General features: G+C 33.0%; 3 protein-coding genes across 6 annotated transcripts; 1 reads left to right on the forward strand and 2 right to left on the reverse strand.

The window, feature by feature from the left end:
- Positions 1-4,490: 4,490 nt before the first annotated feature.
- Positions 4,491-11,323, reverse strand: LOC110610856 (cyclin-A2-2). Of its 3 annotated transcripts, none has more exons than XM_021750930.2 (12): positions 11,172-11,323; positions 9,198-9,564; positions 8,730-9,012; positions 8,348-8,481; positions 7,814-7,906; positions 7,074-7,207; positions 6,507-6,582; positions 5,907-5,983; positions 5,787-5,820; positions 5,544-5,693; positions 5,307-5,441; positions 4,491-4,930 (listed from the first exon to the last, which is right to left on the reverse strand). In XM_021750930.2, the coding sequence occupies exons 2-12, from the start codon at positions 9,495-9,497 to the stop codon at positions 4,877-4,879; spliced, it is 1,470 nt and encodes a 489-aa protein (XP_021606622.1). In that variant the 5' UTR covers positions 9,498-9,564; positions 11,172-11,323; the 3' UTR covers positions 4,491-4,876. The 3 variants fall into 3 exon arrangements, with proteins under 3 accessions (XP_021606622.1, XP_021606623.1, XP_021606624.1); XM_021750931.2 differs by having other exon boundaries at positions 11,082-11,265; XM_021750932.2 differs by lacking the exon at positions 11,172-11,323 and adding an exon at positions 10,932-11,075.
- Positions 11,324-17,733: 6,410 nt separating this feature from the next.
- Positions 17,734-32,064, reverse strand: LOC110612079 (photosynthetic NDH subunit of subcomplex B 3, chloroplastic). 2 transcript variants are annotated; one of them, XM_043954898.1, is made up of 6 exons: positions 31,876-32,064; positions 31,666-31,779; positions 20,540-20,593; positions 19,914-19,976; positions 18,370-18,432; positions 17,734-17,982 (listed from the first exon to the last, which is right to left on the reverse strand). In XM_043954898.1, exons 1-6 carry the CDS (start codon positions 32,062-32,064, stop codon positions 17,947-17,949), a joined length of 519 nt encoding a protein of 172 aa, XP_043810833.1. In that variant the 3' UTR covers positions 17,734-17,946. The 2 variants fall into 2 exon arrangements, with proteins under 2 accessions (XP_043810833.1, XP_043810832.1); XM_043954897.1 differs by having other exon boundaries at positions 18,352-18,432.
- A 183-nt stretch (positions 32,065-32,247) lies between these two features.
- LOC110612078 (pentatricopeptide repeat-containing protein At5g11310, mitochondrial) lies at positions 32,248-34,791 on the forward strand. The gene is made up of 2 exons (XM_021752737.2): positions 32,248-32,788; positions 33,098-34,791. Exons 1-2 carry the CDS (start codon positions 32,251-32,253, stop codon positions 34,327-34,329), a joined length of 1,770 nt encoding a protein of 589 aa, XP_021608429.2. The 5' UTR covers positions 32,248-32,250; the 3' UTR covers positions 34,330-34,791.
- Positions 34,792-72,089: the final 37,298 nt, after the last annotated feature.

Genomic DNA, 72,089 nt, shown 5'->3' on the forward strand with positions numbered 1-72,089 from the left:
TAAATTATTAACAATTAAACTTAAATCTTAAACTAAATATTCAATAATTTGGAAAAATATTACAAATAATAGTATTTAAATTTTAAAGTAATGGAAAATATTATCATTTTAATTTTAATTTTTAAAATATATAATAATTTTATCATTCAAATTATTTTTAGAATTTAAATATATAAAAAATATAATGAGTGACGTAGATCAATATTAAAATTATCATAGGATTTCTTATCTATCTTATATAGGATTTCTTATCCTACACTAAATATAACTCTATCATTTCATACACTCTTAACAATATTCAAACTCTATCAAATGCGTTATATAAGAGCTCATGATCTCTATAATCAAGTGCATTATTCTCTCAATAGTATCCATATCGGAGAGTTTGCCAAACTAACCCATTTGGTATTCGCTCTTATTTTGTAGGTTCATACCTGAAGAAATATGATGCGAACAACATCATTGTTGCCATACGTGGGAATCAACACAAAAATTATGTATCTCTCACACTTTTTTTCTATTATTTAGAGGAGAATGTGAATAAATAAGTAGAAATATGGAGTTTTTGCTACAAAAAATTTCAATCGCTAAAGGGTTTATTCCATCACAAAAGCTTCCGCAACAAATTTATATCTCTCACTTTTTTATAAATTTGGTTTTCTACGACAAAAAATTACGGTTTCTAAACAGTTTTGTTCCGTTGCAAAAAGTTTTTAAAACAAATTTATATCTCTCTCACATTTTTTAGAAATGAAGGCTTCTGTGTTTAAATTTTTTGTCGCTAAAGAATTTTATTTCGTCGCAAAAAGTTTTCAAATTTGTACCTACCTCTGGCCTAACGCCACTCATGTCATTTAATTGCATGCATATAATATGTTGGAACTTATTCAACTTATTTAGTTGCAAGAAACACTTTTGGTTTCAAATTTTTAATTTGTGCCTGTGTTTGCATTGAATGTGTTCACTTGGGTTGGTCATGTTGATGTGGATATGAAGTTAAGTCAACAACAAGGTGAGCCCATCATTATCAGAGTTAGGAAAGTCAATAATGTTAGATGTGAACCGAATTGGTGGCATTGTTGGTACAATGGGACATAACTCATCATGAAATTTTATAGAAGTTTCACATAGCAATATGTTGTCATGTGATTGCATAATGTCATATCCATTTAGCATGGGTAAGTGGGTTACTGGAGATGGTAAAGTCGATATGGTAAAGTTTAAGTAGTGGTCTAAGGATAGACTCTTATACAAATATGTGTTGAACAGTAGAATCCATAACTTATTCTTTCTCCTCAACAAATGGAAATACCTATTCATAACAAAACATGACGTAAAATAAGATTTTATAAGTAGAGAAATTTATGCAAAAATAATCATTGTGTATTTTGTTGTAACCTAAGAAGACATATTTTACATACTTTATATCGAATTTATTTTATGAATAAGGTTGAAACCAAGGGTAACACAAACACTCAAAAATATTTAATTCTTGATAATCAAGAGCAAATTAAATAATAACATTTTTTTTTTGAAATTGAGAATTAAATAATAACTTATAAGGTGTTTTAGGGGAAGTATGAATAGAAGGTAGCCGATTAATAGAATAGACAATTGCATTAAAGGCATAAGTCCAATATTGATATGGCAAGTTTGCATAATGGATTAAAGCCCTTATCGTTTCAACAATATGGCAATGTTTACGTTATGCACATCCATTCTGTTTAAGAGTGGGCAAACTCGAAACACATTGGGTAATTCTATATTATTGAAGATGTTTAGTTAGAGTATGAAATTCTCCACCCTAGTCTACTTAAAAAATTTAATGGGAAATGAAAAATATTTCTTTACAATGTGGCAAAATTTAATAAACACATTAAGTAAATCAAACATTCACTTAAGAAAATAAATCCATGATTGTTTCAAAAAATAATAAAGAAGACAACATAATAAGAATAATTGTCTACTGAAGGAACTAGATATGGCCTCCAAACATCAAAACAAATTAACTCTAAGGTTGAGACACATGAGCGTAAGAAGGCAAAAAATGTAACCTATGACTCTTACTGACACTATAAGCATGACACAGATGAGGATCTGCTTTATAAGAAAATTGTACATTTATTGCGAGATAAAACAACACGAACTGCACGATCATTAGCATGACCCAACCTTGCATGCTAAGTGGAATAATCAACCAAGAAAGCTTAAGAAAGACATAGCAACGGTAGAGGAAGCAAGTATAGTCCATTGTTACTCTAGTCGCGGTAAAGAATCTGTTTCGTGCAAATATCTTTAATAATAAAATAATCTATAAAAAATTAAAGAGAGACATTATTTTTTATTTATTAGAGTATGAACACATAACAAGTTTTGGCTAATATGAGAAGAATGAAAAATATGATCAAAGACAAAAGAAGTGATAGGAGTGCAGAGTATCCACTTACCAGATTGAGTGACTAGAATCTTAGAACCATTAAAAATTATAACATGATCAAAACTAGTTTTCAAGGAAGTAGAGGGCATAAAGATGTTATCATTATCGAGAGTGAGGTGGAAATTAGTTATGGTGTCTACTGAACACATTTGTGGTTGAGACGAAGTACAAATATAGGACTGAGGTTGATAAGTTGTGGAGAAAGGCAGAGAGTGATGGTGTGCATCGAGCAATATGGTCGTGCTCCTTACAATTGTGGCAAATAATGTAAGTGGGCAATTGGCTGGGTTGAGAAGAGTTACTACTAAGAGTGTGTAGTATTTGGTTCAAACTGAAAAAATCTAGGAATGAGTAGTATTCCGTTCAAATAAAAAAAATACACCGAACTGAATTAATTTTTAAAATTCGGAGTTGATTTTTTATCTTTTTCAGTTTGATTTTTATTTTCAAAAATTTATGTTATTTTGATTGAATTTTAATAAAAAAATTAGTAAAACTAAATTGAATTGATTAGTGATTAATAGTATATTATTTTTTATAATATAGAGATATTAGATCATAGTAAAGGCTAAAATAATTCAATTAAATTCTAGAAATGAAAAATAAAAAGTTTATTATAAAATCCAACCGATTAAATCAAACTGAATTAAATCAAATTAAATTAATCCGATTCAAATTGATTTCTGTCAAAATTGATTCGATTTAATTTTAAAAGTATTAAAATTTTAATTTTAATTCATTCCATTTAATTTTAAATCAAAACTGACCTGACCCTACTTACCACGACCACAGCGAGCAGATTGATTGGAGTGGGACACAGGATTTGTCACCATATGAGCATAAGGTGGACCTGATGCAAGGGCATATTGTTTCTCGGACTGGAGTTTCATTCAACAGGATAGCTCATAAATCATCAAATGAAATCCGCTCATTTCGTGCTTCAATGGCATGCACAAAGGACCTATAATTAGCCCCTAATCCTTCCAAGGTCTTACTTACAAGAGATTCTTCACCAAACATCATGACCAACTACCGCCGGTTGATCTGAGTGCTTTAAATGCAGGTATTCAATTAAAATTAAAAATCAAATCAAACAAAAAATTAATTTAGATATATTTATTAAAAAAATTTATAGCGTAACTATGATTTTTGTCCTTCAAATCCCATATGTAGTTTGGACTTGATAGAATGGTCCAAGAGCTGTAAAATAGTCCAGCCTTTATCAAGTGGTTTTATACATGTGATTTCTCAAGAGGATGCTAATAAATTGAATCTTTGTTTCATTTCTAGGCTCTAGCTTATTTGTTGTATGATAAGGTCTGAAATTCAGGCCAATGCTACTAAGAAATGCAAGCATATCATCTTCTCTCTACTTAAGCTCTTCCCTGAATGATATACTATTCATCTCAAGACATCCTTGCTAGATGTGTTTTATAGATAGCAAGAATTTGTTCAGCATTACCAAGAAAAACACTTCTTTAGAGTGTATAGAAAAATTATTAGTTGTAATATAAGACTACCAAAATAACATAAGAGATTTTTTCAAACTACTCTTTTCAACAAATAAAAAATGAATATTTTTTTTTCTCCTGAAGATCAGTTTTGGCTCTCTAACTGCAATGTCAAAAAATGCAAGAGAGAAAAACCAATATTACCTAAAGACAGTGGAGAGGCAAAAATGAGAAAAAAAAGAAAGACAGAAAAAATTGTATAGTATTAAAATTGCTGTTGTACCCTTTGTAGGATTTGACATACTTGTTGTAACTTGTTTTATAAGGTTATGGATGTATATATATAATTTAGTATTAGAAACTTACTAGTTCGATTAATTTAGATGTGAAAAGAGTAAAATGCTCTCTCAAATTATAAAAGTATATCATATTCAATATTCAAATTCCAATAATTATAATTAAGAGAGAGAAAATCTGTCATTCGTACATATATGAAATTATAAAATAAAATAAAATCTCATCTCATATATATACATGTATATACATAAGATTATAAAATAAAATAGAATAGAATAAAATGCACAAGGAAAACAAGTAACGAATAAGCAAGAAATGAAAGTATTTCTTTTTGTTTCATTATAAAATTCACAAGGTTTACATACAAAAAGTGATCTCCGAATAGGTACATATTCCCGGTGCCAAAGTTTTCAACCTAGTGAATAATCAAAGCTACTGTTGTTAAAACTTCCCTTGGACTAAGGAAGTTGTCAACATTATTATTCAGCTTAAGACATTAAATTAAGTGTGTTACACTTGCTACTAGTGGTTACGGTGATCTGGGTCTGGAACCACCATAGTAATAACATTAGATGTTACAACAATATGATAAACTCATATTACATTACCTTTTAGAGGTAAAAAGGAAATGTTTTGTGATTAATGTAAGGTGCTGCACATGTTAAAAGCAAGGCCCAGCTATTCTTCTTCTTTAGAAGAGTGAAGAAACTCGTTGTGGAGACCTCAAACTTGCCACACACTTGAACTGTGTCATGATAAATTCTAAATTAATAATTAATGAAATTTTGTGGAAATTTAAAAGTCAACCATAATTTTTAAGTTAAATCTTTTTAGTAAAGTTACATGCATGTTCGTTTGAAATAAATTATATGTAAAAAAATTAATTAAATTGAATTTTCACATGATTATGTGCAACTTATTTAGAATATGTAATTTTTTAAAAACTCAATTTAATTAATTTTTTAATGAAAAATTCTAATTTATTTTTAACTTAAAAAATTCATTTCAAAAGAAATATAAAAATACATGAATGTGTAACAATTCAATTGAATATTCTTCTTACTAATGATTTTTTTTTTTCGAACAAAGTCATGCTATGCCTGAGTGTATCGATTAATTACCTTCTGTTGTCTATACTTTTCACGAATAGCATTTAGGGAGCAGCCATTAGTGTTCTGCTGCAAGTCTTCAAGAGCAAGTACTGTGGATTTCAGTTCTGGTGCGCTGTAACTTGTATAGTGCTCTAGGGTTGGGTTCTGCAAGATATATGTTTGCAATATTTTCTTCAGAGATTCCTAAGATAAAAGAAACAGTGAAAAAATAAAATAAAAATTGAAATGGAACTGAAGAAGGCGGACCCATGGGTGGTTCGACTGATCAAGAGTCCATTGAGCAAGAAAAACTGAAGATGCTGCTATAAGAGAAGGTAGGAACTTTAGGAAGTCATATTCAACAAGAGTCAGCTCTGCTAAATAATTTGCCAGGAACTCCAGTTCAATACAAGGAACCTTTATCAGATAAGAATTAAGAATCAGTTTTAATTTCACGTTGGATAATTTCCAAGTAGTTGTGGTACAATCAATGGTTTCCATTTAAAATACCTTGTAAGAAGATTGTGCTGCTTGAATGAATCTCCTGAAAAACCAGTCGTTAGTTTCAGAAAGCTAAGAAACTCGAGATCAGATGAGACTTTGCCAACAACAGGACAGAAATTATTATACCTCAGAAATGTTTTTGTGGTGGGAACAGAGATTTGAAAGTGCAAGAAATTCAGAACTTGACTCTCCAATATCAATACCTGCCATAATACGGCATTAGGAACCTAATATATCAGCATGCAACTAATTTACAATTTAAAAATATATCTAGCATAAATTATAAGCATGCCACATGATCTAAAAAGTGTTTTTAAATTCTTCTATACACTAAAGATTAGGATTAGCAGAACTTGGACTTGGTAAATTTGTCAAGACTTTGGACTCCAAAAGTAGAGCAGGAACTTCACAAGTTGTATTTTGCTTTATGGAAAGTGAATCTAGAGGCAATTTATCAACAAATTTCATCTTAAGATGGATAGCTTGAATACTTTAACCCCAATTATCTAAGTTCAGCTGCTCAAATGATACAACGGGCTTCATCTCACAAATAATTTCTCACAGCCATTGCAAGACTTGAATAATTCACATGATTTAGGAAAACACAGGAAAGCTGAAGGCCCAAAAGTCTGTGGCTTAGAGGAAAAAAATTAACAAAATGTCAATGATGCAGCGGAGGATATTTTGGCTTATATATAAAAGTTGTCATGCAGACTTTAACTATACCTCTTTTCTTCTGTAAGTATTGTCAGTGATGAAGCAAAATTCTTCAACCCGTGGTGCACAAATTTCTTCATACTTTCTGCAACCGTGATGGTAAATAACCAAATAATAGATTCAGTCAGGAAAACATAAAACTATCATTACAATGGCATTAAATGTTGTTTGTGGTACATATTAAAAGTTTTAAGTGGTAAAAAGGTGTTATGAATTGAACTCCAGACCTCCTACACTATCCAATAAGGACTTGTATCAAAACGTTTGAGCCTATTCATGCAAAAATGTGGATATCAGCGAAAAATTGCAGAAGCATTGATGGAAATGGGAACATGTCTAATGCATATTTAATGTACCATCATTGTGCAGCCAAAAATACAACAAGAATTTTGCAAATTACAATTCAGCACCTATGAATTGGGCGCAATATTATGCTAATCAGGTGAATGATTTTCATCACTACACATCATCATTTTGTGATCATTAGACTTATACCAACTGTAATGTGACCTCAAAACTCAAAGAAAACCAGTGCATTTCATTCCATCTGAATTCAGAACCTCCCACAAAACTTACGAGGCAATTAGCATGCAAGTAACACCAAGCAGTTGGAGCCTTTGTTTCTCAACATAATTTTCAGAGAGGAATCTATCAATGAGATTAACTGTGAGGTAAAGCGTATCCGGAACAAGCCTATACTCCTCAGAGACCTGGAACAGGACATGTAAATAATCAGTTTTCCAACTAATATCAGTAAACAAAGGCCTAGTATTTAGCTGACACTTAGATAAGAAAATATCAATATATCCTTAAAACTCTAGAGCTTCATATACAAAACTAATTCTCATTTCCCTTAAAATGAAAAAGATCAACCTGTCAGCAAATTTAGGGGTTTTATGTCAATAACAAAATAAATAAAGCTTTATACAACATGATTTCGACCCGCTTTCTGAAACAGTATCCAAATTAGCAAAGAAATACTCTAATCTAATTATGAACCTATTAATATAACTTTCGGCTATGCTTTAGCTTGAGTAAATAATTGTCAAGTTTGAAAATAGGCAACATTAAAAGGATGGGAGAAAGAGTAAGAGAATAAAAGTGAAACCTCCAACAAACTTGTTTTGATTTGTGATTGCCATAACAAGTTGATATGCTACAATGCAACTTAACCAATAAACTTTGGATGAAAATGCAACTAATAGCTTGATACTAGCTTCTTGGAAAAGACAAAACAGTTCCTTCCTTCTATTTAGATGCAAAAGTGTTCCAGTGCATTTAGTTAAAACATAATCTGACTTTCTGGATATACTGACCTCAACAAGCCAATCAATCAAAATTCCACGCATGCTAGGAGTGATATCATGCTGCATTTTTTCCATGTAATTAGTCAAAGGCCTCTGGTCAAGCTGTAGAAGTGGAGATGTCATACAGTTAGCAATGTATTTGGTGGATGATAAACAGTGAGTTGTTAAATTACCAGTTTTGTGTTACTAAGTATCCTGGTAAGAGTAAATTCCATTCAAACTGAAGTACTAAACTAATACTACTGTTGTTTTGCTGCCTATTTCTGTCCCCATAGTGGGAAACGAAAAAGTCCGCACTGCCTCGAAAGCCAAATTGGAAGAACAATTGTAGGTAATGGATTTTGCAAGAATTCTACTACGCAAAATTGTTTCAAGTTGTATTCAGCAATTATAGTAATTTTCAAAGACGGAATTCAACATTACAGAAAAATTAGCAACGTATTTAACATGTGAAACAACTGTGTTTTACATTTAAGCATGGACAGTAATTAAAGAATGAAAATTTATTATACCATCTATCAGAATAACAATTTCAGCACTAACCTCTTTAACTCGTATGTTGTTATAAATTTCAGGAGCATATGTACCACAGAATTGAGTATCTTTTAGATTTAAATCAATGTCCACTATGCCTGGACCGCTTGTGGACTCCAGCTTGTTGCAAATCTTATTTTCTTCTGCACAAGTCCAATTAAAAGTATTGCCCTTTAGCAGTATTATATGAACAAAACAATGCAATAGGCAACATAGTTCAACTAACACGTAATTCTTTTCTGAAAACCTACTGGCATTCTACTTACAGTGAAACATTAACCATGCCAAACAGCAAAATAAACTCAGCTCAACTATTTCTACAGGACGCAGTCATCCTTTGGTACACGATATGGTGCGATATTCATATGCAAATCATGAAAAAATCGATTACCTTTCTTTTGAGAGCTTGGGAGTCCAGCAGGTTCTGTGGGAGCAAGCATTGGAAGCATTTCATCTGCTACAACATGTTCTCTTGCTCCAAAGCACTTCCTTTGTTGTTTTCCTTTTGTCTTTGAAGGTGAATTAATCTCTTGTGCTTCCACCATTCTTATTTTTGACAACTCTTCAGCCAACTTAGTTTTCACATCCTCTTCAACCTCTGAAATTTGTAGAGAGATTTCAGCAGCCACTTCTGTATTCTTAATTGTAGGATATTTACTTGCCTGCTTGCTAGTCTGTGAACAAGCAATATCAACAGACAGTAACCTTGGATCATTTAGCAAGTATCCAAATTTGGAAACCAGTAAATAAAAATTGGTAACATTAGACAGAAGTAAATCTTCTTGAAAAATACCAGTGTAATGCCTTGAAATTTGAAGTAAGAATTTGGAGTACCAACTAGTAAAATGCATAGCTTTACCTGAACTTTAGTTCCATTGATGCAATTTGCAAATGAATTCTTGGGCGTCACGTTCGTCACATCTTTAAGCACTGCCCTTCTCTTGCACTGTAGGCCAGAAATTGCAGTTATAGAAGCTTTGTTAGCATCTGATGCTGTTCTTTTGGTATTGGCTCTAAGAACACGCCTATGGTCATCCTTAAAGGAAGCTTTTGAGGCAGGAGGTACTCCTCCCAAAGTCTCTAAGGCTTTAGCCCTTGCTCGGGTAATTCTGGTAGTGGGCTCTTCAACTTTGGCAGCAACTGTATTTTCCTTATCCATATTTGCTTGCCTTCAGGAAGAGCAATGCATGATTCTAAAATCTAAATTGAATTCCTCTTCATTGAACCTGAAACAATGGTCGTTCAAAATCAGATGTACGAAAAATGAAGTTGGTAAACAAACAATATGTTATTCATAACTTAGCAAATCAAACAAGTATTTTATTTCTCCAGGAAATATAGACAACACAGGGGAAAATGACAAAAAAATTTAAGCACATGGGTTAACTACACAAATACACTTGCACCGATTGCTGTAAAATTATAGGTCTAAATCATATCTCTTGCATGTAGTGTTGCCAAATCTTTTATAACCAGTTTGAAATTCAACACTTTGTTGAGAAATTATAGTTCAATCACACAGAAAACTTTTCAATCTTCTCTTCCTCGTAGCTACTGATCAGAATCCAGAAAATGAGAACTCTCTAAATTTGCAGGCTATTTATTCATGATTCGGGATAGTAATTACAGGAAATGCTACTGTTTCAAAATCGGAAATGCTACTGTTTCAAAATCCATGATGCAATAAAAAAATTATTTTCATGTAAAATTACCGAAGATATTGAAAGATAACACAAGTTTAGAGTGCCAAAGCTTCAGATAAACATGATCTTCCCTGTTTTTTCTTACCATTAATGCCTACCAACTCATATCTTAATTGACAGAAAGGCTCAGCAAAGTAGTTCACATATAGAATTCAGGTACAACCTTAAAGTCTTCTAAATTTTATGTCCCTTGTCCCTTTTTCCTTCTTTTATTTGCTTTTTGATTCTTGCCTTTTGTTTCTTTCCAAACATCCATATAGGTAAAAAAGAAATGAAAAAATCCATATTCTGTTCTTCTATTCCTCTCAACTTATATACCGTAGGAAAAACCACAAATGCAATAACACTATGGTCAACCCCCCAAACTCCTCCATCTTTGGAACAATCTTTAGCATCTGTTTCTCAAGAATAATGGTGAGAACAAAATGTGCAACATTCTAGTGTCTCACTAGGTCAGTGGAAAAGCCATTTTAGTTGGCATAACCTCTATCTGTTAGATTTAAGGAAAAGATGAACAAAACTTTTCTCCCATTTCTGCATTTATGCAACAATGAAGCTCGCATTACAAATCTTTAAGCCTTTCAACTAAGATCCGGGCATTGTTTAGACATTTTAACACTAATAAAGTTAACAACAAAACCCTAATCCTGTCAAATTTCTAAACTTATCTCTCCCAGAACCAAATGTTCCAAAAGCTGCAAACTCAAAAATAGAACTAAAAAGGACCACAAAATGAGCAAAACAAAAAGCAAGGACTATCAACTAATCCAAAATCCTCCAAGAACGAAATACAAACAGAGAAAAACAACAAAATCACAACAGAAAAACACAATGCACTTTAAAATCCAGATAATTCGAAAGCATCAACCAAAAGAGAAGGAAAAACCTACAGAGAATCGACATTAAGTAGAGGAACAAAAGAAATTTATGGAAAAAGAGCAGCGGCCACAGATCTATCTAGAGAGAAACTCCAAATATATCAAAGTTTCAAAGGATCTGCGGCTCTGATCGATCCAACAGCAACAAGAAATCATACGTACACATTCAAAAGCTCAAATGCCAAAAAAGGAACACGAAGATGGCCAAAGAAAAACAGGAAGGTGAGAGGGGGAGAGAGCGAGAGAGCTAACTGTGGTCATGGGAGCTCCGAGACCTTTACTGACAGTGTAGAGAGCTCTAGACAGAGGGAGAGAGCTTTTAGGTGGTTTTGAAAGAGACAGAGGGAGACATACAGCGTGTCTTGATATAAGCGGGACGGAGCCACAGTTTGAACTTCCAAAAAATTTTGTTATTTCCACTACCCGTTTTTGCTTCTTCCAGAAAACTTCTCTCTTTTATATGCGTGGGTTAAGTGAATTATGAATTATTAAATCTCAAGCATTATCCTTTTTTCAAAAAAAATTAATTAAATCATTAAACATCATTTCTTTACAAGTAAATAAATATAAAAAGAAAAATAAAAATTAAATTCCATATATAGTTTAATTAAATTACCATAAAATAATTGAATTGAATTTACTTACAATTATGCAATAAATTTTCTTTATATTGGTTGATTTAGTGATAGATTTGAATGATTTAAGGAGTGGGGGGAATGATTAAGATTAATTATAGAATATTTTGTAAAAATTTATAGTAATAATCTGGTTGATTAGTGGTTTACAGAGCAAGCCATGACTTAGAATTCACACTCTCATTTGTTTGGGTTTTCCTTTTCAACTTCAAAATTCCCATCCTTTTTGTTTTCACTTCACATTTTTGTCTTTTCTCTATGCTTTCTTCCTTCTTCAATTTCCTCCTCCAATTTACTATGCTATTGTGTAATATACATTTTCCATTTTTTTAAAAAAATCAACTTGTGTTTTATTTATAATTAACTATTTTTTAAAAAATTTCACCAATTTTATATTTTATAAAATCAAACTTAGAATTTAATTACTTTCTACATTTTATAAATCAATTTTTCAAATTTTTATTAAAAATAAAAAAATTATTTTGTAATTTATTATTTATGCAGCACAAAAATATTTATAAATCACTTGACTTTAAAAGATATATTAAAAGTTTTATAATATTTTAAAAATATATTAGTTATTTATTCAATATTAAATGTATTTTAAACTTTTCTTTAAAATTTAAATGATAAAATTAATAAAAAATTAGTTAAAAAACTTTTTAAAATTTCTATATTAATATAATTTTTAAAATTAAATAATTAATTAATAAATTCTTTATACTATAAAAATTGAGTAATAAATTTATTTAAAAATATTTAATTTATTTTAGTATTTATTAAAAAAATTAAATAATAAGAATACTTAAAATTATAAACAATAAATAATATAAATATTTAATTATCACTTAATTTAAAAGGAATTTAATTTTCTCAAATAAAAAAATATTTTATTTAAATTTTAAAACTAAACATCCATAATGAATTTTCATAACTTTGAGACTTGATAATAGTACTTTATTCCTTTTAAAAATAGTTTCATAATTTTTTTAACATTTTAATTATACACATTAAATTTTATTAAATATTGAAAAATGTTTTATTATTAATAAGAGATTATTTTGAAATTAAGTAAATTTAAATATAGATAAGTCGATTTATATATTATAAATAATTATAAAAAAATGCCTTCTAATTTGATATTTTAATTTTAAAATTTTATAAAAAGTATAATTTAGTTTAAATATTTATAAATTTAATTATAAAATTTTATTTTATAATAATATAGTTTTTTAATTATAATTTATCACTATATTCTCATAAATTGATTCTTAATTATTATAATTATTTATAAATAAGTACTTATAATTTTTTTAAATAAATCTCATATTTTTATTAAAATTTTAATATGTTATATATAAAAATAAATTAATAAAAAAATAAAATTAAATAAAAAACCTCAGACATTTAAATTCAACTCTAAAGTGTTCTTTCTCGTTTAATTTTTTTTTTCTTTTTAATAGCTATTTTTATTAATTAGGAGAAAAAAAGAGATATCAGATTTTTTGTATTATTTTTATTTTATTATTTTTTATATAAAAAATATTAAAATTTAATAAATAAAGAGATTAATTTATAAATATAAGTACTTATTAATAATTATAATATTTAGGAATCAAAATATAGAAATTAATTTTAATTAAAAATATAAAATTTAAATTAAAAAATAAAACTTAATATATTAAATTTAAAAATACAAAAATTAAAATATACTTTCATTAAGAATAAATTATAATTAACCAGTGATATTTAATTAGAGAAAAAGTCTCATTTTGCTAACAATCTGAATATATATGATTATTTTTATTATAAATTAAAATATAGGACCATATTTAAAAATATGTTAAACCATATGATAATTTTTTATAATTATAATTTTTATAATTATCTATATATTAACTATATTTAAAAGAAAAAATAAATAATAATTTTAGAATAATAAAAAAATAAAAATTATGGAAGAGAGAGTAATCCACAAATTAATTATAAAGTAGTTGTGGTTTAGTTAATAGATAATTTATTATTTAATTCATGTAATATATAAATAAGCATTAATTAATTTTTTAATTTTAAAAAATATATCAAAATATACATATATATTAAAAATCTACTAATACGATTTTTTATTAAATTTATACATTAAGTATTCTATTATTTAATTCATACAATATAAAATAAATTTATTAATTAATCTCTTAATTTTATAAAAATATAAATTAATTAGTTAAAAAAATATTTTAAACTTTTTCTCAATATTTATAATTAAAAAATTAATTAATAGAATTTTTAAAATTTTAAAAATATTTTAATATATTTTTAAAATTAAAAAATTAACTATTGATTTTTCCATAATAGGAATAATAAAATAGTAATTTTTCCATATTTAAGTGAACTTACCCCATGGCCGTTGAGTTAGGCTGAGAAAGCTAACAATTCGGTAAGTCTATCGCTGGGCCACTGGGTAGCGCCAGGGAGGTGGACCCAAAGGTTTAGCACACGCAATAACACAAAGTGGTTGGGGGTGGGTCCTAAAACCTTTTCACTTCATGGAGGCTGGAGCCTCTGCCTGGTTGGCCCAACAGGCTCCTACGGTTGACCCATTCTGCTTGGTAGTATCAAAACCAACACATATCACAGAATCAACAATATATTAAATTATGAAAAGTAATATATCTTTAATATTGTTAAAACCAATTTGGATGTTTTAATTTAATCACACTGATTTAACTTCAAATCATAATTCATATCAGAATTTGCTGCTGCTATCTGAGGCCAGGTTTACCAGGTTTTGTCCCAAGTTTTCTTCGTTTAGGCATGGATTCGGGGTTGAGTTTCTGGTATCAAGTTGTTTTTGTGAGTTGAAGCATGGTAGTGTTATTGCATCCAATAGATTTTCTTTGTTTTAAATAAAAAAGTGCCAAGGACATGGTCCCCCTTCTCTTGGCCTTTGGCTCCTACCCTATCGCCTTCACGTTCAGCATCTAATCATCTTGCTCAATTATTAGTGGGGATATGTTGAAAAGAGACGGAAGCAAAATTTGACAATGAACACAGCACTCCTTAAAGGGAAGGAAATCACTGAGCATTTGTTTTCTGATTCAACCATCATGTGTACCATTTTCAATTTAAATTGATTACTTGTTCAACAACAAGAATAACAAAAGATAAAAAATAAAAAACAAATTGCAATTTTTTTCTTAAAAAATATTATTATTTAATTCTTATAGTATATAAAAACTTATTAATTAATTATTTAATTTTATAAAAAAAACATTAAATATTTTAAATATTTTAAAAAGTCCATTAATTAGTCTATTCATTAATTTTAACAGTTAAATATTATTTAAAAATGTTAAAATATCTTCAATACAAAAATTAATAAATAAATATTTTCACAAAATTAAAAAAATAATTAACAATTTTTCTCTTATCACATAAATTAAATAATAAAATATTTAATAATTGAAATTAATGAAAGAATTAATTAATAAATTATTTTAAAATCTTAGAGACATTATAATGTATTTTTTAAAACTGATGAATCAACTAGTAACTTTACTGGGAATTAAATATAAATTTTCCTATACAAAATTCAAATAATTCATGGATTTATAAAAAAAAAAAAAAAAAAAAAACTCTTTTGTTTCTCCAACCTCTTCTATAGACATAAAATAATATGGATTTGGATAAATTATATTTTAATACCTGAATTTTAACCCAACTAACATATCAATTCTTATATTTTTAAAATTGAATTTTTAAATCTGTTTATAATCGATTCGTTCAGATTAGAAGTTCCTCCATCCATTTTTGCTATTAAAAATATAGAAATAACTTTATTACCCTTTTTAAATAGATAAATTATAATTAAATTCTTAATTTTTAGTATAATTAATGGGCTCATCTCTATATTTTTAAAATTATACACTTAAATCTTTTTATAATCAATCTGTACTCATCTATTATAATTTAAACATTTTGATTCCTATTTTTTATTTGAAAAAACACTTAAATCCCTTAACTTTTGTCTATAATATCGCATTTAACTAATTTTTAATACTTTTTTCCTTCAATTTCCCTCCATTAAAATATTTCAATGCTTATAATTTTAAAATTTTCAAAAAATACTTATAATTTCAACTATTTTTAAGTGGTACTAAATAATTTTTAAATAGGTTGTAAATTTTTATAACGAGTATTTTAGTAAAAAATTATACTTTCACAATAAGTTTGACCATTTACTAATTTGAAACTAATATTTATAATAAATGAAAGAATTGTAATTTTAGACATATTAAATATACAGGATTTTAAATATTTACTTCTAATTACGCTAAAATTTAGAAATGAAAGTATAATTTACACAATATATAATTGTTTTTTTTATTGAAAAAAATTTAAGTGTTTATAAAGGTATTTTAAATATTTAAAATTTTTATTCTCCTTTTAATAGACTAACAGAATTATAATATGGAATGATAACTGATTATATAGATATTTAAATATTCGATTTTAAAATTATAGAAACTAATCTATGAATTACATTAAAATTCAGAAATTAAAATATAATTTAACTTAGGGAAAATTACCTCTGTTTTGGCGACCCAACACTTAAATCCCTCACTTTATTTTCTGTCCAAATTCGTAGTCCTTCCGTCCAAAATAGTCGTTTGGGACACGTGATTGACAAAATTAACCCTCACTAAACCTAAACTCAAATGCCTCTTCTTCTTCTTTTTTCTACCCTTTTGCAACTGGAGAAAACATGAAAGAAAAAAAATAGAAATTTCACATTGAGAAAAAGGTATTTTTGGAAAAAATTATCATCTCTCACCTTTGACTTTTTGACCAAACGGTTTAAATGGACGGAAGGACTACGAATTTGGACGGAAGACAAAGTAAGGGACTTAAGTGTTGGATTGCCAAAATAGAGGGACAGAAGTGTTAATTACGTCAAACCTCAGGGACTAAAAAGTAATTTTCCCTTTAACTTATAATTTTTAAAAACATGGCTATAAATTCTTTGGATGCTTTTAGATTGCAAATTTCTAGGCTCATAATCAAATAATTAAATAATGATAGCTACTAGACAAATTTAAAATACTTGGGGGACATTCATAAATATATAAAAGAAACTATTTGAAAACATGGGAACAGTTGGACTTCCTTTGCGGTGATTTAAAGCAACCACCTTTTATGGCCACACATTTTGCACGTCCTAATCTCAACAGAGAATTCAAATATTGAGATTCCAAAAGAAAAAAATCACCAGATTCAGATCCAGGTTGGGAAAAGCTGAAGGCTCCTCCAGGGAAACTTTTGCATTTGCCTTTGTCACTTTTATAATCAATTAAAAAGCAGAGCATTGTAGACCATAAAAAGGACAAAAGGATTGAGTTTTAAATGTGTTCTTCAAGTTTTCAGGAATTTGTGGATTACTAAAAATGTGTCTCTAGTCATTTCTGTGCTTTTGTCCCTTAGCAAAAAGTGAAAGCATGGGTAGTCCATTTTGAATGTATCAGAAGCTGTTCTGGCATAGCCACTTCTGCAGCTTTTAGAGCTTCACTCTGAATTACATCTAGAATCCCATGTGCTTAGTTCTTAAAAATAACTTGCAAATTGAAACTTTTTTTTTCTTTCTATAAATTATTGTCTTGTTAATTAAACCTGCTGCTGTAACAATGGTGCGTAGAAAACAAGAAAAAATTACAATTTAATCCCTGTAATATAGAAAAAACTCATTAATTAGTCCATCGATTTTGAAAAATATATTCAAACATCACTCAAGTTTTAAAAAGTTTATTAATTAGTCACTCTGCTAAATTTAGCCATTAAATATTGTAAAAAAGTCTAAAATACTCTTAATATGGAGAGACATTAGTAGACATTTTTACAAAACTAAAGAACTAATTAAAACACTTAACGGCTAAAATTAACAGAAAGACTAATTAGTAAATTCTTTAAAACTGCAAAGACGTTTAACATATTTTTTAAAATGAAAGAATCAACTAATGAGTTTTCTCATAACATAGAGACTAAATAGTAAATTTTTCTAGAAAATAATTTAATTATATTTTTGGAGAATGATTAAAAGATGGAATATTGGATGATTCTTTTTAGTTCAAATGGCATTGAATCTATAGGTATCATTTTGTGCACAGGTGATAACACAATTTCAATAAAAGGTTAAAATGCTGAGAAAACCAATTTCATTTTGTGCAAAAGCAATGAATTTACCATAGGTAGTGTATGACACATACAGATAATAGGATTTGCATGCCAAGATAAGGATTCTTGTGAAAAGGTTACCATGAATATATGGCAATTGAAATGTTGTTGGCTTCATTTGATGTTGTTGACCTGATGCCTACATCTTAAATTAAAATTCCTAATCATTTCTTCCACTGGGGTAACGTCTGAACCACAACCTGTGAAAATCATAAGAGCAGATATCAATTCAATATGTCTTTGAATAAGCTATATTGTCTACAGACCAAATAAAAGGGTTGTTATTTTGTGTAGAGTAATGTGGCTTTGAATAAGAATATCCAATCAATTGGCTTCTGTTTTAAGTAAATCATATGCAACAAAAAAAAAATGAATTGATTTCTTACACAATCACACTATTTTTAGCATGATTCTTTTTCATTTAAAATGATTTTTTTTTTAAATAAAAGAATTGAAATCTTTCACTTATGATGTTCCCAACACGAGAATTAGTAAAAAATATGAATTAAAATCTTGTAAATTTCTAATTTCTAAGCAGGGGGGAGTAGGTTTGTCTAAATAGTCTTTGCCAATGAATAGCCATCTACCTTGCCAGCATTCTCTTTATTTCCAACAATGGTTTGACAAGCAAGCCTCCAGGATTCAGGTTTCTGCAAGATATCAACTTAATTAAACATCTATCCAGAATTCCAAATGGAAATGGTGATCAATAATGTAATGAACTTGCAGGGTTCTAACAAAAAGGAGAAATTATTATTTTTTTTTTTATAAAAAAAGTTGAAGATTAATCAACTCTTTTTTTTTTCATACGAAGGAACATCCAAAGTGGCCATTGCCATTCAGGATTATCAATTAAAAAGCATTAAATATCACTATTGACATCTAGCACATAAATTTATCCTAATTTTACCGCATTACATTTTCTCAAATATTAATGCATATTCTAATTAAATGATTGGTTAGGGGCCATTTGGGTGCTTGGGATGGTGAGTTTGGAATGAAGATTGGTTTTGCTCAGTGATAAAGGATAAAATTTTGGAGGCCTTTGCTGGGTTGTCCCTAGCCTGGGAGATATAAACGGAAGTGAGGCTGACAGGAAGTAGAGACAGCAAAATTTGTAAAAGAGGAAGAGCGACTATTGTTAAAATTGGTGAGATTCTTTTTATATTAAAAAAAAATTACTCCTTAATTTAAGGATTAAATGGTTCCTTAATTTAAGTGATATATTTTAAATTATATATAATATGTACTGTGTATTATGTGAGAGAAGATAAAAAAATTAAGTAAATATTGTAGCTATTTTAGTTATTTTCCTTCTCTTCCCTTCCTCTTTTTCTTATAATAAAAACTTAACATGATAACAGAGCCTACAGAAAATTCTGGAGGCTTCTCCTTCCTGAAGCTCCCTTAAAATTCTGAGATTCTTCCACTTATTCTTCTATCCTTCTTTATTATATGAGAATTGAAATTTCTACTCTCTTCTTAATTTCTTATCCTTCATCAGAGTAAAGGATTGAAGTCCCCAATCTTCTTTTTCCCTTTTTTTTTTTTTTTTTTTTTCAAAGCTATGAATTTGAGTCAATACTCTGCCCCCTCTATAATAGAGAAAAAGCCAGGCTAATGCCTCTTCTCATCCTTATGCTATTTCTCCCCCCTTTGCTAGCTTCCTTTCACATGTTGCCCATCTTCATAGTTCTCTCCAACAACCCATCCATTCTATGACCAATCCTTCTAGAATTCTTTGTGTTGTGAATAATAATATGCTCAAGTCAGGACCTATATGCAACTTTCAAGCTTGATTTGCAAGTGTAGATTAAGCATGTATATAAGAAGGGAACATGGCTGCAGATTGGTTAGTGAGCTATCCCACATTGTTACTTTTAAGGATTCATGTTATGGAAGAAGCACTAGAAAGCATGTCAAAATGGCTGCTTATAGCTATGTCTTCTGGTTTCTTAGGACTAAGCTTTAAAAGACGAGGAAAACAAAAGGGCATGTTCAACTGTTTAGAGAAAGATTGTGATCTTTATATTGTTAAGCAGATCAAGCATCATTAGCATAATAGTTCACTCAAGAAAAATAGAAGATTCCTAGAATTTCATTTGATGTATGTATATGAAAGAGAGAGAACCTTCTTCAAATAACGAAGTTCAGTATTTGTTCTTTCATTCAAAAGATCTTTTCCATCCAGAATCTGCACAGGAACAACAAGCATGGTAGGATTAAGAATGGAATACACAGCGTGAAAAATGACATGGTAGAAAGAGCAGCATTGTATTGGAAGACCTAGCAGTGAGTAGGAAAAAGTATGGCTACAATTTTGGTTTAAAAAAAAAAAATCCTTTTATCATCTTACCTCTAAATCAAAGAGCTTGGCATTTTGCAAAACTTGATAATTTATGCAATTTGTTCAAAGTAAAAAATGTATTCATTTGCTGAAAATTTTTTGTATGGATTTAGTTCAGCATGACAGCTTTACTTATTATAACCACCAAGGAATCATATATAACACACATTCTATCCCTATAGTTCATACAACATTTTCTCTCATCATCATTTCTGGCTTCAATCATTTTCATGAACAAGGCACTTCACAATCCTCCAACTAAAAATAAGAAATTCCACAAGAATTTTTCAGCATTAGTAGCCGAAACTCTCTTATACAACTAAAATACTTATTCAAGAAATTCTGAACTTGCTTTGTCTAGACAAAGTTTAAACCAAAATACATTGGAGTATCATCAAAAGCATACATACCTCCACAATGCAAGTTCCACAGCTTCCACCGCCTCCGCAATTCATTACTTTCCCCTATTATAAAGTCCATCATTAGTTCGTTTTTTAGTGTAGGCCTTGTCTGATAGGGGCAAGTAGACTAAAGAAATGTAAAAAATCTCTTCTGTTTTATTTGCGTTATTAAATTAACTCCCAAATAACTTAAATGGCAAATGTGCTGTTTCAGTTAAGTTTAATGGAATTACCAATTTGGCTTTAATTTTATTACACTTAAAAGATTTATTATAGACATTACTATCTTTTATAACTTAAACACGATCTTATTTTTTAAAAAGTGATTTATATACCAAACTTATTTATATCATATTTTATGATAAATGAAATCCTTTGCTTTTAAAAATACAATTTTTCAGGAAATAAAGTATTTTGAACTAAACAATGTTGTAGTGCATAGCCTTTTTTAATATAAAATCAAAATAAGAAATAAATATTCTCAATTCATCAATTTGGTGAATTTTTAAAAAAAAAAGCCTATTAAAAAAAAATTCGAAAGTTTACGATTTTTTTCATTTATATCTTAAACTTAAAATTTTGAATAATGATTTCATATTTTTTTCAGCCGTTAGTCTCAATTAGTTTTGACTAAAATTTTTTTAATATCATACAATGTGGATTATATTAAAAGACTTATTGGATAAAATAAACATTTAATTTATATCTATATCCAAAACTTTAAACTTTGAAAAATAAATTCAAACTTTTTCGATTCGTCACAATTATGATTAAAAAAACATATTATCCTTTAATTTAAAGTTTACATTGAAAAAAAAATATTTTTTTATTTATTATATGTACTATTAAATATATTATATTAAATAAATATTTATTATAAATCCAATTACGTAAAATATCATACAGATATTATATATTAAATATTTCTTAGAATGTTTATACTAATATTATAAAGGGTAAACTGCAATTGAGTCCATCTAGTTTAGTGAAATATAACCTTTCATCCCTCTGTTTTAAAAAATCGTCAATTTAGTCACTGTGATTTTTAAAAAACTATGCCATTGGTCCCTCCCATTAATTTTTCAGTTAAGTCACCGTTAGTCTTAGTTAAAAGACTAAAATACCCATTATTAAAATCATTCTCTAACCTGCTAATTTTAACTCTCTCTGCCTTCTCTTTCTCTTTACTGCTTTTTCTTCTGCTTTCTCTTTTTCTTTACTGCTTTTTTTTCTTCTTTTGTTCTCTTGGATTTCTTCCTCTTCTCTTCTTCTGTATAGAATGGAGCTTACTTTAAGCCTTGGTGATACATCTAAGCCCTTCGAGTTTCTTCACCACACCCCTAAGGTTTCTACTGAAGATCTAGGGTTTTGCATGGGATTACCAACTGGATTTACTGCATCTCTGAGATCTTATGATAAAGTTGTTGATACTACCCTTCATGGTGAAGCTGCTGCCACCGGAGTTTCATTGGGTCCTCTTGTTCAACTTAATCTTTTACCTTTCTCTTTTATTCCTCGGAGACAGCCTACTTCTCCAAGAGCAACCGATGACCGACATTCTTGATTAATTTGTCTGTGCATTAGTTTGTTTTCATTTTTAAATAACCCCTTTTGTAATTGGAGGGAAAAATATCCATCTCTCCCGCTAGTTAAAGGGCAATCTAGAAATTTTCTATTTAACTTTCTATTGACCAATTTATAAATTGAAGACTAATGGTGACTTAACTGAAAATCTAACGGGAGGGACTAATGGCATAGTTTTTAAAAATCACAGTGGCTAAATTGACGATTTTTTAAAATAAAGGGACGAAAGATTATATTTCACTAAATCAGAGAGACTAAATTGTAGTTTACCCTATTATAAATTATGTGCATATTTTTAATATATGTAAAATTGTACTTTATATAATAATATTAAATAAAATTAATATTATATATTTTAATATATAAAGTTTGTTTTATATTATAGAAATGAGAAATAAATAATGAGATTAATAAAAAAAATGACATTGTTGAAATAAAAATATATATATTAAATATTATTTTATTAGTTAAATAAAATTTTAGAGATTATATTATAATTTATCATTAACTTTTCCATATGCAATTTAATACTTTCGATTATAATTGTGAGAATTTGAAAAAATTTGATTTTATTATTCAAAATTTAAAGTTTTATATATAAAAATAAGAATTAACATAAAAGTTTAGATTTTTTTTTATCCAATAAGTCTTAAAAATAATAATTCATGGCATGACATATGAATTTAAAAAACCTTGGCCAAAATTGATTAAGTCTAATAACTAAAATTGAACATTGCCTTTACTGTTCAAAATTTCAAATTTAGGATATAAATATGAAAATTCATGAATCAATTTTTATTAGCAAAAAAGTATGGGAATAGAGGTCTAAATTTTCATTACATGTTATGTAAGAATCGCCTAAAGTAGACCATGAACTGTCACCATAAGACAAAACCACATAATAATAGTCTTATAATCGGATGCGTGGTCCCACCCGAAGAATAGAAATTCGGATGACCAAGATGCCCTGCTCTTCATCAAGACTCGCCCATTCCAGAGCAGGCTGAATTTTCACATTAAGTTATCGTTAAAGGTAATCTAGTAGATCTCCGTTATGCCTGTAATCACGGGATCCCGACTGATTAGTCGGCAAGACCTCTCATCAATTAGTCGATCACATCATTACCAAATTATCAAGAAATATTATAATTAACCTCCTCTTACAGTATAAAAGCGAGTGATCACATAGACAAAGGTACGTTATGCCCTGCTCTTCATCAAGACTCGCCCATTCCAGAGCAGGCTGAATTTTCACATTAAGTTATCGTTAAAGGCAATCTAGTAGATCTCCGTTATGCCTGTAGTCGCGGGATCCCGACTGATTAGTCGGCAAGACCTCTCATCAGTTAGTCGATCACATCATTACCAAATTATCAAGAAATATTATAATTAACCTCCTCTTACAGTATAAAAGCGAGTGATCACATAGACAAAGGTACATTATTCTTTCACACAACTACTCTTGAGTTCTAAATATTATACTCGCCTTTCTCTTCAATTTACTGACTTGAGCGTCGGAGTGGCTGCCATAGGTGCCAACCATCTCATATTCTTTATCTTACAGGTGGACCAATCACAGCACAGCTCCGTTAGACCAATCACAGCATTAACTCTATTAGACCAATTACAGCATAACTCCGTTTCGGTCACGTCATTAATTTGGTTTCAGCAACATCATTTGGTTCCATTGTCGGGAAAACCATTGAATCATTTCTGTTCATTTGGATTAAATCTGGTCTCTTATTTCTTTTCTCCTAAAAAGAAATCTCTTTCTGCTCCTTTCTCAGAATGGCGGAAGTTTACGAGCTGCTGCTAATGTTGCTACCAATGAGGGCGTTATCGTTTTTTCCACCCCTGACAGTGGACAAAACCCACCCCCAGTGGCTAATGAAGTAGATATCAATAATCTAAACAACGAGCAGATGATCCAATACATCCAAAAGTTGCAGGCTACTCACGAGCAATATAAAGCTCGGGGGGACGCGTCAGTCACGGCTCCCAAGGGAAGGGAGGAATCCCCCATTAACACCCCTAGGACTTGGGCAAAGACGATTAAGAGACAGTTCAAAGGTAAGGCCAAGTTCGAAGAAGATGAATCAGACGATGCTCTACGAAATGTCGACCAGAAGCTGATGCAGGCTGTTCAAAGGTACTACAAGGAGCAAGAGGAGGATTTTAGCCTGGATGGTGTCTCGCCTCTTTCGGAAGAAATCTTAGCAGAAACATTCCTAAGTAAGTTCAAGCTGCCTAGCTTGGACAAATATGATGGAACAATAGATCTCAGGAGTCACTTGAAAATATTTAGGATGACCATGTAACTTAAGGATGTCAACGACTTCATACTGTGTCGAGTGCTTCCATCCGTCAACACTCACAGGTTTGACTCAAAAATAGTATCAACATCTGAGCTCAAGTTTAATTTAAAACTTTACATAGTTCACTACGTTATTTAAATCCCAATTTATTATTTGTATACCTCTTAAAAAACTCTCCTTTGATGCAGAAGATCCGACAAGAAGAGAGAGAGTTTCTAAAGAGCTTTATCTCACAGTTCAATGCTAAGACAATATAGGTGGAGGAGTTAAATCATGAGATAGCGTTTGAAACGTTGAAGAAAGAAACACGCAACGTCAAGTTCATGAATTTCTTAATAAATATCCAGCCGCAATGTATTAACAGTTGATAGATAACGCCCAGAAATATATCAAGCTGGATGATGAAGTCCAAGTACTAAGAGAGGACAAGAGGGCGAACCAAAAGTAAAACCAAAAGCTGAAAAGGCAAGGACAGAAGGAGACTACAGGGGTTACCCCGTCTCCCGAAGGAAGGATGACCAAAGTAAGAATAAAAATATATGCATTAAATGACTCACAGATATATATTTTAATGTGTATTAGGAAAAATAACAAGGTCAGGTGGCCTCCAAACTCAATCCTGACAAAGCAGAAAGGCGAGATATGGCTAAGTACTGTCGTTTTCACGAAAACCACGGACATACGAAGGAGGAATGTCGGCAACTGAAAGATGAGATCAAGAGACTAATAAGGGACGACACACCTTGAAAGTTTGCCAGAAAAGCATAAAAGAGAGGAGGCACGAACCTGAGACGACAACACTTGAGACTACCTCTGACCAGGAACCTGTAAGGGTTATACATATAATCGCAGAGGGATCAGCGACGAAATAAACGGATTGCAGAAGATGTCTTGAAGGTTCACCAGTAAAGACATATCACATACCTTTAATGTGAGGGACTCGGTCCCTAAAAGAACAGATGTAACCAGAGGTCATGCCGGGTCTGATAAGGTGGGCGCAAACTGAAAAAGACCGTTTAGGGTCTTAAAGGTTACTAGCCCAGGATCCTACAAGTTGGCCAAGTTAGATGACCGACTTATTTCCCATTCCTAGAGTATTTTTAATCTATCAATAAACAATTAACGATATATTTTTTCATATATTGTGCTCTTCAATGACAACTTCAAGAAAGATTAAGGGGCATTTATTGAAGGCCACAAGGCAACTTCAGCCAGGCCATATTCCAGGCATTGGACTGTGGAAACAGAAACAAACTCATAAAAGGCCATAAGGCCATTCGCGCGTTAGTTTTGCATAACAAGGCATCTCATGCCAGACCGCAAGGCAACTTCAGCCAGGCCATAAGACAACTTCAGCTAGGCTATAATTCGAGTGTTGGACTGTGGAAACAGAAACAAACTCATAAAAGGCCACAAGGCCATTCGGGTGTTAGTCTCGCATAACAAGGCATATCATGCCAGGCCACAAGGCAACTTCAGCCAGGCTATAATCTGGACGTTGGACCATGAAAATAGAAACAAACTCATAAAAGGTTACAAGGCCATCCGGGCGTTGGTTCCGCATAACAAGGCATTTTATGCCAAACCACAAGTCAACTTTAGCTAGGTCATAATTCGGGCGTTGGACCGTGAAAATAGAAATAAACTTATAAAAGGCTATAAGGTCATCCGAGCGTTGGTCCCGCATAACAAGACATCTAATGTCAGGCCACAAGGTAACTTCAACCAGGCCTATAATCCGGGCGTTCGATCGTGGAAACAAGAAACAAATTCATAAAAGACCACAAGGCCATCTGAGCGTTGGTCCCACACAATAAGGTGTCTCACGCCAGGCCACAAAAGGCAACTTCAGCCAGACCATAATCTAAGGGTTGGAATGTGGAAACATAAACAAACTCAAAATAAGACCATAAGTCAGGAATCCGTCAGGCCAGAAGTCTGAATATTAGTCCCACTAAAACAAGGCCATAAATCGGAAACCCATTAGACCAGAAGATCGAGTATTAGTCTCAACAAATAAAAGTCTCAAGGTCACAAGGCAACTATATGTCAGACTAATCAACTGGGTGATAGTCCCACTTCATAAAAAGTTTCTAAGGTATTTGGGTATATGCCAAGTCGACCAACCGGGGCTACACAAAAAGATTCTAAGGCATTTTATACCAGGCCACAATGCGAGTATACGCCAGGCCGACCAACTAGGTGATAGTCCCGCTTCATAAAAAGTTTCTAAGGCGTTTTATGCCAGGCCACAAGGTAGATATACGTCAAGCCGACCAACTGGGTGATATTTCCGCTTTACAAAAAGTTTCTAAGATATTTGATGCTAGACCACAAAGCGGGTATATGCTAGGCTGACCAATCGGATGATAGTCTCGCTTCACAAGAAGTCTCCAAGGCATTTGACACTGCTTTTATAATTACTCCAAAAAATCTAAAATTTTTTGCGAAGGAAGAAGGCCCATTGCAAGCGAGCAAGACTTTTTTACGGTTGGCGAAGACGAACTGCTAAGCGAACAAGTGGAGGCCGCAAGGAGGAGAAGGACCAGAAGCCCGTCAGGGCCAGAGAATGTCCAAAAGCTCGACAGGGCGAGAAAATGCTCGAAAGATAGTCAGGGCTACAAAATGCCTAGAAGCTCGTTATGACTATGTAGTAAGATAATATTTGTTATAAATTACAATAGAGATTACAACCTATTTATATATGAGAGACCGTATCTAGAAAGGAAAGGAAAGGAAATCAAGTCTATGATCATGCAATCCCTAAGATTAAGCAACTAACATGTCTATCAATATTTACTTACTATATTAACATATTCGCTTCCTATAACCTATAATACTCCCCCTTAAGTTGGAGCATAGATGCTAATCATGCCCAACTTGTTACATATATAATCAACTCGAGTCCTATTTAGAGCTTTAATGAAGATGTCTCCTAGTTGTTCTCCAGTTCGAATATGTCTTCTTGAGATTATCTTTTGTTGGATCTTCTCACGAACAAAATGATAGTCAATCTCGATGTGCTTAGTTTTCTCATGAACTACTGAATTGGAGGCAATGTAGATAGCTGCTTGATTATTACCACAATTTAGCAGGCATCGAATTTGTGAACCCAACCTCTTCCAACAATTGACGCACCCACAAGACTTCATATACGACTTGTGCTATGACTCGATATTCAGATTCAACACTAGAATGAGAGACCACATTTTGCTTCTTACTTTTCCATGAGACTAGGTTACCTCCCATAAAAATACAATATCCAGTGGTTGACCTCCTATCAACCTTCGAGTCTGCCCAATCAGTATCAGAAAAGTATTCAATATTTGAGTGCCCATGGTTACCATAGAGGAGGCCTTGGCTTGGGGTCCCTTTCATGTAGCAAAGAATGTGTTCGATAGCATCCCACTGAGCAACAGTAGGAAAGGATATAAACTGACTTACCACACTCACTGAATATGCAATATCAGGATGAGCTACCGTCAAATAATTCAACTTGCCAACTAATCTTCTATACATTTCAAAATCTGCAAATGGCTCACTGTCTTTTGTGGTAAGTTGAAGATTAGGGATCATTGGTGCACTACAAGGCTTAGCACCCAATTTTTTTGTTTCTGCCAACAAATTAAGAATATATTTTTTTTGAGATAAGAAAATATCTTTCTTACACAGCGTAACTTCAATGCCCAAAAAGTATTTAAAGGAGCCCAAATTCTTTGTATGAAACTGTGTTTTGAGAAATTTTTTTAGGGATGTAATGCCAGCAATGTCACTTTCTGTGATAACAATATCATCTACATATACTACAAGCAGAATTACTCCACTATCAGAATTTCTATAAAACACTGAGTGATCACATTTACTCATCTTCATTCCAAACTGTTGGAACACCTCACTAAACCTGCCAAATCATGCCCGAGGACTTTATTTCAAGCTATAGAGGGATTTTCGAAGTCTACAAACCTTGCCTAACTCCCCCTGAGCAGCAAACTCAATATAAACCTCCTTCTGAAGGTCACCATGGAGAAAAATATTTTTAATATCCAGTTGATGCAAAGGCAAATTACGTGTAGCTGCCAAGGAAAATTCGCCAAGGCATTACTATATTACTTGGATCAGTTTTGGCCAGGCACCGGACAAGATCTTTGACCAAGCCAGTCGGAAGGGCTAGTGAAAAGAAAGCAAAGACAGCTCAGAAGCTAACTTAGTTCGACAGACTGAACTAAAGTCCTCACTCGTGACAGTCAATGTGATTTAACTCTAGGACCATGAGACATTTCTCGACCAGGTCACCAAAAGGCTATCCACTAGGCCAACAACCGTGAGTCAGCCTTAATTAACAAAATGTTCAAGTCGTTATCATAACCAGGTGTTATGTTCGATTATTATAACCACAAGATAATGATCATTTATGTGCAGGAGCAGGTAAAGCAATACGAGTATGGAAGGCCAACCTAAAACAACCCATGTGCCTCAGATCATGGAGACAATTGTCTTCTTCGAATCTGAAGAATCGAAGACCAGCAGGGGGACCTTTAATGTTACACAAAAATCATCCAAAGTAGGCTATGAGTTGTCACCATAAGACAGGGCCACATAGCAAGAGTATGATAATCGGATACGCGGTCCCACTCAAAGAACGGAAGGCCCGGATGACCGAGATGCCCGGCTCTTCATCAAGACTCACCCATTCCAGAGCAGGCTGAATCTTCACATTAAGTTACCGTTAGAGGTAATCTAGCAGATCCCTGTTACGCCTGTAATCGCGAGATTCCTAGCCAATTAGCTGGCAAGATCCCTCATCAATTAGCCGGCCACATCATTGCCGGATTATCAAAAAATGCTATAATTAACCCCCTCTTACAGTATAAAAACGAGTGATCACAGATACAAAGATACGCTATATTCTCACACAACTACTCTTAAGTTCTAAACATTCTCTTCTACTTGACTTAAGCATTAGAGAAGCTATCGTAGGCGCCAAACACTTTACGTTCCCTGTCTTGCAAGTGGACCAATCACAGTACAGATCCGTTAGACCAATCACAACACAGCTTCATTTCGGCCACATCATCAATTTGGTTTTAGCAACATTACTAAAACAAATTTTAGCACTCACTCCTTACTGTTCAAGCTTTCTCACTAACATAAATTCTTTCTCTACTTGGTAGAGAGAGTTTTTTCCTCTGAAAAGTATCTTCTTCTTGCTATGCTTTAGGCATGTTTTCCCCACCGTTCATCAGCCTTCTCCTGCCCCTTCTAGGTAGGGAAAGGCCTCCTTTTCCTCGCCTAACATGGGTCTTCCTCCTATAGTTGGGTGAGGTTGTAAATATAGTTTTTGGTTTTTCTCACAGAAGCGCTTTATGAAGAGAAATCTGTAGCTACATTTTCTTTTCTTTTCTTTTCTATCGTGTTGTGTTTCTTTAGTATTGGTGGTTGTTTTCTTGTGGTTCTTGGTGTAAATTCCCAAGAGTTTTCAGATCTAGCTCTTCCCTCAGCTCTCATACAATAATGGGGATGAAGAGCATTGCATCGCAGTGGTGACTCGCAAGGTGTATAGAGACTTGAAAAGGCACAAAGGAGATGCTGATCCATCTTGCTGTGCTATTTAGATTTGCTCCTGTGGTGTAGAGTTTAAGATTTTTCTTTGTTTTTTTGATCAATCTGGCTCTGCATGTATCTTTTATGGTTTCCTCTATTCGAATTTGAAAGTTCTTATATATGACTGTTTGTCTTCTCCCTGGTCCTTAATGGATGTTTCTAAGCCTCTTTTTGGTTGTTTGTAGTGGGAGTTTTATTCACTGCCTTTGTTGCCGTCGTTAGCGGTGATCGGATCTTCTAGCAATGGTGGGTGTGACTACCTTTCCATCGGATTTAAACTGGTAAAGGAGACTCAATTGGGGTCTCTAGGGTTTTTTTTAGGAAAAATTACTTTTTAATCCCTGAGGTATAATATAATTAACGGATTTGTCCCTCTATTTTTAGAACTCAACATTCTCGTCCTTGAGGTTTAATTCCATCAAAATTCAAGGTCCCTCCGTCAAAAATTTCTGTTAAGTCAATGATTTTCATTTGGTCAAAGGAAAGAGAATAAATATAATTTCAAAAATACCCCTATCAATAATAAAATGAAAAAATTACGATTTAATCCCTATAGTATAAAAAATTCGCTACTTAGTCCTTCAATTTTAAAAAATAGATTAAAATGTCATTGACATTTTAAAAGCCTACTAGTTAGTTTCTCTATTAATTTTATCATTAAATATTTTATTATTTAGTCTCTATCGTTTAGAAAAAATTATTAGTTGATCTCTCAAATTATTAAAAAGTTTACTAATTAGTCGTTTCATATCAAAAGTATTTTAAATTTTTTTTTTATAATACTTAATGACTAAAATTAACAGAAATATTAACTAGTAAACTTTTTAAAATGTAAAAAACGTTTTAATGAATTTTTCAAATGGCGAGCAGTGATCAACAGTGAGCGGTATCACAAAAATAATTTCTATTGAGTTTCAACATTTTATTTTTAATAATTTAAATTTTATGTATTTTGATTTTTATTATTTTTGTTGAATTTGAATCTTAAGTTTATTGAAATTTTTATTTGTTTATAGAAATTGAATTTGGAATTTTCTTTCTTGAATTTTGATGAAATTAAACTTTAGAAATTAAAGTGTTAAATTCAAAAAATAGATGGATAAATCTATTAATTATGTAATATTTTAGGGATGAAAACGTATTTTTTCCTTCAATTCTTTTAGAGAGGGACTTATAAATTTATAGAAATTAAATTTTATGGATTAAAGTGTTGAGTTCTAAAAAGATAATTCGGCCATTTTTTCTATTATTAACAATATTTTTTATGGAGAAACTTCTAATTTGACGGAATTAATCTCAGAATGAAAAAATATTGAGTTCTAAAAATAGAGAAACGAATCCATTAATTAAAGTCATATCTCAAAGACTAAAAGTAATTTTCTGTTTTTTTTTTTATTTTATTTTATGGGCTTTTATTTTATGGGTTTAGGGACTTTGTTGGACTCGTCAATGTTGTTGGTGGACTTGGCTCTATTTGCTTTTATCTTTTAAGCCTTGTAATTTTTTCTATCAATGAATTCACTCAATCTTGCGCCCAGAAAAAAAAAAAAAAAGTTTCTCGCTAAGAGCCTGAGACAGGAAAAGTTGAAAAATATAATTATTTTTCAAAAATAGAAAAGAATGAAAAACACTTACATACGTGGCGTAAAGCTCAATTCTGTTATCCAACATGATGTTCCTCAGTAGCTTCTCTCCGCTTATTGCTTTAGCTCGGTTCACCGGATATGACCCGTCGCCGTCTGGCTTCGGCTGCCACCACCGTTAATACATCAATGTGTTTTAACAACTAAAATAACAATAATAATATATTCAAACATTTAATTTTGGCATACGTGTTTTACCTACCCCGATAAATTCTAGCTCAATTTCAGGCTTTTCCGGCACAGAAGTTGAAGATTCCGATGAGCTTGCAGCAATAGGGACTGAAACCACGGGTCTTTTCTTTAGAATAAGTGAACTCCGGAATGTGTTACCATTTCTAGAGGAGAGTTCCGGCAGCCGCATTGATACGGGAGCGAAGTTAATGGCGGCCATTATATCCGTTGGCTCGATCACGCTCAGCACTTGTCCTTTGTTTTCTCTATCGTTTCCTTTCCATTTCAAGAGAAGTCTTGAAACTTCTGAAACTTAACTCGCAGTCGAGGGGTAATATTGTAATTTAATTATACGATCCTGTGCTCTATATTGCGCCACCTGAGGGCTTCTATTTGTGCTGGAGAAATGAAGTGCAAAGCCCTGGCCGTCCTCTACTCAGCCGCTACTGCAAAGCTAACGACTGGTCGTTTCTTCTCCTTCTCTTCCTCTTCATTAGAACAATCTTTTATCAAGTGGCTCCCGCTTCCTCACCAGCACCTCCCCTCTCCGATTTCTTCCCTGAGCGCTAAACCTAACTATTCGCAGCATGACTTCTCTGCTCTTTGCAACCTCCTCAGGGACCCGAATCTCAGTCCCGGACCCTCTTTGGAAACCGCCTTGGAACAGACGGAAATACAACCAGAGCTGAATCTGATACGGGCCTTATTTGATCATTTTGATTCCTCCCCTAAATTGGTTCAAACTGTGTTTCTCTGGGCTGAGAAGAAACCTGGGTTTCAATCCTCTCATACGCTCTTCAATTCAGTGATCAATGGGCTTGGTAAAGCAAAGGAATTTGATACTGCTTGGTGTTTAATTCTTGATCGGATTGGCGGAGAGAAGGGACCAGGATTGGTTTCAAATGATACGTTTGCGATTCTTATCAGAAGGTACACTCGCGCAGGTAACTTTCTTTCGTGCTTTATTGAATTTGCATGCTTGATTGAAAAGTGAATATTATTCTTTATGTGCATTTGATTTGGAACCAGCTTGTCTTTTTGTTCCAAGATTGAAAAGCTCGCTTGAAGTTCCAAGTTACAATTACAATGTTTCTATCCTGTTAGTATATTTCCTGTTAAATATTTGATATTTGCATGTCAAAATTACTATCAAGAAATTTGATGGACATCAAATTCTGTGGGTGGTTTCCATGTGCAATTAAATCTTTTATAGTTAATTACTGTGATTGCAAAATGGTGCTGGATTCATGCAGGAATGCCTCAACCCGCGATTCGGACATTTGAATATGCAAGCAGGTTAAACTTGATTTCTAATTCTAATGCTGAAACAAGCTTGTTGGAAATTTTGTTGGATTCCCTTTGTAAAGAAGGTCTGGTTAGAGTGGCTAAAGAATATTTTGATAGAAACAAGCAACTGGACCCTTGTTGGGTTCCATCTGTTCGAATATATAATATACTGTTAAATGGGTGGCTTCGTTCAAGAAAGCTCAAACATGCAGAGAGACTTTGGTTGGAGATGAAGAAGGAGAATGTGACACCGAGTGTTGTAACATATGGTACTATGATAGAAGGGTACTGCCGAATGCGTTACATTGAAAGGGCAATTGATTTGTTGGATGAAATGAGAAGGGAAAGAATTGAACCAAATGCTATCGTGTACAACCCAATTATTGATGCATTGTCAGAAGCAGGTAGATTCAAGGAGGCACTAGGAATGATGGAGTACCTTTTGCAATCTGAATCAGGCCCCACTATTTCCACTTACAATTCTTTGGTAAAGGGTTACTGTAAGGCCAAAGATCTTGTAGGTGCTAGTAAGGTCCTTAAAATGATGATTCGTAAGGGTTTGATCCCAACCCCTACAACCTATAATTATTTCTTCAGGCATTTTTCAAAATTTGGGAAGATTGAGGAAGGGATGAACCTTTATGCCAAGATGATTGAATCTGGATACACACCTGATCGGCTCACTTACCACCTTTTGTTGAAGATGTTGTGTGAGCAAGAGAGATTGGACTTGGCTGTTCAGATTAGCAAGGAAATGAGAGCTAGGGGATGTGATATAGATTTAGCTACTAGCACCATGTTAATTCATTTACTTTGCAGAATGCATAGATTTGAAGAGGCAGTTATGGAGTTTGAGGACATGTTACGAAGGGGCATAGTTCCTCAACATCTTACTTTCCATAGATTGAATGATGAGTTAAGGAAACGGGGAATGGTTCAGATGGCACAAAAACTAAGCAATATGATGTCTTCTGTCCCTCATTCAACAAACTTACCCAATACATATAATGTAGAAGGAGATGCATCATGGCGTGCAAGGAGAACATCTATATTGCAGAAAGCAGAAGGAATGTCTGAAATACTAAAGACTTGTACTAATCCAAGAGAACTTGTGAAGCATAGAAGCAGACATGAAAATCCTGTTTCTGTTGCAAATCGATTGATAGAAGATATCAGAAAAAGAGCAAACAAGACATGAGTTTACAAATTGTAAAGGTAACACTTTAAGGAAATCAAAGAACAACAGAAGTTTACCAGACAAATCAAGGCAGCATATGATCTCAGTTTCTTACTATATTTGATTTCTAAATTATTTCAAGCATGAAGGGATCAATGCACTTTGTTTACAATTGATTCTTCCATCAGTAATCTACTACTTCTGGTACTGATTATACTGCTATTTGATCATCTTGGCGTAGTTAGAACTGCAGTGCAGGAAAATTTTCTATGTGGACTTCCAACAGTTGAAGTTACTTTGCGACAATTCTCTCTTTAATAGATAATTTTAAAGAAATTCTTCATTATTCTCCAAAGAAAAAAGAAAGAAAGAAAGGATTCAATATTAGAAGTGTACGAGGAGTTCAATTTTCAAGTAGCAAGTTGAACAATATATTGATTTGCGTTGAAATGTAGTTCCTGCTCTGCTTTGCTTGTACTTCCAGCAGTTGTCCATCCCATATGACAACAACATTGAAGGATACATTGGCCTTTGGGTGGAATAATTTAACTAAAAAATTTTAAATTTTCAGAAAATTAATGTATTCAACTTGTTTAATTAGTATTGTTCTATCTATTCATGAATTCGAAGAAGCTTTTTCCTTAATTTCAAGTGAAGTAATTTACTTGCATTTATGGGTTTGAACCAAATACCGGCTGGATTTCATTTTTAAAGAAAAGAAAGATGGGTTCTGACTGATTTGAAAAATCAGAAAAACTGAAAAACTATAAGTTAGGTATAATTATTGGAGGATATTGTGAGTTATCTAAACATTTTTTTAATAATTATTTTTATTTATTTATTTATTCAAAGACATGATTGCAATATATTATATAGTTAGTGCATGAAGTGGAGTTCTGTATGTAACAGCAAACTCCAGTGGGTGGAGAATCTGGCAGAATGACAGAGCTTGACAAAATTAAAAATAATATGGTCCACATAGGAATATTTCAAGTGTGCAAAAAACACCAACCACTTATTATGTTATAAGCATTTTAATTTGTTCCCCAAATTTCTGATGTGTCTGCTTGTTATTGGTGGACTAGCCTTCTGCTTCTCCTAATCTATCACCTCATCCCTTCCTGGACTCCTTTCTCCTCAATTATTTTAGATTAGAAATTAGAAGGCCACTACTTGCTTCCAAGTTGATTAATGAACATTTTTATAGTATTAAATTGTTGCTACTTTTTTTGGATTATAATAAAATATACCCAAATTACTTTAACTATTAATTTTTAGTTCTTATTTAATTTAAATGCCATATTTTTTTTAGAAATTCACTTTTTAAAAAGTAATGCATTCACATATATTTTTTAAATAAAAAAATAATTTTTTTAAAGAAAGATTTACAATTTAGTCTCTAGATATTGTCATTATTAACAAGTCAGTCACTACATTTTCAAAAACCTATTAAAATATCCTTATCTTTTCTCTCTGTCAACAAAATAGTACTTTCGTCTATTTTTGCCGTTAAAAATATAGTAAAAGACTAAATTACCACCATTTTTTTCCTCCTCCTCCTCCTTTTTGTCTTTGTCCTTCTTCTTCTTCCTCTTCTTCATTGATTCTTCCTCCTCCTCTTCTTCTTTGGTTATTTTTCTTCTTCTTTTTTAATTCTTCTTCAATTTTTTTTTTATTCTTCTTTTTAAGGAGGAGGAGGAGGAGGAGATTCTTTTTTTTCTTCTTCTTTTTCTTTTTCTTTTTCTTCATCATCATCGTCTTCTTCTTCTCCTTCATCATTATCATCTTCTTCTTCTTTTTCTTTTTTCTAAAGAGGAGGAGGAGGAATAGGACGGACTATTTCGTTGACGAAAAGAAACGATAATGGCGTTTTAATAGATATGAGAAAAGATAAGGACGTTTTAATAGATTTCTGAAAATGTAGGGACTGATTTGTTAATAATAGCAATATCCAATAACTAAATAAGAGGTTTTTTTTAGGGTGAAATTGGATTTTAAAATTTTTCTCTCTCATTCTTTATCTATTTTTAACGGAAAAGAGGACAAATGGACTATTTCGTTGACGGAAAGAAAAGATAAGGACGTTTTAGTAGGTTTCTAAAAATGTAGGGACTGACTTGTTAATAATGACAATACTCAGGGACTAAATTATAAAATTTTCTTTCTTAAATTTATGAGAAATTGAGATAAAATAACAATTAACCAAGTTAAATATATTAACTTGAAACTTTAAGTTATTAATGTAACGATCCGGAAACCGAACCGCTACCGGCGCTAGGGTTCAGATCAACTTAAGGTTGCAGGAGCTCGTAGTAAGCCTACTATAAAACCTGATACACCTGATAGAATCCCATACATGATCATATATTATAACAAAAACTTAAACATTTCATGAACTAAGGCTCGACCTGTGCATGTATCAAACCAAAAACATAAACTCATACTAGAGCCCTCATCAAATGCTCAAGTACGGTAAACATCACATACCTAAAGCTTAGTTCAAACATAAACTTATACATAAAACCTTTACATAAGGATCATGAAAACAGGGATTGCAAGGTCAAAAACTAGGGCAAAGCACAATTCTAATCCATTAAACAATACATGTCCACAACTATATTATTACATTAGACTATACCAGTAACTATGCCGACTTCCCCGAGCTATCTTTGACCCTGCAAACCTGGGGTTAGGGGAAAGGGATAAGCTACAAGAGCCTAGTGAGCAGAACATAAAAATAGTTTAATAAACATATGATCGAATGAAATGCGTCACAACACAAACAATACACATCAAGATGGACTTGTCACCAGTAACCCTCTACATATTCCAAAAATGCCCGGCCCTCAATGGGAGCTCCTCAGGACTTCCTCTTAAATATAACATAACATATCCATAATGCCAGGGGCATAGAATGGGTCTCGACCTGGACTTTCTCTTACATATTGCCAGGGGCGTAGAATGGACCTCGACCTGAACTTCCGTATCATATCATATCATATCATACTCGAGGGCTAGTGGGTCATCCAATATCTATCCACATAAACAGTAACTTATGCAATGCATCATATTCGTGATTTCTAATGCAAACAACCTAATAGACATACATGGCATTCGTGATGCATGAGTATGCTTAAAAAGTTTGAATTCTTTAAAATAATCGATCAGTTCAGTTCTACTCACCTCTGGCTGACGCTCACCTAAAACCGACGCAGTTATCTCACTGCAGGCCTCTACGATCTCCCAGGTCCGATCCTACATAGATGGACTCAAATGAGGGACCAAACATAACTATTACAAGACTCTAAACAACTCTCCAAAAATTCCCTAAAACATACCAAAGATGCATACAAAACAAATAGAAGAAGGCTGGGCAAGGGACTTTCGGCGGCAAGTTCGGCGATCGAAGGTCCCTCACAGATCCGAAAGTCAGGGACTTTCGGGGGCAGGTTCGGCGGCCTAAACTCCATACAGATTCGAAAGTCAATGACTTTCGGGGGCAGGTTCGGCGGCCGAAACCCCACATAGATCCGAAGGTTGGAACCTTCGAAGACGGGTTAGGCGGCCAAAAGGCTGCCTCCACAAGCAGGTTCGGCTGCCGAACCTAGATTCTCTAGCAAGGCAGAACCCGATTCTACCCTATGCACAAAGCCACCAAACACTCCGATTCTTACACCCAACTGCTCATAAACATTCATAAAAACTAGCCTAATCCCCATCAAGCAACAACAAAAACAACACAAGAGAAAACATTCAATATCAACCTAACTCAAACCCTAAAACTTTAGATTTAACCATTTCATGCATAAAAACCCTTTAACCCTTTTTAAAACTTATTTAAAACATAGGAAAAGCAAAGATCTAAACTTACCTTTTGGAGATCTAAGGGTAGCAGTAACTCAACCTTGGAGATGAGAGAAAATCAATCTCCGGAGGTCTCCAAAGTTTAAAATTTAGATTTAAACTCTAATCTTCAAAAAAGAGGAAAAACTCATGAATTTTCTGAGAAAATTGAAGAAAAAACAACAAGAGTAATAAAGGGAGCGCAAGGATTCACCTCTGCCCGAAAATGGAGAGAAACCTCTCTCATTTTCGGGCTGAAGGCCTCTTATAGGTGGCTGGAGAAACCACCTTCGGCGGCCTGGAGGAACAATCTTTGGCGGCCGAACCTAGAGTTTGCTCAAAAAAATTTCTTTTTCTTTCCTTAACCCAAAATTCAAAATTTTAAATTCATTTTATGAAAACCTTAATTTTACCCTTCTAAGAGATTCCAGCATCGAGATTCCAGATTTCAACGGGGATTCTGTTGGAAGATTTGGAATTCCGATGCCAAAATTTAGCCGGGTGTTACATTCTCCCCCCTTATGAACATTCGTCCCCGAATGTTCTTAAGGGGGGAGAATGTAACACTCAGCTAAATTCTGGCGTCCCCGAATGTTCAACAAAGCAAACACGCAAACATAAACATAAAAAAAACACATAGAAACATATAACACTTACTTTAAAAGAGATAGGGGTATTGCTTAAGCATGGACTCCCGGGTCTCTTAGGTGCACTATTCCATGTTGTGGTGATTCCAAAGAACTTTCACTATCGCAATTTCCTTATTCCTCAACTTTCTGATCTGCGTGTTTACGATCCGAACTGGCTGCTCAACATAGATGAGATCTCCTAGGATCTCCACATCAGGTTCATTAAGAACCTTGCCTGGATCTGATACGAACTTTCGTAACATAGAAACATAGAAAACCAGATGGATCCTCTCTATAGATGCCGATAAATATAACTTGTAAGATACATTCACAATCTTTTACAAGATTTCGAAGGGTCCGATGTACCTTGGAGCTAGTTTACCTTTCTTCCCAAAACGAATCACCCCCTTTATAGGAGACACCTTAAGCAACACCATATCCCCCTCCTGGAAAACAACTTGTCTTCTTCAGACGTCTGCATAGCTTTTTTACCTACTCACTACTGTTTTGATTCTCTTTCTGATAATAGGCACTAACCTGCTGGTAATTTCTACTAATTATGGCCCTGCTAAGGCTCTTTCTCCCACTTTTTCCCAACAGACAGGTGACCTGCACTTCCTCCCATATAAAGTTTCATAAGGAGCCATCCCTATGCTAGCATGGTAACTGTTATTGTAGGCAAACTCTACCAATGGTAGATGTTGCTTCCAAGAACTACCAAAGTCTAGCACACACATCATTAACATGTCTTTTATAGTTTGGATGGTCCTCTCCGACTGTCCGTCCATCTGTGGATGGAAGGTAGTACTAAAGTCTAGCCTTGTGTCCATAGCATTTTGCAGACTCCGCTAAAACCTAGAGGTAAACTGGGATCCCCTATCAGACACTATCAAAACTGGAGCCCCATGCAGCCTGACAATCTCTTCCACATATACCTGCACCAACTTGTCCACAGAGTAACCACTCCTCACAGGAATAAAGTGAGCAGATTTGGTCAATCTGTCCACTATTACCCATATAGAGTCTAGTCTGTTGGACATTGCTGGTAATCCCACCACGAAATCCATCGCCACGTGTTCCCATTTCCACTCTGGAATCGGTAGTGGGTTGAGCATCCCAGCTGGCTTCTGATGTTCTAACTTCACCTTCTGACATATCTTGCAAGTGGACACAAACTGAGCCACTTCCCTCTTCATAACTGGCCACCAATAAACTCTCTTCAGATCCTGATACATTTTGGTGGCCCAGGGTGAACACTGTACTTGGCATTATGAGCCTCTCTCATAATGTCTCCTTTCAAGCTTACGTCATCTGGTACACACAATCTATTTCTATAATGGAGGATCCCTTTGTTGTCGAATTTAAAATCACCATTCTTGTCTGTCTGAACAACTCTCGCTATTTTCACCAACTCGGAGTCCTCGTGCTGTTTCTGTGCCACTTGCTCCAGAAACACAGGTGTCACTTTCATCTGAGCTACTAATGCACCTGTACCAGACAACTCTAGCTGTAAACCCTCGCTAATGAGCCTGTAAAATTCTCTCACTGCCGGTCTTCTCTCTACTGAGATATGGGATAAACTGCCAAGTGATTTCCAGCTGAGAGCATCTGCCACCACATTTGCCTTACCCGGATGATACTAGATTTTGCAATCGTAATCACTAAGCAGTTCCACCCATCTTCTCTGCCTCAGGTTCAACTCTTTCTGACTCAAGATGTATTGCAAACTCTTATGATCTGTAAAGATCTTACATTTTACCCCATACAGGTAATGCCTCCACATTTTGAGTGCAAAAATCACAACTTCCATCTCTAGATCGTGTGTAGGATAATTTAACTCATGCTTCTTCAGCTGTCTAGAAGCATAAGCAACTACCCTCTCATTCTGCATCAACAAACAACCTAGTCCCACTCGGGATGCATCACAAAACACTGTGAAATCCTCATTGCTTGTAGGCAAAGCTAACACTGATGCTGACGTCAGTCTTCTCTTTAGTTCTTCAAAACTTTCCTCACACTGATCTGACCAGACAAACTTCTAATTCTTCTTGGTCAACCTGGTCATAGGAGCAGCTATTTTGGAGAAATCTTGAATGAATCTCCTGTAGTAACCTGCCAAACCCAAAAAGCTTTTGATTTCTGTCATTGTAGTGGGTCTAGACCAGTTAGCTACAGCTTCTACTTTCTTAGGGTCCACCTCAATTCCTTTTTTTGACACTACATGCCCCAAGAAAGAGATGCTCCTCAACCAGAACTCACATTTAGAGAACTTGGCATATAAGTCGTGTTCTTTCAAGGTCTGCAACACAATCCTCAGATGATGGGCATGCTCCTCTGCGTTTCTGGAATACACTAAGATATTGTCAATGAAAACAATAACAAAGTGATCCAGAAACTGGCTAAAAAATCTGTTCATGAGATCCATGAATGCTGCAGGGGCATTGGTTAGCCCGAACGGCATCACTAGGAACTCGTAATACCTATATCTAATCCTGAAAGCTGTCTTAGGCACGTCTTCTTCTCTGACTCTTAACTGATGGTACCCGGATCTCAAATCTATCTTAGAGAAATAACCGGCTCCTGCTAGCTGGTCAAACAGATCATCAATCCTGGGTAACAGATACTTATTCTTGGTAGTGACTTTGTTCACCTGCCTGTAATCAATACAAAGTCTTAGGGATCCATCCTTCTTTTTCACGAACAAAACTGGAGCACTCCAAGGTGAGGTAGTAGGTCGGATGAAACCCTTATCTACCAATTCTTGCAACTGTTCTTGTAACTCCTTCAACTCAGCAGGTGCCATCCTGTAGGGAGGAATATAGATGGGTTTGGTTCCTGGCATCACTTTAATTTCGAACTCTATCTCCCTAGTAGGTGGTAAACCTGGTAACTCGTCTGGAAAAACGTCAAGAAACTCTCTGACCACTGGCACTGAAGCTTGTTCCCTAACCTGACCATTAACCTCTCTGACATGAGCAAGGAACCCCTGACAACCTTTCCTAAGCAACTTATGAGCCTGAAGGACATATATCAAACCTCTAGGCATACCTATCTTGTCTCCTCGGAAGATGACCTCCGATCCATTTTGTTCTCTGAACCTAACTATCTTGTCCCTGTAGTCCAAGGTAGCACCATGAGTAAAGAGCCAATCCATCCCTAGAATGACATTAAAATCAGTTAAATCTAGAACCACAAGGTCTGCTGGAAGGCACCTATCCTCAATTATAACTGGGCTGACCCGGCAGACTGTCTCTGCCACAGATGGATTACACTTGGGCCCACTAACCCAAAGAAGACACTCTAGCCTGGAAGCTATCAAACCCAAACTATCTACGGCTCTCGGAGAAATAAAAGAATGAGAGGCACCAGGGTCCACAAGAGCATACACATCAGAACACCCAATAGTGAGTTTACCTGACACCATTGTGTTTGATGTGTTGGCCTCCTGCTCTGTCATGGTGAAGATCCGTACTGGAGCTGAAGGACCTTCTCCTTGGAAACCTACTGAAGAAGAGGCTGTCCCTCTCCCTCGCCCTCTTCCTCTGCCCTGAGATGAGGCTAAAGCTGTTGGCTGAGCCACACTGCCAGAAGCCGTCTGTTGGGACTGTGCCATCCTAGCTGCATTGAGACACTCACGTGCCATGTGCCTCTCTTGACCACATCTGTAACAAGCTGTAGTCCTAAACCGACAAAGCCCTTTGTGCGGCTTACCGCATCTCACACATCCAGAGCTATCTGAACCGGAGTTTGAACCACTACCCATTCCCAGACCGAACTTCAACCTGTTCCAAAACTTGTTCTTCTTTGGCTTCCTCGTGGATTTGTTCCACTTTTTACTTCATGTGGCAGCTGCATTTAGAGAAGAGAGATCAAATTTTCCTGTACTTGGAGTTTTGGAACTCGAGAACTGTGCCACCTGTTGTTTTACAGTTCCTTAGATGATGGCACTAGCCTCCATTTTTCTGGCTGCATCCACAATAGAATGGAAACTTTCTCTCTCTGCTGCTAAGATCAATGAGGAGTACCTAGAGTGAAGTCTCATGGTATACCTCCTACCCTTCTTCTAGTCAGTATCATAAGCCTGACCCAAAAACTGAAGCAACTCCAAAAACTTGTCTGTATACTCATCCACACTCATTTCTTCAGTCTGTCTCAATTGCTCAAATTTTATCACCTTCAACTCCCTCGAACTGTCTGGAAAAGCCCATTCTGCAAATTCATTTGCAAACTGTAACAACCCGGAAACCGGACCGCTACCGGCGCTAGGATCCAAATCGGCTTAAGGCCACCGGGACCCGTAGCAAGCCTCACATACAACATGTATACTTGTTTAATCCCATACATGATCAACATACACATAAAACTGTAAACTTTTTCTTTCCTTTACCAAGCTTAACTTGTGCATGCACATAACCATAAACATAAACCACACACTGAAGTCCTCATCAAATGCTCCAATGGGGTATCATACATTAAGCTTGGTTAAACATAAACATCATAAAAATATTTTTATAGATCATGTATCAAAGGGAATAACCATACACAACCCAGATTGTTCATAAACACAACATTAACCCATAAACTCAAAAATAACCTAAACATGCATTTCTACCCCATAAACTTTCATAAAACTTGTTTAAAACATATAAGAAAGGTAGGATCTAAGCTTACCTCTTGAAGATCGAGAGGAAAGATGATCCAACTTGGAGATGGGGGAGATCTCACTCCTTGGGTCTCCAAGCTCCAAAACTTGCTCTTTTTGCTCAAATATCTTCAAACCAAGATAAAACTTGTTAAAACTCGAAAGATTGGAGGAAAATCAACAAAACCAACCATGGGAGAGCATGGACTCACCGTTGGCCGAAAATGGGGAGAAAACTCACTCGTTTCGGCCATGGAGCCCTTTTATAGGGGCTGGCCAGACCACCTTTCGGCAGCCTAAAGTGCCTCCAAAACTCATGCAAGTTCGGCGGCCGAACCTGAGCTACTTTCGGAAGCCTAACTTGCCCCCCTAAACTATCCCACGTTCGGCGGCCGAACTTGGGGTTCGGCGGCCGAACCTGGAAATGCCTCCTTAGTCTTTTTCATTCAAAAACTCAATTTCCTTCTTACTTAAAATCATAAAATACATTAAAACATTTTATAAAAACATGATTTTACCCTTCTAGAGGTTTCCGACATCCGAGATTCCACCGGACAGTAGAGATTCCGATACCGGAGTCTAGCCGGGTATTACACAAACTGTTCCCAAGATAGGCTATCCAATTTCGGGTCCACATAATTCTTGAACTATTCCTTTGCCTTCTTGCACTTTAGAGTGAACTCCGCCATCTGAATGGCTCAGCTGTCACTGGCTCCTAACTCATCGGCTATCATCTTCACTGCTTTGATGTATTCAAACGGGTCATCACCCATTTTATACTTAGGAGCATCCAACTTCAGATAGTCCGTCATTTTCACCTTGCTCCCTACTGATGGGTTAGGTTTGGATGGTTGGGTTTGAAGAATTTCTGGTTCTGCTGGGTAAGGAGGTGGTGCAGCACTCCCTGGATTAGGGTTTGCTGGATTCTGGTAATAAAATGGAGGTGAAAACATAGGGTGAGGTGGATATAGTGGGCAGTAGGGAGGATAGGGCATGAATGAGGGGTACGGGTGGTAGCTAGAGTAGTCCGATGTGCCTCCCATCGGATACCCGGGTCCCTGTGGGTAGGGTTGGTATTGAGGTGGGTAAGCAAAATCCAAGCCCTGAGCGCCTCCTTCAGATTCTCCCATACCCTCTCCTGAAAAACTCACACCCAGACTTCCATCTCTTCTTTGATCATCCTCCACCGTTTCCCTAAAATCTGCAGACATCCTTTCCGGATCTATTCTTCTTCTGTTTACATCAAAAAATCTTCTAGGGTCCCTTGACTTTTCACCTTTATTAGTCCTACTCAACCGTGCTCTTGACGGAGCAGTAGGAGAGAGGTCATCCATACCCTCATTTTCAGGTAGAACTCCAGTCAATCGTGCAGATCGACGTGAGCCTCGCATCCTGTCTTCTGAAAAAATAACATATATCACATAAACATTAGCATCATATGGTTCATGTCGATACACATGAACCCACATCATATACATAACACATCGTCAATGCACATGCATACACTCATGGCATTACACATAATCATACATTCATCAAGACAGAACTCTACATCCTATCCTAGTGGACATGATTTTTCCTAATGTGCTTGCCCTTCTATAACATCTATGAGCCCAATACTCTCTAGGTCCGACCATATGAACCTAGGGCTCTGATACCACACTGTAATGACCCGGAAATCGGACCATTACCGGCGCTAGGGTTCAGATCGACTTAAGGTCGCCGGAGATCGTAGCAAGCCTATTATAAAACCTGATATACCTGATAAAATCCCATACATGATCATACAATACAACAAAAACTTAAACATTTCATGAACCAAGGCTCGACCTGTGCATGTATCAAACTGAAAACATAAACCCATACTAGAGCCCTCATCAAATGCTCTAGTATGGTAAACATCACATGCCACAAGCTTAGTTCAAACATAAACTTATACATAAAACCTTTACATAAGGATCATGAAAACAGGGATTACAAGGTCAAAAACTAGGGCAAAACACAATTCTAATCCATTAAACAATACATGTCCACAACTATATTATTACATTAGACTATACCAGCAACTATGCTGACTTCCTCGAGCTATCTTTGACCCTGCAAACTTGGGGTTAGGGGAAAGGGATAAGTTACAAGAGCCTAGTGAGCAGAACATAAAAACAGTTTAATAAACATATGATCGAATGAAATGCGTCACAACACAAACAATATACATCAAGATGGACTTGTCACCAGTAACCCTCTACATATTCCAAAAATGTTCGGCCCTCAACGGGAGCTCCTCAGGACTTCCTCTAAAACATAACATAACATATCCATAATGCCAGGGGCATAGAATGGGTCTCGACCTGGACTTTCTCTTACATATTGCCAGGGGCGTAGAATGGGCCTCGACCTGGACTTCCGTATCATATCATATCATATCATACTCGAGGGGTAGTGGGTCATCCAATATCCATCCACATCAACAGTAAATTATGCAATGCATCATATTCGTGATTTCTAATGCAAAAAACCTAATACATATACATGGAATTCGTGATGCATGAGTATGCTTAAAAAGTTTGAATTCTTTAAAATAATCGATCAGTTCAGTTCTACTCACTTCTGGCTGACGCTCGCCTAAAACTGACGCAGTTATCTCACTGCAGGCCTCTACGGTCTCCCAAGTCCGATCCTACACAGATGGACTCAAATGAAGGATCAAACATAATTATTACAAGACTCTAAACAACTCCCCAAAAACTCCCTAAAATATATCAAAGCATGCATACAAAACAAACAGAAGAAGGCTGGGCAGGGGACTTTCTGCGGCAAGTTCGGCGGCCAAAGGTCCCTCACAGATCCGAAAGTCAAGGACTTTCAGGGGCACGTTCGGCAGCCTAAACTCCACACAGATCCGAAAGTCAATGACTTTCGGGGGTAGGTTCGGCAGCCTAAACCCCACACAGATCCGAAGGTTGAAACTTTCGAAGGCGGGTTAGACGGCCAAAAGGCTGCCTCCACAAGCAGATTCGGCAGCAGAACAGGAACTACCTTCGGTGGCCGAACTTGAAGGTTCAGTGGCCGAACTTGGGGTTTGCTCGGAAAATTTTCTTTTTCTTTCCTTAACCCAAAATTCAAAAATTCAAATTCATTTTATGAAAACCTTAATTTTACCTTCTAAGAGATTCCAGTCTCGAGATTCCGGATTCCAACGGGATTCCGTCGGAATATTTAGAATTCCAATGCCAAAATTTAGTCGGGTGTTACAATTAACTTATCTAACCTGATAAGACTTTAGTCGTTTGTGAATCAACAGGTAAAGAATTCTAAAATTACTAATCTTTGTTATTTGTATATTATTTATATATTTGATTTAAATAAAAATTGGTTAAGATATTTTTTTAATTAAGAAATACATATATTTTAATTAATTTATGTTGTTCTAGCCACCTCCTCATATTATAATACTAAATAACAACATGTAAAAATTAAGAGCACACCGAATTGAATGGTTGTGGATACCCTCTCTGATACTTAACTCAATAATTAATTTATAAAAATAATAGAACAATATCTAAAGAAATCTGGATCTAAATGTTTTAATATATTTGAAATGTCCCGTTTTATAGATTTCAAATCAAATGACTTTCAATAGGATTAGAATTCTTTTTTAGAGTCTATTTTTGGTCTTAGATTTCTTATAACTCTTAATTAATATTATTGTTTGTTAACCAAGTTTTGCCTTTGAGTCTTTGGACTAAAAGATTTGGAGATATAGTCTTGAGGAATTCAGTCATAAAGTCGAATTTTTGAGAGATTCGACCTTGAGGCTGAATTTTGAGTAGGGGTGAGCATTCGGTCGGTTCGGTTTAAAATCGAATCGAACTGAATAAGCTGAAAATCAAAATTTTAGTATTTATGAAAATCCAACCGAATTGATTTTGGTCAGAAATCGAATCGAACTGAACCAGTCTGATTCGGTTCGATTCGATTCGGTTTGATTAATTTCGATTTTTAATAATTTTTTTATTTTTTACACTTTATTTTTAATATTTTAAAATTTAATTAAAATATTTTAATCTTAATATAATTTAATTTTTTTATATTATTGAAAATAACATATTATTATCACTAATCGGTTCGGTTCGGTTTTAATCAGAAAGAATCGAAATTTTTAAAATTAAAAAGCAAACCGAACCGAATTGAATAAAATTGATTTTTTTAATTTGAACCAAATAGTGCTCGAACCTACTTTTTGAGGGATTCGGCTTAAGGCTCTAAAATTGAATTCTAAGGGAATTTAGCCTCATGGCCGAATTCTTTGAAGTCAAATTCTATTAGGCTTGCTTTTTTATAAAGTCGTGTATTCTAGAATTATAACTTCAAGAGTGTTTATCATTAATTTATAATCCAAGAGTGTTTATCATTAAGTTTAATGATATAAATTTAAAGTAGTGGTTAAACCTATTTAATTTCATTTTGCTAAATTGACTTAATTTTTAAAAGATTCATTACTGCTAATGAATTTCTCTCTCTTTATCATGTATTAAAAATGGAAAAATATTGTAGCTAAGAATGAATTTTTATCCATTTTGTGGTAAGCTATTGATGAAATTATGAAGATAAAAAGAATAAGAAATAAAGTTTATAGTAAATTCCAAAGTGGAATATCACCAACAAGATTGTGTGAAAGGGACGAGTAACTAACATACACTTAGGCTTTGTTAAAAGGAAATATATTTCTTAAAATGTATGATAAAAATGCATTTATCATATATTTTTTATGGAAAACATTTTTTATATTTTATGACTATTTAGAAAAATTATTTAATAAAAAATAAATTATTTTATTGAAAAATATTTTTTATTTTTCTATAAAAAATATTTTTTAAATACAATTTATTTTTTACAAATAAATAAATGAAGTCTAAGTCTGCGTTTATTTGTAAAAACATAACTTGTATTAGAAAAATATTTTACATGAAAGAGTTTTTCTGTAAATGTAAAATATTTTCTAATAAAATAACATATTTTATAGGATTTAATTTTAATTTTAAAAAATAAGATAAATTGTATTTTAATTTTTAAATTTTAGTATAATTAATGTATTAACCGAATATTTAAATATTTTTATAATCAATCCGTTCAAATTAGAAGTATATAAAAATTGAAGTGTTCGATTTTAGAAATACAGGAAGTCATCCATCAATCATATTAAAATTCAGAAATTAAAATATAATTTATCTCAAAAATAAAATATATTAATAAATTTATATAGAGTGATGTTAATAAAATTTTTAAAATGTATAAAATGACTTGTTTTAAGTATTTTTTTCAAATAATTTATTTTTTTATTTGATCAGGAAAATATTTTCTGTTAACTAATTTTTCTGATCCCAAATATTAGGAAATATCAAAAATATTTTTTTAAAAAAATAATTTTCATAAAATAATAAAGATCTTATATTTTAAAAAAAATATTTTTCATATTTTCTAACATTTGAATACTAAAAAAATTAATTAATAAAAAATATTTTTATAGTTAACGGAAAAAGTTAGTTATTTTAAGTAAAATTACTTCTTGTTTTTTTAAAAAAAATCATTTTGAGATCCTTATTAATAACTCTTTATATAAATTTATTAATAAATTTTATTTTTTAAATTAAAATTAAATAATAAAAAATAATTTATCTTTTTGAAAAATATTTTTCATTAAAAACATTTTCTAAATATAAATTATTTTCAACAAACGGAGCAATATAAATTAATTTTCATAAGGTAATTTTATTTCTAATTTATAAAAATAATAATATTCATAATAAAAGATAAATTAATAAATTCTATTGTATTTAAGTGAGGAAGTGCAACTTACCGACTATCACGGTAAGTTATTCTTTTAGTACAAGCGAAGTACAATACTCAACTTTCTACTAAGTTATTTCAGAATAAAAAGAGTTAAATTTGTGTCTAAACTATAGAGTAAGAGCTAAAAATACTAAGTTTTATTTTTTTATTTAAATTTATCCATAAACTATTATTAAATGGTTAAATAAATTTAAATAAAACTGAATAGATTAAGTAAAATATAGCTTGCACTTTAAAAATATAACAAACAATGACTTTATTTAGTTTTTTTTTAAATGATAATTCAGAGTAAATTTGAAAGAAAGATTGAAATTTTGTATACTTGACCCTCGTTATATTGTTAAAAGTAAGTTTAATCTTTTAAATATTATTTTACTAGTATAAATTGATATTGCAAAAATTAAATTGATGACGTGGTCGGAATGTGGCTATACTGTGATTGGCTAGACTTGCAAAGAAGAGAAGGTGAGGTAGTGGAGGATACTCACAACAACCACTCTGACGCTCAAATCAATATACTGAAGAATCGGGAGAAAGTAATGAATTGCTTATAACTTTAGTGTTCAAGAATATGGTACCTTTACCCCTGTGATTCTTTCCCTTTTATACTATAAGAAGGTAGAGATAAATATGACATTTTTCGATAAATTGACGGTGATGTGGCCGGTTGCTTGATAATGGGTATCATCTGCTAATGGGAGGGAAATCTCATTATTACAGCCGCAATAGAGACACGTTGGCCTGTCCTCGCTTAATGATAACTTTGTATCGAGACTCATCTTGCTGAGGGAAAGACCAGTCTTTAATGATGAACCAGCAGTAAGGTAACCGAGTCTTTCTTTCCTTGGGCTAGACCACATTACCTACTTGTCAGATCCTTGTTACGCGGACCTATCTTGTGGTGCCAGCTCATGGTTTACTTTGGGTGATTGTTATGTAGTATTAGAGGTCCCCCCGCTGGTCTTTAATTGTTCAGATTGAAGATGACGGTTCGTCTTTTTGATTTCACGGCATGTTTTGTCTTCTTTTAGTCACGATGGTTGCCTTATTTTTTAAGCCATATTAAAAATTTTGCCGGCTATGCTACTGTATAAGAACCCTCCTTCACTTTCTTTTTATTTATGAATGTCATCTGTGAGAAATATGAAAGCGGTATTTTCTTTTATTTTCTTAAGAATAGACAGATATGTGTGGAGAACATCACCATGGCCTTCAAAGAGCAGCTGAAGGCGGGTCTTCATGAAGGTGCAAGCGTACTGCTTGGCCTTAAAGACTACAACCAGTTCGACTATAATGGTTTTTCAGTGCAACGACCCCAGGGAGGGGGGTTGGTTTATGCAAGATTAATTCCAAGGGCTAGGTCGGCAAAGCGATTGGAGAAATGGTCCTTTATGCGGCTTTTCCTGGACAGATGACATCTTCTCGGAGGATGAGGTCAAGAGGCTGAAGACAAACCCTCCCAACTGGGTCTCAGCTAATGATTTTTTAGAATATTCTGAAGTAATAAAGACTTTATTAAAGTTCACCTTATCTCCTTGTGATCTTCTGTACAAAATATATATTTTGCATATCTACTATTAGGCGTTTGTAAGCTTCCTTTATTGCTATCAATGATTTAAACAATTAGCCACTCTCAACCAAACTATGAATCTAGTATCCCTCATTTTTTGCCTAAAGAAAAGAGGCTAAAGCATCTTTACTTTGTAGGGCTTATCGTCCGCTTTAACAGATATAAACTAATTTAGAAAATTTTTGTAAAATAGGATTAATACCTAGGCCTGTGGCATGGCAGATTCTCGCCCTGAGGAACTCTTGCAATAAGGGATTTTCACTCGGTCATTCATCTTAATCCTTGATCATAAGACTCGCCTTATCAATCTGATATCCTCGTCTTTTGTAGATTGGTATACTTGCTCTGTGGCTGTTTGGATGACTCGATTAGCAGGACCAATGCCCTGATTATGGTCTTGTAGAATCCGCCTTATGACCTGACCTGGCGGAACTCACCTTGTGGCTTTATTTAATGGGACCAATGCCTGAATGGTCTGGCAGAACCTGCCTTGTGACCTGGCCTGGAGGAACCCGCTTTGTGGTCTTGTTTAATGGAACTAATGTCCGAATGGTCTGGTGGAATCCGCCTTGTGACTTGGTCTGATGAAACTCGTTTTGTAGCCTTTTTTAATGGGACCAATGCCCAGATGGTCTGGCGGAACCCGCCTTGTGACCTGGCCTGGCGAAACCCACCTTGTGGCATTTTTCAATGGAACCAAAATTCGGATGATTTGGCGAAACCTGCCTTGTGACCTAGCTTGGTGGAGCCCACCTTGTGACCCCTTCTTGTCTACTTAAACTTTTTGAGGAAGGGAATCACATCGTTCGTTATTACTGAAGAACACAACATGTGAAAGAAATACCTTGTTGACTTGTTATTGATAAAACTTTCTCGGATTATAGATATTCCAGGTGTAATACCCGGCTAAACCCCGGCGTCGGAATTCCTGCTTTCCGGTGGAATCTCGGATGTCGGAACCCTCTAGAAGGGTAAAATTATGTTTTTATAAAATTTTTTTACATGTTTTATGGTTTTAATAAAGAAAGGAAATGAGTTTTTGAAAGAAAACACCATGGAGGAAGAGTCCAGGTTCGGCCGCCGAATCTCATGTTCGGCCGCTGTAACAGCCCGGCCATCCTCCGTGACCGGCACTGTCTTAACATCCCTTCACCCTCACGGGTTCCAGGCAGGATTTGTCCCTTGGGAGAGCACCTACGGCCCATCTTACCCCAAGTGGATTTGGCCCAAATTTCCCTTTGGAAATTAGGTCGCCTCCCCCACTGCTCGAACCCTTGACCTCCCACTTTAAGGGAATAGTCTGGTGAGAGTGAGTACCAATTGTGCCATTGGAACAATTGGTACTCACTCTCACCAGACTATTCCCTTAAAGTGGGAGGTCAAGGGTTCGAGCAGTGGGGGAGGCGACCTAATTTCCAAAGGGAAATTTGGGCCAAATCCACTTGGGGTAAGATGGGCCGTAGGTGCTCTCCCAAGGGACAAATCCTGCCTGGAACCCGTGAGGGTGAAGGGATGTTAAGACAGTGCCGGTCACGGAGGATGGCCGGGCTGTTACATAAAAAGGCGCCTTTTATGTAACAGCCCGGCCATCCTCCGTGACCGGCACTGTCTTAACATCCCCTCACCCTCACGGGCTCCGGGCAGGATTTGTCCCTCGGGAGAGCACCTACGGCCCATCTTACCCCAAGTGGATTTGGCCCAAATTTCCCTTTGGAAATTAGGTCGCCTCCCCCACTGCTCGAACCCTTGACCTCCCGCTTTAAGGGAATAGTCTGGTGAGAGTGAGTACCAATTGTTCCAATGGAACAATTGGTACTCACTCTCACCAGACTATTCCCTTAAAGCGGGAGGTCAAGGGTTCGAGCAGTGGGGGAGGCGACCTAATTTCCAAAGGGAAATTTGGGCCAAATCCACTTGGGGTAAGATGGGCCGTAGGTGCTCTCCCGAGGGACAAATCCTGCCCGGAGCCCGTGAGGGTGAGGGGATGTTAAGACAGTGCCGGTCACGGAGGATGGCCGGGCTGTTACATAAAAAGGCGCCTTTTTATGTAACAGCCCGGCCATCCTCCGTGACCGGCACTGTCTTAACATCCCTTCACCCTCACGGGTTCCAGGCAGGATTTGTCCCTCGGGAGAGCACCTACGGCCCATCTTACCCCAAGTGGATTTGGCCCAAATTTCCCTTTGGAAATTAGGTCGCCTCCCCCACTGCTCGAACCCTTGACCTCCCGCTTTAAGGGAATAGTCTGGTGAGAGTGAGTACCAATTGTTCCAATTGGAACAATTGGTACTCACTCTCACCAGACTATTCCCTTAAAGCGGGAGGTCAAGGGTTCGAGCAGTGGGGGAGGCGACCTAATTTCCAAAGGGAAATTTGGGCCAAATCCACTTGGGGTAAGATGGGCCGTAGGTGCTCTCCCGAGGGACAAATCCTGCCTGGAACCCGTGAGGGTGAAGGGATGTTAAGACAGTGCCGGTCACGGAGGATGGCCGGGCTGTTACAGCCGCCGAACATGGTGCTCTTGCGGAGGCACCTTTGGCCCCCGAAGGTGGTCTAGCCAGCCACTTATAAAAGGCCCCTTGTCCGAAAATGGGCGAGTTTTCTCTCTCTATTTTCAGACATAGGTGAGATTTCGCCTTCCATGGTCGATTTGTTGTTTTCCTTCAATCTCTTCAAGTTTTTGACAAGTTTTCATCTTGTTTTGAAGTTTTTGAGCTAAAGATCAATTTTTTGAAGCTTGGGGACCCCCGAAGCTCGATTTCTCCTAATCTCCAAGTTTGGATCACCCCCTCTCGATCTTCAAGAGGTAAGTGTCGATCCATGCTTTTTATGATATTTTAAGTAAGTTTTAAGAAGGGGTTAAGGGTTTTGATGCATGTCTAGGCTAGTTGCAAAATATTAGAGTTTATTTGGTCCCTCATTTGAGTCCACCTGTGTAGGATCGGACCCGAGGAATCGAGGAGGCCAGCAGAGTTAGCTGTTTCAGAGTCAGCCAGAGGTGAGTAGAACATAACTCCTTTTATTTTTTCAAAGCAATGAAATCATTTTAGCATGATCCATGCATCACGAATGCCATGATATGTATTAGGCTGTTTTGCATTAGAATTCACGAATATGATGCATTGCATAATATGTTGTTGATGTGGATGGATATTGGATGACCCACTAGCCCTTGATATGATATGTTATGGTACGGTATGGAAGTTCAGTGAGGCCCATTCTACGCCCCTAGCATGATGTAAGAGAAAGACCAGTGAGGCCCATTCTACGCCCCTGGCATATTGGATATCTTATGTTATGTCATGTTAAGAGAAAGACCAGTGAGACCCATTCTACGCCCTTGGCACAATTGGATATGTAGAGGGTTAGTGGCGACAAATCTATTCTTGATGTGAATTGTTTGTGATGTGATGCATTTCATGAAAACATGAAATTATTATACTGTTTTTATTGTTCTGCTCACTGGGCTTTAGTAGCTCACCCCTTTCCCCTAACCCCCAGGTTTGCAGGTTCAGGATAGACCGGGAAGTCGTCAAGGGTAATGGCTACGGTTATGTGTATGTAATAGATTAGTAGTGGACATGAAGTGATATGTAATGTAATGTAAGGTCTTGTATAGTAATGTATTGAGGATTAACATTGTGCTTGGCCCTATTGTTAAATTGTAATCCCTTTTTGTACATGATCTATATGAAATGTTTTAATAATGAGTTATGTTGAACCAGGCTTGACATATGATATGTACCCCACTAGAGCATTTGATGAGGGCTCTAGTGTGGGGTTTGATGTTTATAGTTATGGTGCATGCACAGGTCAAGCTTGGTGAATGAAAAAGTTTAAAGTTTTTATGTAAATGTGTGATCATGTTTGGGATTTATCAGGTATGACAGGATGTATGTTAGGCTTGCTACGGGTTCCGGCGACCTTAAGTCGATCTGGATCCTAGTGCCGATAGCGGTCCGGTTTCGGATCGTTACACCAGGCATCAGGAATGACTTGACTATCTAACTTGGTCAGCTTATATGACCCTGGACGAATAACTTCTGAGACCCTAAACACTCCTTTCTAGTTCTCGCCCAACTTATCAGGCCCAGCATTGCCAATTGTTATATCTGTTCTTTTGAGGACTAGGTCCCCTACATTAAAAGCTCATGGTTTGACCTTGCTGTTGAACATTCTAGATATTTTATTTCTGTAAATCACTATTTTAATTGCGACTCTCTCTCATAGGAATTCGGCTTGGTCCAAATCGAATTGCATTTCTTCGGAATTCCCTGAAATATCAGGGTGTTGTGTCTTGAAGCTGCTTACTTTGAAATTCCTTGAAATACATGGTCAACTATTATTGATTGAATTTTCTCAAATTACCAATACTCTAGTAGTGGGAAATGACTCGACCATTTAATTTGCTCAGTTTCAAAGCTTTGGGGTTTGACTCAAGAGCTGAATATCTTGTAACGTTTTACTTCTATCAAGCCCTTATTATCACTTGATCCTCATGAATAACCCCCTCTAGTTCCCTGTCAGGGGTGATTTCGTGATTTGTTGCCTCCGATTCAGGTATCCTATCCTTTCTACTCATTCTGGCAAACTTTCAAAGTGTGTCGTCTATTCTTGACCTTTCAATTTCATCTTTCGATTGTCGGCACTCCTTCGTTATATGACTGTGGTCTTCGTGAAAGTGGCAGTACCTGGTCTTGTATCGCCTTCCGACTTCCTTAGGGTTGAGCTTGAGAGGCCACATGATCTTCTTGTCGTTTTTCCTAATCCACATTAGAATATATGTTCGTGAGTCATTTAATGGGATATAAATCTTATACTTACCTCGGTCATTTCTTCCTTGGTAGACTAGAAAACTTTTATGGTCTCCCTCGTATCCTTGCTCTTCAGCTTTTAGTCTTGCTTTTGCCTCGTCCTTTTGTCCTCTTCCTATCCTTCTCAGTACCTTTGAGCAGCCCATACTAGCTTCTAGTCGACGTGCTTCAGAGTATTATCTGATAACTCCTCTTCCTTGAACTTGTCCATCCCTTTGGACCGCATCTGGATTTCTCCTGCCCGAGTCCTTGAGGTATCAACAGAGACTTCCTCCCTTCCCCTGGGAGCCATGATTGACGCATTCTCCCGAGCTTTGCATTGCTCGAAAATAACTTGTACGTACTAGAGTATTTGCTCAATGCTCATATTGTTAGGATCTGCTTTGTTGACCATAGAGGGTGTGTTTTGCATACTACCAGGAGTGGAAGCAATGATAGCATCGTCATTGGTAGCAATCTTAGCAATAGCTTATGAATGACCAGATATTTCGAGAGAAAAAAGAGATATTTTTTTAAGAGAAAGGGAATAAGGGACTAGTCTTAATCCAAATGAATAGAGATGATTCAATGGATATTCTGGCAACAAAACCAAATGATATTGCTGAAACAAAGCTAATGATGTAGCCGAAACGGAGTTGTGCCGTGATTGGTCAATCTTGTAAGAAAGAGAATGTGAGGTGGTTGGCGCCTACGGCGGCCACTCTGACGCTCAAATTAGTAAATTGAAGAATGGAGCGAGTATGAGGAATTGCTTAGAACAAAAGAGTAGTTGTGTAAGAGAATAGCGTACCTTTGTTTTTGTGATTCTTAGCTTTTGTACCGTAAGAAGGTAGAGTTAATTATAATATTTTTTAAAAATTCGATAATGATGTGGTCTATTTGTTGATAAGAAATCTCGCCGGTTAATTGGTTAGAGATCTCATAATTATAGATATAAAGAGAATCTACTGAATTGTAATTGTTAATAATAATTTCTTCATATGAAACCTCGCCTTATAGTTAAGAGGGCGAGTCTTGACGAACTGAATCGATTTGAGGCTGACCTGGAACTTCTAGATTTTTTTTTTCTTTCAATAGAATGAATAATCAGACTTTTGTCATGTGATTTTTTTGAATACTAGCATATGACCTTCTTTCAAGCGAATATTATGTAATTTCAATAATGAAAATTGAGGTCCCCATTATCTAAATCCAATATATGTTAAATCCAAGCTAATTAATATTAAATTTATTAAGTAATTCTAAATAATTTCAGGGTCAAATTTTTTATTTAATAAAAATTATATTGCAAGTTTATAATATATGAAGCATGCAATTATTTCTCCATCTTTAATCTTTAATTTGTAAATTCGTACACTTTCCTGTACTCAATTATGACGTCATTTTTTTATAATTCTATTAAAATTTACTATTGAATAACTTTTACGTTAAGTATATTATTATCCAGTTCATATATATATATATATTATAAATTTAAATTATAATAAAAAATTAACAGAAAGAATTTAAAAATAAATAATAATAATAATTTTAACATTTAAATTTATTATATTATATCTTAATTTTAATTATCTAATATTTTTATATTATTTTTTAAAAAATTAAATAAATTTATTATTACAATTAGTATTTTACTATTATATTTAATAAATTAGTTGATGTTGCAATTTATCTTTAATAAAGAGTAGATTATGATGCTAAAGTTTATAAATTTTATTCAAATTTATTAAATTTAATTAAGAGGTAAAATAAATTATTTATTACATAAATTTAATAATTATTTTATTTTTATGTAGAAATTTTATTATTTTTTAAATTGAAAATTTTATCTAATAATTTAATATTATCAAAATTAAAATTTATTTTAATAACCTTATCTTAGAATTTTGATTTTTTATTGTTTATGTGCAAATAAAAAATGTAAATATTCAATTGCTAACTTTAGAAATTAAATAGATATTACATTATAAATTCAATTAAAATTTTAAATATTAAAATTTATGTAAATTCAATAAATTATTATAATAATAAAATTAATAATTAATAATATTATAAATTTTTTCTTTAAATATTATTCACTTTTGCATCAATTACTTATTGAAATATAATTTTTTATTATTTTTATATAATATAATGTATTAATTTGTTAAATATTAAAATTTAATATTTTATTATTATAATAAATTATTATTAATTCTTTTAAAAAAAATAAAATATTAATAAATTTAATTTAATTTATTAGATAATATTTATTAAAAAAATTATTTATTATTTTTAATATAAATTTACAAATAAAGCGACCAATAGAATACTGAAAAAATTATTGATAAATATTATTAAAAAAATAAAGTAAAATTCTAATAATAATAATTATAATATCAGCCATTACAATGCTATTAAAATATAAAACATTAAAAAAATAATATTTAAGTACAATATTTTTTTAAAATAATGATAAAAGTAAAATAAAATATCTATAAAAAATTACTACATAATCTACACTAACTTATTTTTTCTTTTTAAAAAATAAAACTACTAATTGTATTAATAAAATTTCAACAAATAAAATGGGATATCATCCCAAATAAAGAGACGATTATACCTAATAAATTCTCTAACCAAGTATGAGCAGTAGCATTATGACGAACCCATTTAACATAAATATAAGTTATAGAGTCTAACAAAAATTTATAATCATTTAAAATTAAATTCTACATAAGATAATTTGATAAAAATGCTCTCCTGCATAAGATAATTTGGCAAACGTATTCATTCTTTTTTGTCATCTCTTGAGTATAAATCATTAAAATCTCCCAAACAAAACCACAGAAGGAAGTTTCTACGAGATAAAGTTCGAATAAGGTTCCAAGACTGACGTCGTCGTTGCGATTCCAGAAACTCATAATAACTAGTAAACCTCTATTGAACATTACCTTCCGAAACAACCGAATAAATAAAATTTGAAGAAAAGCCAACCATAGAAATAGACACATGACTCTTCAACATTAATGAAAGATCTCCTCCCAATCCTTGTCTATTGACTGAAAAGCAACCATCAAAATGTAAAAATTACGAAAAGATTACATACGAGAACTAAGAGTTTTTGTTTCCATAAAAAGTAAAATGTATTGGATTGTATGTGAGAAACTTCATCACTATACAGAAATCATAAGTAACGATCGGAATATCTCTGAAATTTTTAATAGGGACAACAACATTTTCTTCATCATCGATAGTCAATTGACGCATATCGTCTTTTATGGAAAAAGGAAAAGAATAAGTTAGATTTAAGGGAAAGAAAAAGGCGAAAATATCAAGTCATAAAGGGTTTTTTTAGGGAAAGTTGCGTAGACTAACTTGTTAACAATACCGTGAATCATTTAAAATTTTATAACTCCAAATTGATGTAAAAATTTCATTTGGATAAATTTTTTCATTTTTAAAATCTTTTAACACTATAAAATTTGAAATTTTATTTTTATTAATCCGAACATGATTAATTTAAAATTTTTTTTTAAAATAAAACTGAGCAGACAACCAGAAAAATCATAAGAGAAAATAGAGAAATTTTATAAATTACGTTTTATTGGTTAAGTTGAATTTAATTTATTATTTAAAAATTTTTAAATTTAATTTACAAAATCTCATTTTTATAAAAGATGATTATTTATAATTTTTTAATGCATTTATTATTTATAAAATTAATATAAAGAATAAAATTATCATCCATTTTAAAAATTAAAGTTTAAAAAAATAAAATTGTTAATAATTTAAATAATTAAATATTATGTTTTACAAAATTATAATCATAATTTAAATAATTTAATTTTTATGATATACTTTCTTTAATTAAAATTAAAATAAATTGATTAATTATTTTATTAAAGATTTTAATTTTATAAAATATAACAAATTAATTGAATATTTAAAAAAATCAAAAAAATAGTTCAGCCCAAATTTATTAATAAATCTAACACCCATGAAAAGCAAATTAATTAATGGAATATACTGAATTAATTCAAACTTTGTTTAATAAGAAGAATAGAAATTATTGAAGGAGATTGTATGAGGCTAAATAAGAGTGTAATCAGGGGCAGAGGGAGGTGCCGTACCGGTGATCGAAAAATGCTTTAAAGGAGATGAAGGTGCCGCAGCGGCACAGCCGGTGGTACCGCAGCAGTGCAGTTGCAGCAGTACAGTTACAGCCGGTGGTGCCCTACCAAAGGAAAGCTCCTGACTCCGCCACTGAGTGTAATGATGCATTTGTGTCAAATCCGTCTTGTTCAGATAATTAAGATATTTTCTAAACATCATTTAGAGTTAGAGATCAAGTCTTTCAATCTCTATTTTTTATAATTACTCTATAATGGATTTTGAATTTGTGATGTTTTACTTTTTATTTTTATAATGATTAATTCATGTTTTATTATCACTACTATCCAATAATGTGGTAATACATTATCTGCTTGATACGGTGCGCACCAGCAATGGACATGCCTTTCATCATTAATGTCTCCAAGGATTTGTCGTTTTACTCGGATAGCACGCTTGTCACTTATTTCATTTGTTTACTTTTATTTATCATTTATTTTTTAATTATTAAAAATACTTGAATTGTCGACATTGTTATGAAAGATTATTTATTTTTACTAAATTTTATTTTTTTAATTACTTTAATTTGAATAATTCTAGACGAAATCCCATTTCTACCTCTCAAGTTTAGAAAGACCTTGAATTTTATTTAAAACTATTTTTTTAATTTATTAATTTTTTCATTTAAAATCAAATTTACTAATATTAAATAAAAATTAAAATAATATATTTTCAAAATGGTTAATTATATTTAAAACTAATTTTTTGAATTAATGTACCAGATTTTAAATACTTAAAAACTATAAAAATCTAGTTTATTATTGATGTTATATGACATTCGTTCAAAATAAACTACGAATTGTCACAATAGAATAGAAGTTGCGTGGTAAGGATCTTATAAGTGGGAGACGCAGTTCCACTACAAAAAGGGAGACCCAAACGCTTTCACACTCGGACTATTGTTAAGACTCGCTCTCCCCTAATAGGCCAAATCTTGGCACAAAGATACCGTTACTAGGTATATTCCTGCTTCGCCTGTGATCGCGGGATCACCAACCTATTAGTTAGTGATATTCATTGTCGAGCATCCGGCCACATCATCATTGGATTCTTAGGAAATACTATATTTATCTCTATTTTCTTACAGTATAAAAGGGGACGATCACAAAAGTTAAGTATAAAACTCTAAGCAATTCGTTGTATTCTCTCCTTATTACGATACTGACTTGAGCGTCGGAGTAGCTGTCGTAGGCAACAACCACCACCTCATATTTTCTCCCTTGTAGGTTCTAACCAATTACAGCATAGTCTCATTCCAGTCACGTCATCAATTTCATCTCACCTACATCATTTGGTTCTGTTGCTAGGAGGTCCATTGGATTCGCTTTGTTCATTTGGGTTTATGTCAAGCCATGGCTCCTTTTTTCTTTCTGAAAAGAAACTTTTGTTCTCTATTCTTGGAAATGGCTAGAAGTGTGCATGTCATCACCGGAGGACCTGACAAGAATAAAAGGAAAAATAAGAGGGTAGCAGAAAATGTCCTATCTGTCCATCAAGAAATATGGATCAAGTAAGAGGTAAGGTTTGGCCCATGGATAAAGCGATCAGATTCTTTCAAAACGACCCACTAGTCATTAAAATCTTCATAAACCGGTATGAGGTAAGGAGGATACTGGTGGATACAGATAGTTCTGTAACCTTTTTATCTTAAATATTTCAATAAATTAAGCTTGGATAAGAGTAGTCTTGTCAGAGTCTCCTACCCCTTGGTAGGGTTAGGAGATAAGACAGTGGTAGTACTGAGAACTATCAACCTTCCTCTGGTACTCAGAGATGAAAATATAGGCGAGAACTGTACACAGAGTTCGCAGTGGTAGACATCCCATTTACATACAACGTGATACTCGACCGTTCGGTCCTGAACTGCCACGGTATCGTTATTAATATGGATACTATATGTCTTAAGCTTCCAACCCCCAGGGCAATAGCAGTAGTTCGAGGCAGTCCGAGATCAGGCAAAGAAAATTACGGACACCCTGCAAAAAAGCCTTGAAAAAGCAACCATGCCCATCGATTTGCCAGAAAAGCTGAAATCTCACATAAAGCCGAAACCTACAGATCCGATAGAGGAAGTCTCGGTAAGGAAGGTGCAAAAGGTAACCAGGGAAATAAAGGTTCGATTAATAGAGTTGCTGAAAAATCGAGTAACCACTTTCGCTTTTTCTCCAAAAGATGTAACAGGTGCAGACCCGATTCTCATCACCCATAAGTTATTCATTGATAAAGTCATCAAATCAGTCTAGCAAAAGAAAAGAAAGTTCACACCAGAGAGGCAGTAGGTGATCAAAGAAGAGGTTGATAAGCTTCTAAGTGAAGGATTGATAAAGGAAGTCTAGTATTCCATATGGCTAGCCAATGCGGTTCTAGTGAAGAAGGCTAACGGAAATTGGAGGATGTGCGTAGACTTCACTGACTTAAATAAAGCATGTCCAAAAGATCACTACCAGTTATCATCCATTGATAGATTAGTAGACTTGACCTCAAGGCATGTAGTGCTCTCCTTCCTTGATGCCATTTCAGGATACCACTAAATCATGATGGATGCCAAGGATGCAGAAAAGACTGCGTTCATAACAGATGAAAGAGTTTACTATTAGAAAGTAATGCCTTTTGGATTGAAAAACGCAAGGGCGATGTACCAAAGGCTGGTGTTAGGAATCTTCAAGGAAATGGTGAGATCAATAGTGGAGGTATATGTGGATAACATGGTGGTTAAGAGTCGATCCTTAGAGGACCATCCAGAAGATATTGAAAAGTTTTTGACGTTCTGGATAAGGTGTGCATGAAGTTGAACCCCAAAAAATATACCTTCGGAGTAAAAGCCAAGAAGTTCCTGGGATATATAATTTCGAAAAGAGGTATAGAGGCAAACCCTAAGAAGATCAGCACTATCAAAGACATTGAAGTACCCAAAACCATTAATAAGGTGCAAAGGCTAAATGGGCAAGTCACTACCCTAGGTCATTTTATATCATGCTCGATTAGAAGGTGCCTCCCGTTCTTCAACACTTTGAAAGACAAAGATAAGTTTGAGTGGGGAGAAGAGTATGCAGGGACATTTGAAAGTCTAAAAACCTTCTTATCATCCCTTCCGCTGCTAAGCTCCCTGTTGAAGGGGAAGTTTTGTTTCTATACTTGTCTGTGACAAAAGAAACAGTTTGCTCGGTACTTGCTCGTGAAAACAATAGGGAGCAAAGTCCAGTATATTACCCTCATCTTGAAAATTTGACATTCGCAGTCCTAATATCAGCCACAAAACTACAACCGTACTTCGAGTTACAAACCATAAAAGTCAGAACAGATTACCTTTTACGGAAGCTTCTACACAGGCCGAAGTTGTAAGGATGGTTATCCACCTGGGCGGTAATACTATTAGCCTACAATATCAGGTATATCCCAAAGAAGGCCGTGAAAGTCAAGGTGCTAGCCGATTTTATTGCAGAGATGAATCCACCGTTAGAACCTTCAAGGTCCTCAGAGGAGAACACAGAGGAATGGAAGGTCTAGGCAGACGGAGGTTGCAGAGTAGGGGTTCAGGAATCGAGATCCTATTACAATCATAGACAGGGATAAAGCTTCGATATGCGGCCAAACTCGCCTTCAATGCCACTAACAATGTAGCTGAATATGAGGCTGTAATAATGGCCCTAAAAATCACCAAGGAATTAGATATATAAAAATTCACTATTTTTAGTGAGTCACAATTGGTTGTTAATCAATGTCAGGGACAATTTAGAGTTTACAAATCAAACCTTATCAAATATGAGGAGAAGGTTTGGTCCCTGATGAACAGGATCAAAGATGGGAAGGGTAGCTGCAAACTTTGCCAGGTGGCCAGAGGCAACAACGAAGAGGTGGATCTTCTAGCCAAGATGGCAGCAGCGGGGGAACAATGCCTGACCCATCCATTTCAATTCAAGGAATTGCACACTGCAGCAGCGGCAATGGAAGAGTCCTTCCCCCATAAAAGAAGGGGAATCATAGATGACGTCAATATGCAAATTCTTGACACAAGATGACCTTTTAGCCAATGAATTATTAGCCAAATAGGTAATAAGAAAGTCTGCTAAATATGCACTAATTGATGGTTGGTTGTACAAGAGGTCCTCGATACATCCATGGTTACGGTGTGTTATCAAAAAGGAAGACTAGGAAATCTTAAATGATATCTATAAAGGTGATTGCGAGAGCCACGAAGGAGCTTGAACAGTCGCTCGAAAATCATTTAAACAAGGATATTACTGGTCGATAATAATGAAAGACGTGAAGCAGCTTGTCTAAAGGTGTTAAAGATGCCAAGTACATGCAAACAACCTAAGGATCTTGGGAGAAACGCAAGCGTCCATTAGAAATTCCTAGCCTTTTTTTCAATAGGGGATAGACATCATTGGCCCCCTAAGGCAATCGGGTCAAGAAAGTTCATAATCATGGTGATAGTTCATTTCAGCAAGTGCGCAGAGGTTGGAGTAGTACAGTCCATCATCACCCAACAAGCGATTTCCTTCGTCAATAAAAATATATTCACTCGATTCGGAATACCAAAGATAGTAATCACCGACAATGAAACTCAGTTTGCAAGCTCCAGGTTCAAAGACTTCTGCAAGAAATGAGAAATTGACTTAAGGTTTAGCTCAGCTTATCATCGCAGACCAATGGTATGGCTGAGGTGACTAACATGACTATCTTATGGGGTCTAAAGAAAAGACTCGATCAAGCCAAGGGCAACTAGCCTGAAGAGTTACCCCACATACTATGGGTATATAAAACCAAACCCAAGACAGCTACAGGAGAAATGCCCTTTTCTTTTGTATACGGGCCGAGGCAATCATTCCCATGGAAATTCAAGTAGGCAGCTTTAGGACACAATACCTTGAGATGTTAGGAAATCCTGAAGAAATGCATTTCAATTTGGACCAAGCATAATTTATCGGGGAAAAGGTCGCAATCAAAATGGCAGTTTACAGAAACTAGATATCCTGAATGTTCAACAGGAAGGTTAGGCCACACACCTTCAATGTAGGGGATCTAGTCCTTAAAAGAACAAATGTGATGGGTGGCAATGCCAGGTCTAGTAAGTTGGGCATGAATTGGAAAGGACCATTCAGGATCTCGAAGGTTATTCACCCAGGGTCATATAAGCTGACCAAGTTAAATGGTCAAGTTATTCCTCATTCCTAGAACATCTGTAACCTGAGAAAGTTTTATCAATAACAAATTAACAAGATATTTTCACATGTGGTGTTCTTCAATAACAAGGAACGATGGGATTGACTCGCTCAAAGAAAGACTAAATTAGGCTATAAGGCAGTTTTCACCAGGCCGTTCAGGCATTGGTCCCACCAAGCAAGGCCACAAGATAGTTTTTACTAGCTCGGGCCATAAGACAATATTCGCCAGGCCATTCGCGTGTTGGTCTTACTAAGCAAGGCCACAAGATAGTTTTCATCATGCCTGGTCATAAGGCATTTTTCGCCAGGCTATTCAGGCATTAGTCCCACTAAGTAAGGCCATAAGGCAATATTTGTCAGGCCAGGCCATAAGATAATTTTCGCCAAGCCATTCGGGCATTAGTACCACCAAGTAAGGTTACAAGGCAGTTTTTCCCAGGCCATTTGGGCATTGGTCCCATTAAATAAGGCCATAAAGCCGTTTTCGCTAGGCCATTCAAGCGTTGGCCCTACTAAGAAAGGCCACAAGGCAGTTTTCACCAGGCCAGGCCAGGCCATGAGGTGACTCTTGCCAGACCACAAATTTAGGCATTGGCCACATTAATTGAGTCGTCTATGCTAAACAGTCAGGAAAGACAGATATACCAACCCCCCGAAAAGACAAAGGGTGAAGGCGTCAAACAAAGAACTAGATCGGGTGAAAGATCCTTATCAACAAGTCCTCCTAAGGCATTTAGCGATAGAAGGATGACAATCCGCTGGGCCGCAAACCCATGTATTAATTCTATTTTTCAGTAACTATTTTATGACTAAGCAGGCATTAAAGGAGATACGCTTTAGCCCCCTTCAGTCAACAAAAATGGTGGCAACAAAGGAAGCACACAAAAGCATATGAAACATATGTTTTCATTACAAAAGATTACAAGGAGTAAAGAAAGGAACTTGAATAAAGTCTCTATTACATCAAAAGTCTCTATTACATCAGAATCCTTAAAATTTATCCTATCCTATGGGAGGAAGCCATTTGAAACGCCATGAGAAAAGCTGTCTCTCTAACTACCTTTTTGGCCTTACCCTCGGAATCAATCTCGCACAATCCAACCCCTCAGGGGTTGCGACGCTGAAAAGTCATTATGGTCGGGCTTGTTGTAGTCCTCAGCCAATGCATAGAGCTAAGCACTATGCTTTCATCTTTAAGAAGACCCACCTTCAGTTGCTCTTCGAAGACTATGATGATATCCTCCATATGGATTTGGTAGATCATAATGATATCCTCCATACAAATTTGGTTATCCTCAAGAATAGAAGAAGAAGAACCTCTACTCCTATCTCCCATGAGAAACTGTTGTGAACCAAAAAGAAGAAAGAATGATTCTTATATAGTGAAATAGCCGACAAAGATTTAAATGCGGCACAGAAGATAAGAGACCATAGTCAAATAAAATGACACTCACAACCGAGATCATGCCACATGTCCTAAACCGAAAAGGCAAACAACCACCTTCGAACCTAAGGAGTCGAAGACCAGCGGGGAGACCTCTGATGTTACATCCACCTAAAATAAGCTATAAGTTGTCACTATAAAACAAGAGTCACGTGCAAGGATCTGACAAGTGGGAGGCGCGGTCCTGCTATGAAAAAGAAAATCTGGATACTTTAACATCTGGATTATCGTCAAGACTCGCCCTCCCCTAATAGGTCCAGTCTTGGCACAGGGATACTATTACTAGGTACACTCCCGCTTCGCTTGTGATTGCAGAATCACCAACCTATTAGCTGGCAATATCTATTATCGAGCAGTTGGCCACATCATCGTCGTATTCTCAGGAAATGCTATATTTATCTCGATTTTCTTTCAGCATAAAAGGAGAACGATCACAAAAGTTAAAGTACGCTATTCTCTAACATTAAAATTTTAAGCAATTTGTTGCATTCTCTCTTTGTTATGGTATTGACTTAAACGTCGGAGTGACTGTCGTAGACACCCACCACTATTTTTATTTTCTCCTTTGCATCACAATATAATTTTATTCTGCTGCATCATCAATCTAATTTTAACTAGATCAAAGATTAATTAAATTAATTATATTTTAAAATAGCTTACTAACATTATTTAAAGAAAAAATTTTCAACTTTTGTATTGTCAATCGTGAATTTCATTATATATTAAAACAATATCTAACCACAAATATATTTTACAAAATCCAATTAATAAATAAAATCAGAAATTTCCATATATACGTTGTGTGATTATTAATCGTACACAACCTTCGTCGTCATTTTGAGGTTTTCGCATTTGCATGGATAAAAAGTTAAATTTAGCCAAAGACAAAAGTTACGAAATTTTTTTCCTGAATAAAAACATAAAATTTTTTATTTTTATCGTTTTGTCTCAAAAGTGAGAAAACTCGGAGCAATTTATTTATTTTAAGTTAAAAGCCATTTCTCTTTTAAGGGGAAATGCCAAAAAAGTGAAAAATAAAGTGGAGCTGTCTGCTGCCTGGCATAAATTCCTCCAAGGGAATATAATAGAATTAGTGGAAACTTTTCAGAGCATCATACCACCGTCCTATTTGGTCTTCAGTTAGAAAATTTAAATTTTTTTATCATCAAAAGTAAATTATTTTTTTATATTCTTCTCTCATTAACTAGAAATATTTTTAAAATTTTTATATATTTAATTTATTTAATTAGAATAATGTTAATTATATTTTCAAAACTATCCTTTTTTTCTTAACTAAATTATTAATATCGTTTAATTTTTTTTATTTTTGTATGACTATTAAAATTAATATATTATTATTATACATAAAAAATATATTTCTATTATATAAAAATGAAAAGAGAGGAATAATGGGATTACCGGTTTTACTTTATGTATTTTAACTATTTATAATTGACTTTAATATTTATAATAGATAATTATTTTATTATTTAAATAATTTTCAAAAATAATTTTAAATATTTATCATTTAAAATTAATGCATATTTAAATTTTTTATTTATGAGTTTAATTAATTTTATTTAATAATTATGTAGAATAATTATTAAAAATTAATAATTTTGATAATATTTAATTTATTTTTTAGATAAAATTATTAAAATATTAAGTTTAAATATTATTGTATTATTAGATTTACATAAATATTAAATAATTATAAAAATAATATAAAAAATTTATTAATATTAATTATTCAATAATAAGTACTTCTAATTATTAATAATTATTAAAAAATTATAATTAAATATTAATTAATCATAAAAAATAATATAAAAATAATAGTTTTGATGATATAAAATTATTAGATAATGTGTTGATCTTTTAATTATAACAATTGTATTTTATTTTTAAAGTAAAAATAATTGTTATTATCAAAATTAATTTAAAATTGACAAGTAAGTATATAAATTTTAGGGTATACATAATAATAATAAAAAATTTAATTTTAATATTAAAAAATATAGGATAATAAATAATAACATGACTCGAATAATGATAAACTAATTTTTAATAAAAATTTTAAAATAATTGTAGTAATATTAAATTATTAAAGAATAAATCTAAATTTATAAAATTAAAATTATAAAATAATAATTAAATTGATTATAATAATTTTAAGAATGAATTATCAACTATATATATATAAATTTAGCAATTTAATATAATTTAAAAACTTCTTTTTGTAATTATAAAAGATTAATAATTTTAATTATATAAAATTATCATATAATAAGTTGTTGCTTTAATAATTTATAATTATGTTTAAATTTTAAAGTGAACAATAATTTTTATTATCTCAATTTATTTAAATTAATTAAATAAATATGTAAATTATGATATATATATATATATATATATATATATATATATATATATATATATATAATCAAAATTTTGATAAATGAATTCTGGAAAATAATAAAATTAATTCAAAATTATAAAAAAATAAATCATAGATTATAGTTTTAAAAATCAATTTAATTTTAAATGTTAAAATTTTAATATTTTCTAAAAATTAATTATAATATTATTAATTATAAAATACTAATAAATTTAGTAATATTATGTTATAAGATAATAAGTTATTCTTTATATTAAATTTAAAGTGAATAATAATTTTATTATCAAGTTAATTTAAAGTTAGTATATAACTATTTTAATTTTAAAATATAAGTAAATAGTAAAATAAATATTTTGGGACAAATTTTTAAAATAAATTTTCATTTTGATAAATTAAATTGATAGATAAATATTTTCATTTAAAACATTGATTATAAGATAATAAAATGATAATATTAAAATAATAATTATAATATTAAATTATAAAATAAAAGTTTAAATTTATAAGATGATAATTATAAAATAATAAAGTAAAATATATATATATATATATCAAAATCAATAAATTTGATAATATTAATCATATATTTTTGGAAAAAAATAAAAAATAAAGTAATTATATAATTAAATTTTTTTTTATATTTATAGTAGTTTATATCCGTACCAATTATTTTTAATATGTTAAATTAAGTTTCAAAATAATCAAGATAATTTATTTATTATTTTTTGTACATTTCTTTATTTTAAAATTTTTTAACATAATATTTTAATTTAAAAATATTAATTATTTTCAACATGATTTCATTTTATTTATACTTTTATAATTAATTTGTTGATGAAATTATTATATAAAAAAATAATAATCAATTTATAAATTATTTTTATCGATAATTTATAATTTAAAAAAATATATAAAATTACTAAATTATTTTATTGATTCAGTTACATAATTTAAAAATTGATTCAATCAATTAAAAAATTAATATTAACTAATTTCAAAATAAATATTATATTTTAATATAAATTATATTTCATATATTTTATATTTATTTCATTATTATAAATTTTATGATAATTTATTTTTTATAGAAAATAAAAATAAAAAGTATTATATTTAAAGTTGATATATTTAAATATTTATTTGAAAAAAAATCCTCCTATTTATTTTAATATTTACAAATTGTTTGAATTAATTAAAATTTTATATTATTTTATATTAATGCTTATATTTTATTAATTATATTTTTTATTATATATAATATATTAATAATTATTTAAAAATTATTTTATATAAAAAATATAGATATATAAAGTTATATTTTTAATTTTATTAATATTTAATTTTTAAATATTAGGGTGCTCTGATGATATCATGTCAAGATGTATTCAGTTAAGGGTTTGCTTAGAAAACTACTAACATAATTTTAGGTTTTTCAACATGCCAGTAAAATTGACCTCATAAGTTTGTACAAACTACTGCTATGTTTAATCTTCCTTTACTCAATCATCATCTTATTGATTGAAATAATTATTTATTACAATAAAATTCACGCAAGATCACTGCTGTAAACATGCACCGAGATAGGATGTAAATAAATTAAATCGTTTATGAACTATTCAAGATTTAATTCGATAAAATTTCAATTGATTTCGATTTGATTTTTAAATGAGTTAACTTTAATCTTAATTTTTAGACTCGATTAATAAAATAGTTAAATTTAAACTCTATAATATTCGACTTGTTAAATTTCGTGCGTTCGGTTCATTTTTAAGTTTATGAGCATGCTCGTATTTGTGAATAGTCTTGTTAAGTAATTTAAAATTAATATTATAAAATAAATAATCTCAAACTCTACATATATTTTTATGAGTCAAATCTAAATTTTTTAAAATTCAGTTCTATATAATTTAATTATACTATTAAAATCTACATATATTTAGATGATTAAAATTTAAGAACTCATCTACATAAATTTACGATCTAATTTGTATATATATTTATTTTAAGTAAAATTATTTAGTTTTCAAATTATGAATTTTAAACTAAAACTCATTTTACATATAAAAAAATTAAATTATCGGAGACTAAACTCGATAAAAACTCGACTCATTTAAACTCGTTTGCTAAACGAGTCAAACTTGAACTTATTAATACCCAGTTTGAATTCGACTCGATTTGATTTATTTACACCTCAACATTAAGATAGCGCCGATAAATTATTATTTTATATATTTTAATTATAACTATATTTCAATAGAAACGGTTTAAAATCTATTCTATTTATTCTACTACACAATATAAAATAATAGTTTATTTATTTTTTAATAACCAATAAAAAATGTAAATAAAATTATAATTTTATAAAATATAAAATATTTTTTATTAAAATATATTATTATATATAAAAAATAATTTTTTTATAATAATTTTAAACTGCTATTAAATTATTAATTTAACAATATTAAAATAATAATTTATAAACGCTCCGTTATTTAAAATCTAAAATGTTAAGTGGATGCTAATTATATATTTTAATTAATCTTAAATAAATAAGCCTCCTTAATTGTTTGGTTCATGATAATTAATTGATTAATATCATGTTGGGCTGCGTTAATACAATTTATTTTCAATATTTATATTTATTCATTTTAATTATTTTATTGAATGATATTTTTTTTTTTGAAATAGGGGGTTGGGGGAGTCGAATCTTAGACCTTTCAAGACTACAGGATGCACTTTTCATCAGGCTAAGCCTTGGAGTGATATTGAATGATATCTTGCATCGATGATTTTATGAAAAAAATATTTAATTATTTTAAACCTTAATTCATTTAATAATATCAATGTCGGGATGCTTAATATAGCATTGGTAAAGCTTAATTCATTTCATCATATCATGTTGGGGTGCGTTAATATAAGTTATTTTAAATATTTATATTTGTTTATTTTTTAATATTTATTTATTTTAAATATTTATGTTTATTTATTTTAATTATTTTATTTAATTATCTGCTACATTATCATAGTTTAAGCAATAAATGATATATATATAAATATAATATTATTTCAAAAAACTAAAATATTTTACCAATAATTAAATATTCATTAACTGCACTCTTTTTTTAAAGAATATTATTTTTAATTAATTTAACATTAATTAATATTTTTTCATTTGTCTTACTTTATTAATTAATTTAAAATAAGTGTTAATTACATATAATATATTTTATATCTTAAAAAATTTAAATATTTATAAATTAATAATTAGTTA

Source organism: Manihot esculenta, chromosome 3, assembly GCF_001659605.2.
Source record: "Manihot esculenta cultivar AM560-2 chromosome 3, M.esculenta_v8, whole genome shotgun sequence".
Classification (NCBI taxonomy): domain Eukaryota; kingdom Viridiplantae; phylum Streptophyta; class Magnoliopsida; order Malpighiales; family Euphorbiaceae; genus Manihot; species Manihot esculenta.

Coding starts and splice junctions, on each gene's coding strand:
- LOC110610856 (XM_021750930.2), bottom strand. CDS start 9,497: ATGGATAAGGAAAATACAGTTGCTGCCAAAGTTGAAGAGCCCACTACC. Junction 9,013..9,197: donor TCAATGGAACTAAAGTTCAG/GTAAAGCTATGC, acceptor GCTTGTTCACAG/ACTAGCAAGCAGGCAAGTAA. Junction 7,208..7,813: donor TGATTGATTGGCTTGTTGAG/GTCAGTATATCC, acceptor GTCCTGTTCCAG/GTCTCTGAGGAGTATAGGCT.
- LOC110612079 (XM_043954897.1), bottom strand. CDS start 32,064: ATGGCCGCCATTAACTTCGCTCCCGTATCAATGCGGCTGCCGGAACTC. Junction 20,594..31,665: donor TTGAGCTTTACGCCACGTAT/GTAAGTGTTTTT, acceptor ACTTTATAATAG/GGGAAAGTAATGAATTGCGG. Junction 19,977..20,539: donor GTGGAACTTGCATTGTGGAG/GTATGTATGCTT, acceptor GTTCCTGTGCAG/ATTCTGGATGGAAAAGATCT.
- LOC110612078 (XM_021752737.2), top strand. CDS start 32,251: ATGAAGTGCAAAGCCCTGGCCGTCCTCTACTCAGCCGCTACTGCAAAG. Junction 32,789..33,097: donor CAGAAGGTACACTCGCGCAG/GTAACTTTCTTT, acceptor GGATTCATGCAG/GAATGCCTCAACCCGCGATT.